The 72,089-nt window shown below is 39.0% G+C and overlaps 2 protein-coding genes and 2 pseudogenes across 10 annotated transcripts; all 4 read left to right on the forward strand.

Annotated features, from left to right (window-relative positions):
• Nucleotides 1–884: 884 nt before the first annotated feature.
• LOC120593628 (serum amyloid A-2 protein-like) lies at nucleotides 885–5,011 on the forward strand (annotated as a pseudogene).
• Nucleotides 5,012–8,746: 3,735 nt separating this feature from the next.
• LOC120593645 (uncharacterized) lies at nucleotides 8,747–8,865 on the forward strand (annotated as a pseudogene).
• Nucleotides 8,866–20,502: 11,637 nt separating this feature from the next.
• LOC120593629 (serum amyloid A-3 protein-like) lies at nucleotides 20,503–23,954 on the forward strand. Of its 2 annotated transcripts, XM_039851538.1 has the most exons (4): nucleotides 20,503–20,658; nucleotides 21,318–21,409; nucleotides 23,177–23,315; nucleotides 23,686–23,954. In XM_039851538.1, exons 2-4 carry the CDS (start codon nucleotides 21,319–21,321, stop codon nucleotides 23,822–23,824), a joined length of 369 nt encoding a protein of 122 aa, XP_039707472.1. In that variant the 5' UTR covers nucleotides 20,503–20,658; nucleotide 21,318; the 3' UTR covers nucleotides 23,825–23,954. The 2 variants fall into 2 exon arrangements, with proteins under 2 accessions (XP_039707472.1, XP_039707471.1); XM_039851537.1 differs by lacking the exons at nucleotides 20,503–20,658; nucleotides 21,318–21,409 and having other exon boundaries at nucleotides 23,065–23,315.
• A 2,486-nt stretch (nucleotides 23,955–26,440) lies between these two features.
• Nucleotides 26,441–56,437, forward strand: SAAL1 (serum amyloid A like 1). 8 transcript variants are annotated; one of them, XM_039851541.1, is made up of 14 exons: nucleotides 26,443–26,632; nucleotides 27,842–27,955; nucleotides 33,905–33,988; nucleotides 37,256–37,335; nucleotides 39,154–39,213; nucleotides 39,346–39,461; nucleotides 39,798–39,978; nucleotides 41,830–41,912; nucleotides 42,001–42,189; nucleotides 45,202–45,398; nucleotides 47,060–47,152; nucleotides 47,804–47,884; nucleotides 49,604–49,671; nucleotides 50,137–51,243. In XM_039851541.1, the coding sequence occupies exons 1-13, from the start codon at nucleotides 26,501–26,503 to the stop codon at nucleotides 49,637–49,639; spliced, it is 1,446 nt and encodes a 481-aa protein (XP_039707475.1). In that variant the 5' UTR covers nucleotides 26,443–26,500; the 3' UTR covers nucleotides 49,640–49,671; nucleotides 50,137–51,243. The 8 variants fall into 8 exon arrangements, with proteins under 8 accessions (XP_039707481.1, XP_039707476.1, XP_039707475.1 ...); XM_039851542.1 differs by lacking the exon at nucleotides 50,137–51,243 and having other exon boundaries at nucleotides 26,442–26,632; nucleotides 45,205–45,398; nucleotides 49,604–50,100; XM_039851544.1 differs by lacking the exons at nucleotides 49,604–49,671; nucleotides 50,137–51,243 and adding an exon at nucleotides 56,230–56,437.
• Nucleotides 56,438–72,089: the final 15,652 nt, after the last annotated feature.

The raw sequence follows: 72,089 nt of genomic DNA on the forward strand, positions 1-72,089 counted from the left end.
GGGCTACTGTTATGTTCAGGTCCCCACCCGGGATCCCACTATGAGAAAGACCACATCTATCCTCTGGATGCCCCATCATCTCTGCCACCTTAGGCACCCATAATTCTTTCTTCTCTAGGGAAATCCAAAACACTGACACATTTCCCCAATGGATGAAGGGGCAGAGAGGTGGCAGGTGATTGCACCGTGAACTTCATCGCAAGAATAGCACCTGCATGAAATTTCTACCCAAGATTATTTTACTAATCTCCCACAGTAAATTCCAGTCCTGCTTTTCTGGTTGAAACAGCTTTCCTCTAACATCCCAGCCTAGCAGCATTCTTCTGCTGCATGCCGGCTTTCTTCGCATCCTTCCTGATTCTCCTATTCTGGTAATTTGGCAGCCAGTGGACCATTCCGGCTCATTTTTATGCTGTGTCATTTCTACAGGACATTGTAGCGAGTTTCAACACTACTATTCAATATTGCTGGATTTCAGTGTCCTCGAGACATAAACTGCCATTTGACCTTCAGTAGCAACTGATCATGAGTACACGAGTCTGGAGGACTCCCTTTGCCAATGCTGAGTCCACGCCTGGAGGGTGTTGGAAGTTTTATTTTTCTGGGTTGTCTCTCTTTTCCTGATGTCGAACACTGGGTTCCCAGCTTCCTCCTGAGCTGTTCCTTGCAAGGAGCCCATTCTGCTGTTCTATTTGCCCAGTATTCTCGCATCCTTTAAGGAAATCTCTTTTAATATTGATTATCCTTCACAGCAAATGTCAATACATCGTTGTGTAGGGGAGAAAAACCTTCCCCACCAGGTGCGAGACTAGAAATGAGCAGAAAATCCCAACTTGCTACATTCTTGAAAGCTGCCACGTTGCAAAATCTGGGAAAATTGGATGTGTGTGACAAACGACCATCGTGTTCTGGAAGCTGTGTTCTGACCAAGAGGAACTTCCCACATCTCAGTGTTTTGCTTCAAACCTCTGTTCTCATTTGTTCCATTAGGAAAACGTCAGTACATAAAGCACCAGGTTCATCTCCCAGACGGGCGGACACGCAGCTCAGCTTCACCAAGAGTGTCAGCAGGAGTAAAGAGCCAAGATGAGGTGCTAGAACTTTCCTCCTTGCAGATTCTCTGCTTCCCCGTTCTCTGTGCCTTTGCTGAATATGCTTTTCTGACAATTAGGTGTGAATACGTTCGGGGTAGAGATTTTACCACACGCTATTTCTGCGTGAGTTAGTGATAGGTAGAGCTGGCATTCTACATTTATGGATTGAGTAACTCATCTCATGTTACAGAGAGGTATAGCAGTCACAAAATCTTCAAATGCCTTTTGGAAACTTCATGTAAAGTTGGGTTTCAGGACTGACAGAAGAAGATTGAAATGTAAATGGGTTTAAAAACCGGTTGCAATTTCCCATACGTTAAATCACTGGGATGCCAGTGCGATACGGAAATGATGAACTGAATCTTCTGAATTTCTATCTATTTGTCTCTATATATCAACTATCTACATATTCACACATATGTATACACAAGTGTATATATTATACATATATAAATATAAATAAAAATAAATAAATAAATAAATATATATATATATATATATATATATATATATATATATATATATAAATAAAACAGTGTGGGGTTTATATTTCGAATACAACATGAGTCAGATTACTCCCTGAAAAACCTGAATTCAACCCAAACGTAACATGCATCATCCTTGGCGCGTCTCTTTCAAATCTGCAGCAGGATGAAGCTTACCGTGATCATCATTTTCTGCTCCCTGGTCCTGGGTGTCAGCAGCCAGAGATGGGCAAGTTTTCTCAAGGAAGCTGGTCAAGGTAAGGAACTAAGACTGTGGCCAGGGGTCCTATATCTGACTGACCCCAAGTTTTCCCTGAGCAGAGGCCACATCCCCACTGAGCAAATGCCACAGTGGGTGGAAAAGGAGTGCTCTATTTATAACAGCACTTATTAATTGAAATATACTTGACATATGTCATTGTGTAGATTTAGAGTGTACAATTTTTTTGATATTGCCACCCTCTAGTTTCTCTAGTCAGATTTGCTTTATTCTACAGGGATCCCCTGGTCTGGACCCCAACTTTCAGCCTAAGTATTAAAGAGATCTGGGAGTTAAGGGTCAGGTTCTCTAAATGCAAGTGGGCCTCCAATACCCCCAAGTGGGACATGAAGGACAACTCATTTATCCATCTCAGGTAGCCACGAAGTGGGTCATCAAACAAGTGCGGAGTGTTTTCCCACCGCCCAGACGCTTAGTAATTACAACCAATATTGACTGAGATTTTAAGACCTGCTGGGCACTGTCGTAAGAGATTTGCATGTGAGAATGAACACACATAGTAGGATACAGGTACTATTAACCTTTAACAGAGAAACTGAGGCACAAAGTGCATCAAACAAGTGCGGAGTGTTTTCCCACCGCCCAGACGCTTAGTAATTACAACCAATATTGACTGAGATTTTAAGACCTGCTGGGCACTGTCATAAGAGATTTGCATGTGAGAATGAACACACATAGTAGGATACAGGTACTATTAACCTTTAACAGAGAAACTGAGGCACAAAGACATTAAGATAGCTAAGAGTACTAAACAAGAGCAGGATTTACGCAGGCCCTTGAGCTGCCCAGACCTTGCTATTAAGCACGGGACTACGCTGCCTCCCAGACAAGGGCGCGCATGGGAGACTGAGGGGTCTGTGAACACACATCCTGTTCTTCATCCGAACAAATGGCTAATAGCGGGGATGTGCTACCTAGGAGGACAAGTCCACAGAGCTCCTCCCCCCACAATAAATGGCACAATGAATTGCCTGGTGATGGTTACTGGGATAGCTATATGACCACACTCTAAATTGACTATAACCATAGCAAAGTAGCAAAAATTTATTTCACAAAATTATTTGATGTTATTATTTTTCTGTCATATCTCTAAATAGTTGTTTACAAGTTAAGGACAGCATGCGTGGGGGCTGGAATGCTTTGAGAAATGCAGATGCCTGGTTCCTCAAACACTGCGTCACAATTTCTGGGTCTGAGCCAGAAATCCAGCCTTCTCGGAGCACCCAGTTGATTTTGTGAATGCTAAAAATTGGGAACCAATACGGGGTTGCTGTCTACAAGGGACAAAATGTGTTGGACATTTTGGAAATACTTATTATGGAGGCCTGGATCCTAAGGATCTATTTAAGTCAGTGACTCAGAGGGAATAAATAGAGATAAAACATGATACCTGTCAACAAAGCCACCTTTGTGAACACCTGAAATAATACATGCATACAATGAAGGCAAGTTAGCTCATGGAGATAGTACCTAAAAGTATGATTACACCTGTACACTGTAGTTTTCTTTTTCTTATTTGGTTAATTTTTGTTAATCTTGGCCATTTTATTCTGTTTTGAACAGATTTCTTCTACCCACTACTCCCTTTAGTTTTCCCCACCCTTCCTCAGGACCAGAGGAGTGATGGTGTATTGCCCCACTATGATGGTCTCAGCATGGCGCAGTGTTTCCTCAGGTCCGCTGCAGGACCACTCTGGAGAGGCAACACTCGTCCATTTGATTGGGAGGACACGGAATTTTAGAGCTGGTGGGTCGGTTGCCCTTGTTCTGCACCTATTATGCGTTTTTTTACAGCTCTCTAAGGGAACTCTCCTTTGTTACCAGCTGAGTGAACTCGGACAGCTGCCCAGGTACCCAATGTACCCGGATGTTCAGATGTTGTCCTGACAAGCTGTCCTCCCTTTGCCCACAGGGATGAATGTCTCCCATTGAGGAGGCGGGAGCCCCACACATCTGCACCTCACTCAGAATCAGCTTTGTTCTCCTGCTACAGTCAGGGGGTTCCCTGCATCTTTCCAGGTGGAGGTCCATTGTACAACCAAACACCCATTAACACCACCCCACCTCTTCTTTACATACATCACACACAGCCAAAAACGAAGCAGCGACAGAACTTAGAACAGAGTCAAACACAATATAACTTGTACCCAGTGTGACTCTCACAACATCAGCCCAGGAAGTGAAAAATAAAGGGATGTTTGTCTCAATTCAGTATAATGTCCAAATGGCGTAATCAAAGCTTAAAATCATATTATTGGTGTAAGAAAAATGTTTATTCCTCTAATTTGCCAGGACGTGATTACCTTCATCTTACATTTTCCTTCCTTTCCAGGGGCAAAAGACATGTGGAGAGCCTACTCTGACATGAGGGAAGCCAATTAAAAGATTCAGACAAATACTTCCACGCCCGGGGGAACTACGACGCTGCCCAAAGGGGACCTGGGGGCCTGGGCTGCCAAAGTGATCCGGTAACAAGATGCTCCTGAGATGCAGGGATGGGGGAGCAGAGCTGGGCTGACCTGGAGAGGCAGTAGGGGCCCAGGGCCAGAGAGGTGTCCTCTGGAGACTGTGGTCTCTCATCTTCTTGTCCACCCTGCCCTTCTGTGTCCATTGTGGGGTCTGAGAGGTGATAGAGCCAGATGAAGTCTAGTGGGACAGATGATTCCATCCCCTGTGGGTGCTGTCCACACAGAATGAGGGGGATCACCCTAGGCTGAGTGGGCTGTATCCACACACGGTCAGGGTTTTAGTGCCTTCATCCTTGCTCCTCTCAGAGTCATTAGTTCCTTGGAAAGGAGAGAGATGGGAGGGTGGGTCTGTTGCTCACCATCCGTTATTCATCTTCTACCTCCCTCCTCCATTCCAGCGATGCCAGAGAGAACTCTCAGAGAGTCACAGACCTTTTTAAGTATGGAGACAGCGGCCATGGAGTGGAGGACTCGAAGACTGACCAAGCTGCCAACAGATGGGGCCGCAGTGGCAACGACCCCAATCACATCAGACCTGCCGGCCTGCCCGACAAGTACTGAGCTCTCAGGAGATAAGGCTTTGAGTCCCTTGAGTGAAAAGATACCAAGTCCATGAGTACAGACCCCCAGGTACTCCCAGATAATAGGTATCTAATAAAGGCTTAAGTGTTCGAATGTTGAAAACTGTGTTATTCTTTGATATAAGGACAGCCCGTTTCATACCAAGGGGTAAAAGCTGGACACCCATATGAAGACCTTGCCTGTGCATGTGTGTTTCTGTGTACAGGACACAGTTTCATACAGGGCGAACACCCTGTACCAACCCTTTTCCTTATCAGACCTACTCCTCTTTCCAGAGCCCTCTAGTTTCTTACTTGTCAGTTTTGGCTGGTGTTACCCAGCAAACTTCTTCTGCCGTCCAGTGGGCACACACTTTCCCACAAAGTTTCAATCTCAGTCTTGGAATGGTCCTTCCCAGATTTACTCCTTCCTGTAATACCCCTAGAAGTCAATGTCCTGTTTCCAGTTAATAATTCTTTATGCGAAACCCTCCCTCTTCAAATTGCTGCCTGGTTTCTGTCGCCTGAGTGGCCTTGACTGAGACACAGGATTTCCAAATTCTGATTGCTCCACACGGACTCTCTTCTGATATCGAAGCAACAACACAGACCTGATATTTACATCTCCCACCGCTTCTTCCCTTGGTCATGCAGACGCCTCTCTGATTATATTGTTGCTATTCCCAGGCCTCTCTGTGTCCCCAACTGTTCACTGCTCAATAAGTTGTGTCCTGTCTCCTCCCCTTACTCTACATCTTGCCCCTCAGTGTCCCCTTTCCATTAGACTTTGGGAGCCTAAGCCCAGGAGTTCTGGCAACTGACACATCTTGGCCTCCCCAACACCAGCAGCAGCCCTACCTTGATGACATTATTAACTGGTTCCTTTTCTCTTTTTTTTCCAGTGTTAAAATTAAATTTATCAGGAATAACGTCAATTAATAATATATAAATTTCAGGTGTCCAACTTTGTAATGGATATTCTATTGTGTGCTCTCCACCCCAAGCCTAGTCTCCTCCCATCACCATGTATTTGATTCTCTTACCGCCTATGTCCTCCCTCCACCCTCCTTCTCCTCTGGTACCCACCGTTCTCTCTTATCTATGAGTTTTGTCTTTTTGTTTGTTCCTTTGTGGCTTTTTGTTTTGTGTCCTACATGAGTGAAATCATATGGTTCTTGTCCTTTTTCATCTCACTTATTTCGCTTAGTATAATACTCTCAAGAAACATCCGTGTTGTCACTAATGGCAATATTTCATCTTTTTTATGGATAGGTATTATTCCATTGTATAGATACACCACGTCTTCTTTATTCAGTCTTCTATCAAAGGATACTTAGGTGGTTTCCTTGTCTTGGCCTTTTCATTCTACCAAAGGAATGGCACTCACATTAGTTTCTTTCGTCTTTATTTCCACTACCCTTGAATTTAGATTCAGATATAAATTCTCCTTCCTCAAAGAGCCTTCCCTGTAACCCATGCCTCACGATCTGGGGCAGAGTTTCTGGCTCTCACAGCACTTTACTCACTGCTGTCGGATCATCTTTCCCCTATCCCGTCAGAGTTAGTTTCTCAGGGGTAGACAAAAGAATTTTTTAAGTGTGGGCCCAAGGCCATACTTCATTTGCTATACAATGTAGTCTTGATCCCAAGTAAAACTCTATGGAATATCATGATGATGGATAAAGCATTCTGTAAGTCCACAGACTTTGGCCGAAGCATTGCATTCAGGGAAGGCAAATCTATATTCAGAGTGTTAATTTCAGTAAGAAAAAGCATTGCCTCTTCCATAGTGGAAGTGGTCCAATGGATCAGCCTGTCACTAGGTAGCTGACTGATCATCCTTGGCAATGGTGCCATATCAGGGGCTTGGCGTTGGTCTCTGCTACTGGTAGATTGGGCACTCAGTGGCCTTGTAGCCAGCTGGCATTGGTGAGTGGAAGTCCATGTAGCTGAGCCCATGCATGACCTCAACCCTGCGACTAACGCCGTTTTGTTCATGAAGTCATGGGGCAAGGACAAGAGTGGTTGGAGAAAGAATTTGAGCAAAAGTTTAGAACAGCTATTTTCCAAAGATATAGAAATGGCCAATAAGCACATGGAAAAAATGTTCAACATCATTACTCATTAGGAAAATGCAAACCAAAACCACAATGAGATACTACTTCACATCTACTAGGAAGGAGATTATCAAAGACAGTAACAAGTGTTGGCAAAAAAGTGGAGAAACTGGAACCCTCATGCATTGTCAGTGGGGATGGGACATAGTGCAGCCACTTTGGAAAGACATGGCAGTTCCCCTAATGTTAAATGTAAAGTTACTGTCTTAGCCAGCAATTTTGCCTCTCGGTGACCCCCCCGCCCCCGCCAGATAAATCAAAGCTCATGCATATAGAAATGAGTACATCAATGTTCAGAGCAGCAGTATTCAAAACAGCCAAAAAGTGGAAGCAACTCAAATATTTATTTCAATTAATGAGTGTTGAAACAAAATGTGATATATTCATACAATGGCGTATTATCAGTCATAAAAAATGAAGTTCTGAACATAGAGAAACCTTGAGAATATTGTGCCAAATAAGAAAAGCCAGACACAAAAGGCCACATATTACATTATCTTATTTTTATAAACTGTTTAGAATTGGCAAAACCAAGAGACAGAAAGATGAGTGGTTGTCAGGGACTAAAAGAAAGTGGACTGGGGAGTAACTGCTAAAGAGTATGAGGCTTTTTTCTGGGATGTTGAAAATCTTCTGGAATTACATCGAGATTATGTTCGTAAAACCTTGTAAATATACTTTAAAAAAACCCCACCTTATTGTACATTTTAATTGGCATGTGAATTATATTTCATTTAAAAATATTTTATAAAATATTATAAATAGTAGACTAAAGTCTAGGGTAGAAAAGGAAAATGATTCATTAAATTTGTATCATTGCCATAAAAGGAACACTATGCAGGCATTTCAGATAATATCCATATTATACAAAAGTTTTAAAATTCTTGTATAGTATTGTCTTGATAAATCAACAAAAGAATCTGTCCTCTCAGGCATAGGGAATTTTCTAACGAATGCTATAATCGCTATCTCCTTATGAAAAAAGAAAAGCTCTTGCTGTATGTTCAGTGTGATATATTAACTATTGGTTAAAAAATGAACTGGTGATTACGAAGACTGGCCAGAAGAATATTTTAAAATGACAGTAGTCATAATGGCTAACATTTACTCACCTCTTACTGTTCTTAGTGCATCACAACAACTCTCTGGTATAGATCATTTTTCAGATGATGAAACTGGGGTGCAGAGAGTATCTTGCTCCAGGTCACAGAGCTAATGAGTGGCAAAGCCAGGATTTCAACCAGACAGTCTGACTTGAGACTCTTCCTTCAACCTACACTACCTCCTTAAGAATTTATAAATAATGATAAGACTCTCTAGTCTTCTGACAGGGGCTTAGTTAATAGGCCAGTGAGAAAAAAGCCTCCATTGCTGGTGGAATTGTTTGGGGGAGAGATGAAGGCAAGACACAGCCCCATTCTGAGGGCAGGAGCTTATTAGTGAGGACACGTAGAAATCCCCACCCAGCCTGGTCATAGCTTGGATGGACTCTGTTTGGCATTTTATCCATTCTAATCAGATGGTGCCCTGGGATCCAACCTTCTCCCTCCAGCTCTTCCAGGCTGGTGCTGGAGAGCCCATCACAGCCCCAGAATGGTCCAGGAAGAGCATGATACACCATCCTGAGAGGAGAATGCCTGGGAAGGACATGGCCAGTTCCAGAGCCAGGGCAGGGAAATGGGAGGCCGGGAGTTGGTGTCACTTACATTTTATATTTATATCACTCTATAAATAAGACACTTTTCTATGGCCATGCCTCCCTGAACGTGCCCAATCTCGGCTGATCTCAGAAACTAAGCAGGGTAGGGCCTGGTTAGTACTTGGATGGGAGACCACCTAAAAATACCACGTGCTATAGGCATTAATATATGTATAAATATATATATTATATATTTATATATATAAAACACTTATATATATTATAAAACACTTATAATTATATATATATAAAACACTTTCTATTATTAAGTTTATGGTATTACGGAGGCTAGAGATTGTATATAGTGTGAGTTATTAGACCTTCTTTGTGGATCAGGTTGCCTGGACCACAAGGTGGTCTATCCCCTTGATACCCCAGGCCTTTTGGGTCATTCAGTATATGGCAAGTGGTAATGTGCTTGTCTCCCCTGTACCCAAAACTGTATTGGAGGGTTGCCTGCATTGAGTATCCTTCAGTACTTTCTACATCATGCTGGGCTGATCTGCAAGCAGGGATGTCAAGGGGCTCAGCTCTGGGGATCTGGGGACATCAGAGTGGGCAGAGAGAAAACCCAGCCAACAGTAATGGCTGAGTATCTATTTCTTACTTTATAGACCCTTAATCTTTGATAACAGACTAAGCCTGGGACATAAAGCCTCAAAGAATAGAAGAATCCTCCCACTTCACCGCCTTACCTCCCCTGCCACTTCCCGATAGTTCTAAGGCCAGGTTACCAGTTATTTTACTTGGAAAGCATCCCAGAGACTGGGGAGTAACCCAGGGCAAGAGGAAGGCCAACTCAAGGATGAATCATAGAGCTGGCCACGAGTAAGAGACTCCTAGCTGGAGCTCATCCCACTGGGACCTTCAAAGGAATAGAGTAAGAAGTAACTCAGCACTATCCGCAGAGTCAAATTAAAACACCTATCATCTGGGCTTCCAGCTCCAGTGTCAAGGGTGGGCCCTCAAAAGTTCGCTTCCCTGCATTTTGTGGCTGTGCACAAGTGAGACCCATGGGGTTTCCCTGGGCATTAAGAACGAGGTCGGGAAGTAGACCCAAAGCGAGGTGCTGCCAGGCTACACCTGCATGAAAAGGATCAAAGGCCCCGTGGAACTCACCCTGTAGCAGTGGCTGGAGAAAGAGAAGGGGCCAGAGTGGATGACGGAGTGCATTAGCCATGTCTGATACACTATACTCTGTGCCTATCTAAAGCATATGGAAAAGCACAAGCTTCCCCACGGCATCAACAAAGTAAATACACTGAGGAATGAAGGGACTGGTGGAATCTTAGGCTGAGAATAAAAGAGAGAAGAGGAAAATACACTGGCTAGCCAAGAGGGGAGAGAGGCAGGTGCAACTGGGAAGGACAGAGTAACTACCGTGGACTTGTGAAATGAACCAGCCATGAACCTTGTGACCCCACAGACAGATGCCACCCCAGAGGAACTTGCTCTGGAGCCCAGTGCTCCATAAGGCAACGGGAATGCTCCAGGGCTTTGACAGGTTTGGGGACATGGTGGCATTCCGAGAACAAGCTTATATCTGCTACACACCACATAATATTTTGGTTAAAATAACTTATTTTTCCTACAGAAGAAGTAGTTAGAAGTTGTGGTAAAATCAGGGTGATGCGATGGCCATTATGGTTAGGGGATCCAAGGAACATATGAGTCACAAAGTCTGCAATGGAGATGAGTTAGACAACAACAACCAGCAACTTTATGTTAGCCGGAGTTTAGACCCAAATTTCAAACCTGAGCTCTGGTATTCAGGGCTGCACTGCCGGGTCTGGGTGGGAAGTCTGAGTGTCTACTCTAATTGCTCACTCAGCCTATCATCCCCAGATCTAAAGGCCATTCCAGTCAGCACCCCTCAGCAGGGGAAGAGGGATCCAGAGAGCCTGAGTTTGTGTGACCCGACTGGCCAGTTCCCAGGCACGCCTCACAGAAAGCCATTTCCCCAAAATCGTTAAAGTCTAATTAAACCAAGAACAGAACAAGCTGTGCAACTTGCTCTACTTCACTTCTTTTAGTTAAGTATGACTCCATTGCTATAACTAACTACAGAAGTTTAAAATATACAGAAATTTTTGTCTCACCTAACAGTTTGTGGTGAGTCAGGCCCTTGCCAGGAATCTCGGCTCCGCTGTCAGATTCCTTCCATGTTGCTGCTCTGCCAAACTGCAGACTGAGCCTTGCTACTCAGAGGGTGATCCAGAAGCTTTAGCACCACCTGGAATCCTGCCAGAAGTGCAACACTGCAGACTCCACTTCGGATCTGCCTTGGCAGCCAGGGCCAGTTACAGAATGTGTGGTACCAGTGCCAAGCAAAAAGGTGGGGACCCTTGTTCAGAAAGGATTAAAAATTCCAAAATGGTGAAAGCACGGCATTAAACATAGCACAGAGCCCAGCTAAGCTTTGGGGCTCTGCAGGATGCACAGGCCTCATGCTGTGGAAGGGGCAGTTTAGTAGGAAAAGCAGCAGAGCCGGGGATTAAACACAAAGACTATGTCAAAACTCGGGCTCTGCCTACTGTATCCGACGTTAATATGCCTAGATCACTAGAAGAATATATGAACTGAATACTCAGATCGATTCAGAGAATCGTCCATCTGGAATAATGGATTGCTGGGGAAGCGAGAAACTACAATCAGGGAAAACATTGTTATTCTGGGAAAACATTCTCGTGTAGCCGCTTAGTATTTTTCTGAGCCGTCTGGAAGAAATACCAAGTGGGAATTTTCCGGGCCTCTCTTGTGTTCCGTGTTTGATCCACAGACCAGGGTTGACTGGAAACTCCTGGCTGGCTATCTCGGCACAGTAGTGCTGTGTAGTATGTCTGTGTTATTATTCAGAGATCTAAATGAAGAGGTGGGGGAAAGCTGGTTGTTAGCTCTGATCTTGCTCTAAAGATACTATTTCTGACACAATGGGAGATCTCAGCCCCTTGTTCTGTCACAAAATGGTTCAGATGGTAAATTATATGTTATGTATAGTTTGCAATTAAAATTAAAAACCTTGACATGCAGAACCACAGGGACAGACCGTAGTGCGATTTCAGCAGGTGGGCACTGGAGCAAAGGGCATGTCAGGGCTGAGCAGGGGTGATGAGCAGGGTGACTCCAAGAAACAGAGAACCCAGGATAAGCGACTAATTTGGGCTCTGAAAGACAGAAATTGAGTTTAAAAGCAGGTCATAGAGAGCCTTAAGTGACAAGCTCAAGGATTTGGGCTTTATTCTGCAAGCAGAAGGAAGACACTGAAAGTTTCTGACTGAGAATAGGCATGATTTAGGCTGTGCCTCAGGAGGAGGAGCATTCTGACAGTGGATCTCCAATGACCTTCCCGGGAGACCAAGACAAGCACTTTGTCAGGGGCCTTGGTTTATCTATAAATGAGGGTATAAACTATAAACTCTATATCTATATCTAGGGACAATGTGGGAGTGGGAGGCCGGTTGAGGGAGATTAAATTAGTCCCTAGACCTACAGGTTCCAGATCCAGGCAGGACCCTGGCATTCGTGTTTTTAAGAAGCTCCCATGGCGATTCTGAAGTGCTGCTGTTTGGGAATCAGCTGACTGGGTGATACCTAGGCCAGCTTACATTTTCATGTGCCAAGACTGAGAGGTGGTCGTGGGGAAGGCAGTGTTCAGAAGTGAAGAAAGGTCCCTTAAGACAGCTGCAACTGTCCAGGCAAGAAGTAAAGGGAATGTGGGTAGTGGCACCAGAGAAGGGAAAAAGATGACTAATGGAGACCACCACATAGAACTGAGAGGATTTACTTAATAATTGGCAGTGTTATACACACAAAAACCAAAATTCAGCTGAGTACGTGAGCCAGGACCTTTTTTTAGGGGAAGATATCAGGAAGAGTTTTATCACGCAGATGCTCTCTTCTTTCTATGGGGGGACAGAGAGGGCCCACAGTGACAGATTACCTCCATGGTGCTGAACAGAAAATTACAGACTAGGTGATTATGTTTCTGGGAGAAACCACAATCAGATCACGTATTCAATCTAAGTTTGGTATCATGGGCTTTTAGCATGAGTGATGCTATTTTGCACCTGTGGTTCTCTCTTTAACAAGTCCCCCCTTTTGATCATACTCTCAGCTTAACTGAGAGAGAGAATCAAAAATTAAGGCATTCGTGTCACTGTTGCTACCACTCTGCAGCTCTGTTGGTGCTTGGTGTGGGAGGATGTTTTGCTTAATGTCTGTGACATGGGCCTCTGGTTTTCTAACAGCAGTGAGGGTTGCGATTAAGAGGTAAGGATGGCTTCAAGATTTTGAGCCTCGACCAAGGCAATGACAAATTTCATGCAAATAAGAAAGTCGTTAACTTCAATTTTTGTCTTCTCACTTTCTCTGAATTTTGTAAACCAATTTACATGGGTCCGATCACTACGGAGTCAAATAATGACGTTCTAAACCTTTCAAAGAACAGCTAACAAGTATTACTATGTCACAGACAATATGCTCTATGCTTAGTCTCATTTAATTGTCACTACTAGGTAGCTCTAACCTCACTCCAGGAGCTGCATGCTTCACATTTATTATCTCATTTAATCCTCAAACTACCCTGGATGAATGCTGCAATTATGCCCATTTTACAGATGAGAAAACTGAAACCTAGAGAAATAAAGTAACTTCCCCAAAGTCATTTAGAAAATGAGCAAATATTAAAACCAAACATAGGGGTTGAGGGAGGAGCGGGGAGGTAGACGGGGTAAAGGGGGTCAAATATAGGGGAGTAGGGGGAGTCTGAAGTGGGTAAAGGGAATCAAATATATGGTAACTGAAGGAAAGTAAACTTTGGGTAGTAAACATACAGTAGAATATACAGATGTCAAATCATAATGTACACCTGAAAATTATACAATTGTATTAACCAATGTTACCCTAATAAACTTAATTTTTAAAAAGTTAAAATAATAATAATAATAAGTAAAACCAAACAGCGTGCCTTAGAACCCCAGCTCTCAGCAGCCACCATGGTATCCCGTAGACCTGTTAAACAGCAGTCAAGTCTGGAAGAAAAGATAAGTGAAGCAACCATGAATTACAGTCTGTTCAGCATTTTTGGCCAAGTCAGAGATACAAGCTGTATTTGAAAACACTGCCTAATATCCAAGGAAACTCTTACAATTTAAATGTTTAACTGAATAAGATTTTTTGGGTGGGGGGGAGGAGGTTTGTTTGCCTTGGGAACTGAATTCAGATGATGTGATATATTTTTATTTAATGCTAGGAATTCTTCTCTGTACCCTTCTGGTAAGTGAGGATTGCTGTAATATGCCCTAGAAACATCTATCGGGAAATAGTTGCACAATTGTGCTAGGTCAGGCTGTCTCCCCCTCCTGAGATCTTCTCTGGGCCCTCTTTTGGACAGTCACAGTATAATGAAAAAGCTGACCCACAGTGAGGGGGTGGGCTCTTTCAGAACAGACACATTCAACTTAATCCACGGAGCCCAAATCCAGCTGATGCTAGAGGGAAGGTGTGAGCTAAAACATACATTTGGTCAGGTATAGTTTCTGGCAAAGAGCTGTTAAAACCCTTGGAATTTCCTAACTGGTGAGAGAGATAAAGGTTGTCTTCTTATGTTAATGAGGTGACTTTTGGAATACACCCACAGATGGCAGCTGGTTGCCAGTGGAGCCAACTATGTGATTTAAGGATTTGATCTTTCAGGCTATTCCTGACCTCCAAGGAGTGGTGAGGAGCAGAGATTAAGTTCAATCACCAATGGCCACTGATTTAATCAATTATGCCTATGTAATGAAGCCTTCGTTAAGCCCCATAGTATTGGGTTTGGAGAGCTTTGGGGATGATGAACTGGTTTAGGTTGTGAGAATGGAGCTCAGAGAGGTCAGGAAAGCTTCTTCTCTTTTCCCTATACCTTGCACTATGCATTTTTAATCTGGTTGTTCCTGAGTTATAGCCTGCTAAGTAACAAAATTTCTCAAGGAAATTTGAAGATCCACTTGGCTTTATTGTGTGATTCGTGAATTGGGTAGCATCCCATCTAGCAAGTAGAGAGATGCTTTGAGTAGTGGTATAAAATGGAAGGTTTTCATAGGCAGAAACTGGGCAGAACAAAGAAGTTATTAGCAAAAGAAAAGAAAGGATTGTTTCAGGCAAGAGCATTTCCTTGGGGTAAGGGCAGCAAGGGTCTTAAAATAGATGATCTCACTAGTGTTGACCAGGAAATTCCAGACCGATTGGTTTAAAATTACACTTCTGATAGAGGATAAAACTGCAGTTTGGTAAGGTGGTTAAGTCTTTGTGGGGCTTAGCAAAAGTGACTTCATTTGGGGCCGGTTGCTACTTTTTAACATCATTTTATAACAAACCAATAATCTAGTAAATTAAATGTTTTTCTGAGTTCTGTGAGCTGCTCTAGCAAATTAATCAAAGCCAAGGAGTGGGTCACGGGAACAGGTGATATATAGCCAGTCAGTCAGAAGCACAGTTAACAACTTCGACTTGAGATTGGCATCCAAAGTAGAGAGCAGTCTTGTGGGACTGAGCCCTTAACATGTGGAAGCAGATGCTCTCTCATGGTAGATGGTGTCAGAATTGAGTTGAATTGTAGGACACCCGGCTGGTATTGGATATTGCTTAATATGGGGAAACAACACACACACACACACACACACACACACACACACACACATTGAATACCACACACACACTCAAGAGCTACACATTGGTGACAAGATTTGGAGGTTTTCACATCTCTTCGAAATTCTAAGAAGCTTTATGGTGCCTTCCTCTTTCAGACAACCCTCCTTGACTGATCTGTTTACAACATATTTAAAAAAAACGTGAGAGTGTGAAGATTAATAAGCAGAAACCTCATTTAAATGGGAGTTGGGAGGGTTTCTAGGGGAAGCTCTCATGCCCTCCCTCCCCTACCACTCATTGTGATATTTCAACAAAGATGATATTCAAATGGCAAATAAGTATATGAAAAGATTCCCAATATCATTAACCATTAGGGAAAATGAAATAAGAACCACAAAGAGATATTACCTTATGCACATTACGATGGTTAATGTAAAACAAACAAACAAACAAACCAAAATAACTAATGTTGGCAGGAATGTGGAGAAATTGCAACCCTTAAGCACTGTTGGTGGGAATATAACATGGTGTAGCCTAAATGGAAAACAATGTGATGGTTCTTCAAAAATCAAAAATAGAATTACCATACAATTTAAAATTTTTTACTCCTAGCTTTATACCCAAAAGTATTGAAAGCAGGATCTCAAAGAGACATCTGTACACCCATGTTCATAGCAACATTATTTACAATAGCCAAGAGGTAGAAACAACTTAAGTGTCCATCAACCAATGAATGGATAAATAAAATGTAGTATACACATGCTATAGAATATTATTCAGCCTTTAAAAAGAAGGAAATCTGATACATGCTACAATGTAGATAAACCTTGAGGATATCACGCCAAGAGAAATAAGCCAATCACAAAAAAGACAAATACAGTATGATTCCATTTATATGAGGTACTTAGAGAAGTCCAAATCATCGAGACAGAAAGTAGAATGGTTTGCCAAGGGCTGGGTAAAGGGGAAAATGAGGAGTCGTTGACTAATGAGTAGAGAGTTTCATTTTTGCAAGAGGATAAAACTCTGGAAATTGGGTGCACACTACTGAACCAAACACTTAAAAATGGTGAAGACAGTAAATTTTATCTTACCTGTCTTTTACTACAATTACAAATAAAAACAAAAATGCCTGACGGAGACCATTAGGCATTCGGTATCAATGATATTCTTAAAGAACTGAGTACACATCAGATTTGGGTAGTCACATTCATCTAAGTCTCCTCTTCAAGATTGTGTGTAAAAATGTTACTTTAGCCTCTTCCCTTAATCTCCTTAATCAGGTGAGTTTCAGTCTCAGAGGCCTACGCAAGTATCTAGGACCTGAGTGACGGTGGTGGAGCAAAAGAAAGTAGATATATATGAGATATATATTTGGCAGTAAAATCAACATACCTTAGAATGATTAATATGAGTTATGAGGAAAAAGAAGTGTCAAGAAGAGACCCCCATCTAATACACCGAGGGCAAAAATAGCTATTATTATTGTATTAACAAAATATTAAAGTAATTTTATCTTGGCGGGAAAGATTTTGGGTGATATTTATTTTCTTTATGCTTACTGAATTTTTAATTTTTTCTATAATAAACATCGTGTTGTAAGTTTAAAACGTAAACCATTTATAACTTAACTCTTCTGGTTATTATTCAGAAGTGTATGCATGCCTATGGTTCTGCTCCTACAGAATCATCTGGTCCTCTTGTTTCATTTCTGAAACAATGATGATCAGAGTAATTATTACTAGAGCTGTGACATCTGAAGTTCAGCCTTGACAGTCAACTGGCTTCTTTGTTCTGTTATAACTCTCCCTTTCCCACACCAACAGGGCTGAAAAAGTGTGTAGAACATTAGATATAGTCATACCTGGGTCTGAACACCAGCTCTAGCTTTAACTACTTGTATGACTTTGGGGAAATTAATTGTCCCTTGCCTGGGCTTCAATTATAACTTCTGCAAAATAGAAATTACAATAACTATTCCATAGGTTTGTAATCTCATTTAAACAGCATATGGAAAAGCACCTAGTAGTGTATAACACAGTAGGTACTCATTAAATAGAAAAGTTGCCTACAGTTCATTCCTTATTAAGATTTTATAATGCACAAAGTAGTACAGATTGAAAAAACTCCACGAGTTTGACAGCTAGCTAGAATTATACACTCGATCGCTGAAACGTTTATTAACTTTTTTAATTGAAAAGTCTAGAACATGCCTCAAAATATGAAGCAGTGGGTCACTCATTCATTGCTTGTGGGAACCCAAATTAGTATAACCATTTTGGAAAAATGGCATTATCAACCAAATTCACCACATTCATATTCAAGTACACTCCTGGGTCTGTACCCATAGAAAACCTTGCACCAGTGCATGTATACTAGATCATTAAAAGCAGCACTATTTGTACTAGTAAAAAAGAAATAACCCAAATACTGAAATAAATTGTGCTAACTCACAATTGCGCAGTTATTTCTAACAAAGGAAGCTTGAAAGACACCCAGACTTCAAAGATTGCTACTATGTTCTGTAAAATGAGACTTTGATTTTTAAAAGTGTAATTCTTATTGGTAACCTTACTTGTTAATGTGTTGACTTGGTAATAATATATTAATTAATCTGTCTTCCGCAAAGTATAAATTATTATGAATTTTCTTGGTTAAGCTGGAAGAGCTAAAATTTGTTCAGTGCTTACATGTGCCCAGAACCGATCCAAGCCCTTTTCACATTTCGTCCTGTTGTCATTTCATCCTGACAACAACCCTACGAGGCCGATACCATTACTTTCTTCATTTTATAGTCTCATCATTCTTTCTACTCTCCCCGAGTCTGGGACTTAGGCCTCAGGTACCATTCTTGGTCATGAGATCCCATGGGGCTGGGATTTTTTTTCACTTTCTTTTTCTGATTTCTAATAGCATTAATGTTCTTCTTTTTCACTGAAATTGAATCAGAAAATGGAGGTCTCTTAGGCTCCCCAATAGCCTGGTCACACATGGCTATCAGAGTAGGGGTAGCACCTCCTTCAGTAGATAAACCAGGTCACTTTGGAGAGTGAAAAGAGGCGTCACTATTAATGATTAGGCTGGGACAATAGGCGCTGAGACTGGCCCTGAAAACCAGGACTCAGTGACTTATGGGAGTCTCTTGGGGAAATTCCTGTAAGGGCTGCAGATTCTCTATCACCATGACGGCATGGCTTTCTTTTACAGCAGAAACAAGTGGAAATAGTTGACTGCCACTATTGTCTATTGTTCTAAACGTGGACATGCAAGAAACTGTGTGTCCCTTCCCAGAAGACAGAATACATTAAGTGACAAAGGAAGTGAACTTGCAATGTTTGTCAATGTCGCTGTGAGGAGTTAGTTCTTCCTGGTGTCTAGAAATTGCATTAGTTTTCTCTCTGATGATTCTACCAAAGAAGAGAATGACTTGATGACGTGAGAAAGTGGGGAGAGGATTTCCAGTACTGAATGTCCAGAGAGGGAGTCCAGTAGTTATAACAGAATGTGGTCACTGGCCCACGATTTCTGCCCTGAGGAAAGTAGGAGAAAGCGAGTCTGGACGTCGCATGTCCTCTCTATGGAGCAGTCCCCAAGCACACCCATGACCAATGTCTGCGCAGGGTTGACAACTGTCTCCTTCCTCTGCCATGTCCACTCCTAGGACCGAGTGAGCCGAAAGCTCAGGGACCTGGACTATGCGGACCACGGGGAATCCCGTCTTTCCCAGGAATGGAAGTTGTACGAGGAATCTCCGAGTGTTGCTCAGCATTGCTTTGGATAAGAACCAAAGGCACAGGGAAGTCCTTGACAGTTACCTTCACTAAAACTTTAATCTCATTGTGTCACATGACTTGAAAGATGACCCGGACCCAGAAAGAGGCATCACTCCTAATTTTGGCAGACACAGATCGAACACAATGATTCCCGAACACCAGCGTGGTCCTGGCCTGATTTGCTTCATCCCGGATCACCACTCCTCTTTCTAGTGTCCTACTTATAATTCTTCTAGTAACAAGTTGGAAAGAGTACTTTGTCCTCATTCTTCTCTGGTTTACTGGTTGAGCACAAGGCACCTCCTTCCTGGCTTTTATTTACCATATTCCAACATCTCGGCTCTTGAGATTTGCCTGCATCGGTCTTGGAGATGCTTCTCTAGCCTCTCCAGTGTACTGTTCACATCCCTCCTCTTCCAGCAAGTACTCCGCACAAATCTGACTGAATACTTCTTGGGCTGGATCTGTCTGACCTGCCCTACTGCTGTCCTCTGGCTCTAGTCGGGGTCCAACTAGGCTAGTATAGGTCCAGATCTATCCACTATTATCTCTGCCACATTGCATACCCATCATCTTTTCTTCTCTACAGAAATCCAAAGAACTTTAAAATTTTCTTTATGGCTGATGGGGCAGAGATGGGGTGGGTGGGTGGACCATGGACTCCATCTCAAGGAAGCAGTTGCATGAAATTTCTTCCCAAGATAATCTTAATAAAGTCACACAGTAAAGCCCAGTCCTGCTTTTCTGGTTGAAACAGCTGTTCTCTAACATCACACCCTCTCAGCATTCTTATGCTACACCCCAGCTTTCTCTACATCCTTTCTGATTATTCAGTTCTGATAATTGAGCAGCCAAGGGGCTATTTCCTGAAGATTTTTCTGCTTGACATTTCAGCAAATTTCTATACTACGGTTCAACACTCCTGGTTTACAGTATCCTCCAAATATAACCGGCCATTATACATTTAACAGCAACCGATCATGAATACTTTTGAGTCTGGAGGACTCCCTTTCCCAGTGCTGAGTCCATGCTAGGTGGTTGCTAGAAGTTTTACTTTACTGGGTTGTTTGTTTTTCTTTGCTTCTACTACACCTTGGGAGTCCCAGCTTCCTCCTAAGCTGTGCTTTGCAATGGACCCCATTCTGCTGTTCCATTTGCCCTGTATTCTCACGTTCTTCAATCACAGCTTTAAAAAAAAATTGATTATCTTTCACAACAAATGTCAGTATTTTACTTGGTAGGGAGAAAAAAACTTTCCCTTCTAGGAATGAGACTGAAAACAGACAGAAAATCCTAAATTGCTACATCCCTGAAAGCTGCCAGGTTGCACAATAGGAGAAAATTAAGTGTGCATGAAAAACAAACATCATGTTGTAGAAGCTGTGTTGCGACCAAGGGGAATTCCCCACATCTCAGTGTTTTGCTTCAAACTTCTCTTCCCATTCCTTCCACTAGGAAAGCGTCGGTATATATAGCGCCAGGCTCATCTCCCAGGCAGGCAGCACACGCAGCTCAGCTTCACCAGGAGACTCAGCCGGAGCAAACAGCCCAGGTGAGGTGCTAGAACTTTTTAACAGCTTTCTTCCTCAGAGATTCTCTTTCCCCACCAGCATTCTGTGCCACATCCCAGCTCTCTGTATCTTTCCTGAATCAACTGTTCTGACAATCAGACTTTATCAGATGTGAATTCTTTGTGGGGTAGAGATTTTATCTTGTGCTGCTTCTGTGTGAGGTAGTGATGGGTAGAGCAGGCATCTACATTATTTATGGTTTGTGTAACTCATCTCATGTTACAGAGAGGTATAGTGGTCATAAAATCCCAAATGCCTTTTGGACAATTCCTGTACAGTTGGGTTTCAGGGCTGACAGGGGATAATTGAAATGGAAAGTGGTTTATGCAAAAGCCCATTGTATTCTCTCATACAGGAAATTGCTAGGATTTTAATGAGACAAATGAAAATGTAGAACTAGATTTTCTGAACTACAATCTATCTATCTATCATCTATCTATCTATCTATCTATCTATCTATACAGATGGATAGCTAGATATAGATATTGATATTGATACAGATGTACAAAATTGAGTGAGATTTATTTTTGGAATGCAAGAATGGATCGACATTATGAGAGAAATAGAGAGAGAGAGAGAGAGAGAGAGAGAGATAAAACTGTGTCACCCTTGCATGTGTCTGTTTGACTCTCTGTGGCAGGATGAAGCTTTCCACGATCATCATTTTCTGTTTCCTGATCCTGGGCGTCAGCAGCCAAAACTGGAGAACATTCCCCGGGGAAGCTGTTCGAGGTAATGGCCAAAGGACGGTGGTGGGGAGGCCGCATCAGGCTGCACCCAGGTTTCACCTGAGCAGAGGCCACATTCTCAGAGGGAAAGGTCAAAGTAGGTCGAAAGAGAATACTGTTTTCGTGGTAGGTCTTCCCCAGGCTTTTCTGGACAGCTTTGTACTCTTTCGTGGGGATTCCCAGGCCCGCGGCCACATGAGGCTTTGACCCCAACTTTCAGCAGGAGTGAGGAAGAGATCTGGAGTTCAGAGGTGCCTGTTCCCTAAATACAAGTCCTGTTCTACCGCCCTGTACTGACAATCAGGGACAGCTCATTTCTGTATCTCAGCCATGCATCAAACATGTAAAGCGTGTTCACACTCCCCATCCACTTAGTAATACGACCAAGATTAACTGAGCCTTCAGTATGTGCTAGGCACTGTTCTAAGTGTTTTACGCGTACAAATAAATGTTTTCATTTTTATGTTTTAATCTTCTAGTCCTGTGCTAGAGATACCACCATCTCTTAATAGAGAAACTGAGGCACAAAGAGATCAAGGTACCTAACATAGTCCTCAAGCAGAGCAGGACTTAATCCAGGTTATGAGATTCCCCAGACCTTGCTATTAATCATGGTACTAGACCGTCTCCCAGACAAGAGTGCACATGGGAGTGTGAGGGATATGTGAACACATATTCAGTTCTTTATCTGAGCAAATGGCTAATAGTGGGGATGTGGTGCCTTTGAAAGGCAACTCTATAGAGAGCTCTCTCTACAATAAAAGGCACAATGAATTATCTGATGATGGTTCTGATTGGGCTGGACCTGGGCTGGACCTCTAGCAAGAGGTACGTGCCTCACTAGCCATAGTAAAGTGGCAAATATTTATTTCACAGAATTATTTTGCATTTTTTTCTGTGACAGTCTCTGAGTAATTGTTTTAAGAGTTTCCTGTTAATCCTATCTTAATTCTCATAGCCCCAGCTAAGAAATATTTTTCATCTCCTAGATCAATGTTTTTCAAAGGGTTGTTCTAAGACCACTGATGTGAGAATCATCAGAGGTCTGGAGTGCTTTGTGAAATGCAGTGCACTGAATCACAATTTATGGGGCTGAGCCTAAAATCTAGGCTTTAGCAAACACCCCATTGATTTTTGTGCACATTAAACGTAGAGAAACACTCTTCCATTTTATTGGGAGGACGCTGAACTTTAGAGCTGGTGGGTCGGTTGCCCTTGTTCTGCACCTATTACCCGTTTCTTTAAAGCTCTCTTAGGAAACTCACCTTTGTCACCTGCTGAGTGAACTCTGACAGCTGCCCAGGTGCCAAATGGGCCCGGACATTCAGACGTAGTCAGGACAAGCTGTCCTTCCTTTGCCCACAGGGATGAATGTCTCCCATTGACGAGGCGGGAGCCCCACGCGCCTATGCCTCACTCAGAATCGGCTTTGTTCTCCTGCCACAGTCTGGGGTTTCCTGCATCTTTCCAGATGGAGGTTCATTGTACAACCAAACACCCCTTAGACACCACCCCACCTCTGCAGTACAGCCAAAAACAAAGCAGCAACAGAACTTAGAATGGAATCAAACAGAATAACATTTTCATAAAGTGTGATTTTTATAACATTAACTTAAGGAAGTGAAAAGTAAAGAAATATTTATTTCATGACCATATCACCTCCAAGGGCTTTTGATGACTGAAATCTTGGAATCAGTAGGAGGTACCTTTTCTATTTCTCTATTTTGCCAGTATGTCATTACTTTCATCTCACATATTCCCTCCCTTCCAGGGGCTAAAGACATGTGGAGAGCCTACTCTGACATGAGAGAAGCCAATTACAAGGGTGCAGACAAATACTTCCACGCCCGGGGGAATTATGATGCTGCACGAAGGGGACCTGGGGGCGCCTGGGCTGCCAAAGTGATCAGGTAACCACCGGTCCTGGGGATGCAGGGATGAGGGAGCAGAGCTGGGCTGCCTTGGACTGAAATTTCCTATAGAGATTGTGGTACCCCCTCCTCCTGAGCACCCTGCCCCTCTGTGCCCAGTGTGGGGTTTGAGAGCCAGAGAGAAGCTGGTGGTATGGATGATTTCCGCCTTCCCCTATGAATGCTGTTCTCCCAGAGTGAGAGGGTCACCCCGGGCTAAGTGAGCTGTGCCCATGCAGGGTCAGGGTTTTAGTGCCTCCCTCCTGGCTCCTCTCAGAGTCATTAATCCCTTAGAAAGGTGAGAGATGGGAGAGTGGTGTTGTCGCTCATCAGCCCTAGTCCATCTCCTACCTGCCCTCCTCCATTTCAGTGATGCCAGAGAGGGTATTCAGAGAATCACTGGTCATGGAGCAGCGGACTCAAGAGCTGACCAGGCTGCCAACAGATGGGGCCGGAGTGGCAAAGACCCCAATCATTTCAGACCTGCTGGCCTGCCCAAAAAGTACTGAGCTTCCTCCTCACTCTGCTCTCAGGAGATGGGGCTGCGAGCCCAGAATCATTGAGTTGTATATCCCCAGATGCTGATAGAGGACATATAATAGCTGTCTAATAAATGCTTAAGCGATGGAATGTTAAAAATCGTGTGTTATTCTTTGGTATAAGGACTGTCCATTTGGTACCAAGGGGTGATGGATGGACACCGTGTGAAGGCTGAGCCTGTGCTTGTGTGTTTGGGTGTAGTAGGGGAGACAATCTCAATGTCATACAGATAGCCTGCACCAGCGCTTCCCCCAGTCAGATCTGCTCCTCTCCAGGCCCCTTTGGTTACACTGCTGCCATTACCAGGCCTTTCTGCATCCAGGCCTCAATGCCCCATATCTATCAGCCCCTAAACCCTTAACTTCAACCGTGAATGCCTCCATAGCACTTTGTTCATGCCTTCTTGAAAATCTGTATCCATCCTTGTCAGAGTGGTTTATATGCCAGTCCTCCTGCTGGTTGATTTTTAAGCTCTTCTAACGCTAGTTAATAGTAGGATGATTATCATAATGCCAGTTAATATTCAGCGAGTTAACTATGGGCCAGATATTGCTCTAAGTGTTCTTCTGTAGCCCATGGGATCCTCGCACTTTGATTTTCCTTATTTTATAGCTGAGGAAACTTGAGGCACAAACAGTTAAAATATATGTTCGAGTCACATTGATGCTAGAACCACCAATCTTAACTATTTGCTATAACTTGCATGTATATTGACGTTTAGAGCTTATAAATCACTTTTGCATGTGTTATTTCAGTTATTCATTCCTTCAGCGAATGTATTCCATCTATCACCCCAGTTGATCCTCACAGCAAGTCTATGGGCATAAATCTAGATGGGGCAGAGGTAATAAAGCATTCAGGAAAAGCAAACAGCACTTTGGAGGAGATGACATTATTGTGTAATAGGAGGCAAGTAGCCATCTCCTTAGAGAATGGAGTGAGCACAGTTCTTCCTGAAGCTTGTTAGTACCAGGGACAGAGAGAGATCTAGATCCTAGTTCTCAACGAGGACAACATTGCACCCAGCCCCACCCCCACCCCAGCTTTTGGATACCTCTGGGGATATTTTTGGTTGGCACAATGATGGAAGCATTTAGTGGTCGGGCCAGAGATACATGCATCTTACAATTTACGGGACTGTGCTGCAAACAAAGAATCATCCTGCAGTTGCAGGAAGCGACACCCGATGGAGGAATTTGGATGCTCAGACAACTTTGTTAGAAGAAGGAGAATTTATTGCCAGCGAAAAGCGTGGGGGCATTCAACAGACCCAAATCACGAGTTTGCTTTGATTAGATTTATTACAGTTTATATACCTTTGCGGTGTTAATGTAAGGGGTGTGTGATTCCTCATTTGAGGTTTCACATGTGCCTTGTGACTCAGGATGGGAAGGGGAGCTTCGGGTTAGGGACTGCAAAGGGGGAGGAATTTCAGACCACTGGTCTTATAGTTTGTTTGTCCTGCAACCTTGGCGTTATCAGCACTCTTATAGGATTCTTGAACAGAGAGACGGGACATTGAGGCTATAAGTAGGAAGCAACACTTATTAATGCCAGCATCTGCTCAGTGGATTCCTATCCAAAGGCTGAGCCCCAACTGTAACATAGCAAACGATTTTATACAGTCTTGTTATTCCGACACAGCTACAGAGATGAGGAAGAACATTAGTTGGATAGCAAGCTACGAATCAACAGATGTGTGCTGGAGAGTCCTGGAGGTGTGCAGGGGGAGCTATGGGAAAACATGTTAGCTGGAGAGTCCTGGAAGGAGGGAGAGAGGGCAGTCGGGAATGGGCTTTAACTGGCTGAGTTGGTCATTTCTGCAAGCTGTTTTCTTTGCATTTTTCAGATGCCTCATTTCCTCTCTCACTTCCTCCTGCATGACTTTTGTAATGTCTTATCAGGCACGCATGTAGGCAGAGTCAGATTTACTGTGAAGCTGACGAAGCTTAAGCTTCAAGGGCTCCCCACTTACATGGGGCCGTTCCAAGGCCTAGGAGTAACTCTAAAAATGTGTTCACATGGTCAAATGTCTTTGTAAAATTTACAAAAATAAAATATTTTAACTTCAGGAAGTTAACGTCTCTGACACTGTTCACTCCAACATGGTGCCATCACATTTCCTCATATTGAGTGGCACTGGCATTTCAGGGATTTGACGGAGAAGTTGAGTTAGGAATACAGTTGGTTTTCATTCGTTGGGACATATTTATGTAGTTTGCAGTCACTTCCTAGTATAATTAAATTATCGATCGCCATCCTGGAGTAGAAATGGCCTCTGGGTATGTTCTTACTGCCTACTGTGGTTACTCCCAGATGCAGAAGCCGAGGTCATATGGCAAAATAAACGTGTCCTGTACAGCCCAGCACAGAGTATGTGGGTAGATGGAATACCCAGTCCACTGAGGGTGACAAATAACAGTTATAAATATGATCGCGCTTGGATTCCGGTAGAGTGCCGTCGGGGTGATCAAGTCATCTGGGCTCCCAAGCCTGAGGTTTATTCGGCCGGCGCTCAGGCCGGCAGGGCTCAGGACAGCAGGGGGCGCTGTGGCGGGAGCCACAGCGGGCGCGCCGGGCACTCTGGTCTCTCGCCTCCTTGGGCGGCTTCCGGCGCTGCTGTATCCTGCTGGTGGTCGCACATCATGGACCGCAATCCTTCGCCTCCGCCGCCAAGTCGGGACCAGGACGAAGAGGTGGTGGCCGGCGGAGACTGCATAGGGAGCACGGTCTACAGCAAGCACTGGCTCTTTGGCGTCCTCAGCGGGCTTATTCAGGTATGGAAAGTCGCACTTCGCCTGAGTCCCGACTCCCTTTCCCTCGACCCCCGGCCCCGCCTCTGGCAGCCCCTCCTGCCCGGGAGCCGCCATCTCCACGACAACCCCTCTGCAGGCACGGGCGGCTGGGCCTCTTGCCTTGCGTCTTGGCCGCCTCTGCGGACCCCAGAACTGCGGGAGTCGCTCCTGGTGCCCCTCAGCACGTATAATGGCAGGGGTGCTGAAGTGCTTGCGATTACAATATTTTACTTTTGAAAAATTTCCAAAAGTATATGACCCCGTTCCTGACACCTAAGTCCTACTTGATGTATATCGCGGACTTTTGTTGTAGTAGACGAGCCGCGTGACTTTAGGCAAGTCTCTTAATCTCTCAGAACCTCAATTTCTCTCTCAATTTCTGTACAGTGGGATGGTAATACCTATATTATTCTATATACGGTTATTGTGTAGGTTAAATAAGATAATGGTCATAGAGAGCTTACCAGTGTTTGGCTTAAAGGAGGCCCTCAATAAATGTGAACTTTTCTTGTTTCCACGTTTCCCTAACTAATTTACTACTTCCAGTTCTCTACAGTCCATCTTCTACAAAAAAAATCTTCAATCGATCAACAAACAAGCCAAGCAAGCAAGCTATGGGAACTTCTTATAATTTCCATATGCATATTTCTTAGCCCGGAATCGAAGGCTCTTTGCTGTCTTTCCAGCCTCGTCTGCCCATGACGCTAAACTGATCTCCATTCCCCAAACTCCAGTACTTTTCTCTACGCAATTCTACCCTTCTTGACAAACTCTTTCTTAGAGATTTAGCTTACATATCACCTAAGAAGTTTTCTCCGTCTTCTCCAGGGTCATTGGTCCATCATTTTTGCTCTCACAACTGTCCACAATTCACTTGAATCACTTAGCATTTTCCGTTGTGATTACAGTTTACATGTCTTTCCCCCTACTCGATACTAAACTGCTTGAAAGCGAGGGATTAAATCTTACTCATTTTTGTATTTCTACCCCAGTGCTTAGCAACAGTATTTACTCTGTGAATGTCGAATGAATAGATTTACCCAAGATACTAAATTTTTTAAAGTTTTTTGCAAGAGAACACACTTTGAGGGTAGTAGTTTTGTGACTTCTAAATGATTGTGGGGTAGTATTTCTCGAGGAGTACTATGAACAGCTTTTATTCATCTCTTTTCTTCCTTTGTGTTTCTGAAGATTGTTAGCCCTGAAAACACCAAATCCAGCTCAGATGATGAGGAGCAGCAGATGGAGCTTGATGAAGAAATGGAGAATGAAATTTGCAGAGTATGGGATATGTCAATGGATGAGGTATGGGGTTGCAAATGAAACTGAAAAGATTGTTGGATAAGGAGGTGGTAAATAGATTTTGTTTTTTAAGGTTCGGTCCTTAAATCTCTGAGGAAAGACTTTAGTGTCTGTAATCACTCCTATATATGGTACAGAGACTGAGGTGGCAGGAGCTATAAATGCTACACTTCTGTTTTTGAGGGTAGATAATCTGAGCTGTGGTAGGATTTGGGTTACATATATAGTTCTCATGAATGCTAGATTGTTTGTAGCCCAGGATACGTATTTACCCAAAGAGAATGTTGGTGTTGTATTTGAGAGTGGGATAAGAGTTAGGAGACCATGGATGTACCATAATTAAGTTAGAAGGGGACAAGAAAGAATTACATGTATGTAATTATAATAATAATAATAATATAACATTTATATTGTACTCTATAGCTCGAAAGCATTTTCATATTCCATTTGCTCTTCACAATAACCTTATAATTAATATAAGTAGTACCCTTATTTTACAGTTAAGAAAATTGGCTGAAGAGATTGATTTACGTAGACTCTCACTTTATTACTTGGACTTTTGAAATAGATAACTGATTAAAATCCGTGTTTTACTCTCTTTCACTTCTTTTCTGCCTTACACATTGCCACCCAAGTTATCTTTTTCCTAAAACACAGATTAAATTGTATTTTTCTGTCTTAAAATTTTTTAATGGCTATTCATTGTCTTTTTTGAAAGCTTTATTGAGGTATAATTGGCACAAAATATACTCCAAATGTACTGAGGCACGATTGATGTACAAAAACTGCATATGTTCAAAGGTACGATTTGAAAAAATTCAATGTAGTATATGCACATGGAACCATCGCAATGAAGATAGTGAACATTATCACACTAAAAAGTTTCTTCATGCCCCTCCCTTCCTCAGTCCTGTCCAGGCAACCATTGATTAGTTTTCAGTCACTTCAGAGTAGTTTTATTTTTCGAGAGTTTTATAGAAATTAGACCATATTCTTTTATGGAGGGGTCTGGCTCTTTTACTCAGCAACATTATTTTAAGATTCATCCATGTCGTTGTGTATATTAGTAGTTTATTTTTTATTGCCGAGTGGTGTTCCATTATATTTGTATAACATGATTTATTCATCTATGTACCTGTTGGTGGAAATTGAGTTGTTTCTAGTCTATTACAGATAAAGCTGCTGTGAACTTTTATGTATAAGTATGTATGGACATATGTTTTCCTTTCTCTTAGGTAGATACCTAGAATAGTATGGCTGGATCATATGGTAGGTATATGTTTAACTTCGTAAGAAATAGTTAAATTGTTTTCCAAAGTGATTTTTACATTTTACATTACCACAAGTAGCATATGAGATACAGTTCCAGTGTCTCCTCATCCTCATTATCCTCGCACTTGGTATGGTCAGTCTTCTTTTCAGCCATTTCTATAAGTTTGTGGTGATTCACATTATGATTGTCATTTGGATTTCCCTGATTATTAATAATGTCAAGCATATTTTCATGTGCTTATTTGAAATCTATTATTTTTTTGGTACAATGCCAGTTTGAAGCTTTTGCCCATTTTTTAAATCGTGTTTTATTTTTTTTCCCTTAAAGGTTTTGTAATTTCAGGTTTCACTTATAGGTCTATGATCCATTTTGAGTTAATTTTTGAGTATGATGCAAGGTATGGATTGAAGTTACTTTTTTTGCATGTGGGTATCCAGTTATAACTTATTTGTTGAAAAAGACTATCTCTACTGAATTGCCTTTTGAGTTTTTGTCAAAAGTTAGTGTCTGTGCATGTACACGTGAGTCTATTTTTGGACTCTTATTCTGTTCCATTGATCTATTTGTCTATTTTTACACCAGTACCACACTGTTTTGATGACTGTAGCTTTATAATAAGTCTTGAAATCAGGTAGAGATACTCCTCCAAATTTGTTCTTTCTCATAGTTTTGGTTGTCGTTGGTCCTTTGTATTTCCATATTAATCTTAGAATCAACATGTCGATTTCTACAAAGATCCTGCTAGGATTTTGACTGAGATTGAGTTGAATTCATAGATCATTTGGGAAAGAATTGATAAGTTAACAATAATGAGTCTTTTGACCCATGAACAAGTTATATCTTTCCATTTATGGGTTTTAGTGAATAGGTCTTTCACATCTTTTGTCAGATTTATTTCTGAGTGTTCCATATTTTTAAATGCTATTGTAGATGGTAAATTGTAAGTTAAAAAAAATTAATATATGATGATCATTTCTAGTATGTAGAAATGTAGTTGATTTTGTATATCATATTCTGCAGCTGTGCTAAATTTACTTAAGTTCTAATACCTTTTTTGTAGATGCCATTAGATTTTCTACATAAATGATTCTTATTTATGAAGTAAAAAGTTTACTTTTTTCCAATCTGAATTTCTGTTATTTGGTTTTTTTTTGTACATTTGCTCCCACCAGAACTTGTAGTATGATGTTGACTAGAAGCGATGAGAGGGGATGTCCTCATCTTGTTTTTGATTGTAGGGGCAGAGAGCATTCAGTCTTCCTTCATTAAGTATGATGCAGCTGCAGACTGAGAATGTTCCCCTCTGTTCCTGGTTTTTATCAGGAATGGATTTGGGGTTTTGCCATGCTTTTGCTGAGTATGTCGAAATGATCGTGTGGTTTTCTTTCTAGTTTGTTAATATGGTGAACTAAGTTGACTGATTTTCAAGTTGCTAAAATCTTATTTAGAAATTTTCTTTCTTTCTATGAAAGGTATTCATTTTCTTGTTGTCTGGCGTTGGTACCAAGGTAATTATATCCTCACAGATTGGGAAGTTTTCCTCTTCAGTTTTCAGGAAGAGTTTGTATAGAACTGATATTATTTGTTCCTTAAATATTTGATGGAATTCACCAGGGAAGTCATCTGAGCTTGGAATTTATGTTGCGGGAAGATTTTTTTGTTTGTGTTTAGTTTTGTGTATTACTTTTTTAAAAAATAAGTTTTATTGAGATAGATCTCACTATCATAAAATTCACCATTTAGTGGTTTTTGGTGTATAAATTTTAGGCTATAAATTCAGTTCCTTTAGTAGATATAGGGCTATTCAGATTACTTTGGTAGTGTGTGTTCTTCAGGGAATTTATCCATTTCATGTAAGTTGTCAAATTTATTGGAATAAAGTTGTTCATAGTATTACACTCTGTATTGATGGTACCTCTCTTATTCCTGATAATTTGTGTCTTCTGTATTTTTCCCCGATCAGGTTGGCTAGAAGTTTAACAATTTTATTGATCTTCACAAAGAATCAGCCTTTGGTTTTATTGATTTTTCTCTGTTGCCTTACTGTGTTTTGTTTCATTGATTTTCATTTTGATCTTTATTGTTTTCTTTTTTCTGCTTACTCTGGTTTAATTTGCTCTTTTTCTGATTTCTTAGGATGGAAGCTGAGTTCGTTGCTTTGAAACCATTTTTCTTTTTTAATATAGCATCTTACACTATAATTTTTCCTCTAAATATTGCTTTAGCGGCACCCCACAATTTCTGATATATTGTTTCATTTTGGTTTAGTTCAGAATATTTTCTAATTTTCCTTATGGTTAATGAGTAATTTAACAGTACATTATTTATTTTTTAAATATTTGGGAATTTTTCAGGTATCTTTCAGTTACTGCAGTCAGTGAACACTCTGAAGCCTTTTAAATGTATTGGGACTTGTTTTACGGCCCAGAATTTGGTCTGTCTTGGTAAAGGTTCCATGTTCACTTAAAAAGAATGTGTATTTTGCAGCTTCTTGGTGGAGTGTCGAAGAGATGTTAATTAGATCGAGTTGAGAGTATTGTTCAAGTCTCTTCTCTGCTTATCCTACAATTATTTGAAGTTATGGTTAAAAAAATTTTTTTTAAAGGAAATAGAACCCATTTTTCAAATGAAACCTATATGTCAAATCCTCAAATATAAAATAGGTAAAACAGAGCTGCTGGTTGAATGAGATTGTTGGTAGAGGGGAGAGTCAGGTTCTTGGCCTCCTCTTCGTCCTCTTAATGGCAGCTCTTGAAGCACGTCTAGAGAACCAAGCTGTCCACTGATCACTGGCATGAAGTTTCTCCAATGAAACTACATCTCAGCCTTATTCCCTACCACTCAGTGTTTGAGCAGAGACTTCCAGGTACTTCCTATATATTTTCACATATTCGTGCTCTGTTCATGCCCCTTGCTGCCTGGAATGGCCTCTAGTAGGCAAAATCTTTCTCATCTTTTATGGTCCAGCTTAAATGTCATCTCCTCTCTGATGCCTCCCCAGATACTCTAGGCAGAATCTGTTCACCTTATTGCTTAACACTTGTTATTCAGTAATTGGTTTGAGCCTGTGTCTTCTCACAGATTTAAGTTCCTTCTCTTAAGAGCGTAATGTCATGTCTTCAGAGATACTTTCTCTGATATATCTAAAGTAACCTCCGTCCCCATTTCTTAGCTTCTAGCACACACTATCTTGTTTATCTTCTTTGTGGCACCTAGAAATTATGTAGTTTCATTGTTTACGTGTTCATTGTTCATTCTTCTAGAATGAAAACTCTGTAGGACTGAGATTTTACTTACCTTGTTCTCTATTGTGAGCCTAAAACAGTGCCTATTACTTGGGTTTTTCAGTAAATATTTGGTGAAGAAGGAATACCCGATGTGCCTCTTAAGAGCATGACCTTAAGTCATACTCATCTGAGTTCAAATCCTGGCTCTGTTCTCCGATTGATTATGTAATCTTGCGCAGGTTGCTTAACTTTTTGAAACCTCAGTTTATTAGTATAATGGGACTGATAATAATGACTACTTCATAGGGTTGTTTTGAGAATTAAATGAGGTAATGTGCAAACTGCTTCACTGTGCCTGGCATTTAATGCTTGTTCGATAACTGTTAATTGCCATCGTTATTGTTGGTGTTGATATTGTTAGGCCACCCTGTGCTACTCCAGGAATTAACTGTCATTGAATAAGTTTATCACAGCATGCTACCAAGAGTTGCTAACATGACATATAGTTTGATTACCTAGAGTTGAGAGCATCTACTGCCGCGACTTTCAGTTTGTGTGTATCTTTGAAAATACTATTTTCTCTGATCATGGTCTCATAAGTATAAGATGTCTCTCCCAGTTAGCAGTCATGCAGATTATCTAGGTTTCAGCTGCTTTGAGGTGCCTCTAGGGCCCTTCGAAGTGCATTTTTACATAAGTCATGTAGCCTGTGTTTTAAGTTAAGCTATTTCAAATAAACAACTCATGTTTGGTAAAAATCCAAGGCAATAGACAGCCAGAAACTTAGCTTTTAAATATTTTACAACACAGATCTCCACGGTTAACTGATTTAGTTTTGGGGCCCACATTTCTAACAAGATTGGGTCACATGTTCACTTTGGTTCCTTCACCCGTGTTGGTGTGTTCCTTTAGGAGCTGTGGACTGGGCAAATTCTTTAGGAAGGAGGTATGAAGATGTTGCAGTTACACTGAGATCAGACTTTTTTCTATTGAGGATTTTGAAAGCACAGGTTTTGATTTGGGACATGATCCAATAGGAGTTTTCACCTGTTTCTCCTATTGTGTTTTAAGGTCTTAGAAGACCGGAATTCTGAGTTTCACTTTTTCCCTGTCCCCAGCTTCTGGCAATCAGCAGGTGTGTTTGAACGAATCAGTGAGAATTCCTGGTGGGTAGAAAGATCATTAATATAAATACATTAAGGGCAGAAAAAAGAGGACAACACTCTGGAATATCAATTAGTTTAACTTTGTTTATGAATTTGTTCCATTACTTTGGGACCAGATACCACAAGGATTTTCTAACATTACTTTTGTCTACTGACTCAATTCCTAACTTTTTTCCCTTGTGCCTGAAAGGAGTTATATATGGAATTAATTTTTTATGGTTACCTATGCTGTGGGGTTTAAAGAGGTATAGTCAACATTCAAGTCAATAATCATTTTTATTTTCAGGATGTGGCTTTATTTCTCCAAGAATTTAATGCTCCTGACATATTTCTGGGAGTGCTGGCCAAATCCAAGTGTCCTCGATTAAGAGTAAGTATTTACATTTTTATAACTTCCTCTTTTGAGCAATAACAATAGATAATGCTGAAGAGTCTTTCACTTTTCTCACTTTAATTTTCTTACTGGCAACAAATCAGTCTGCAAATATTTATCGAACATTACCAGGTACCTAGGTAGTGTGGTATTTAAAATTATTAGAGTCTTAGAATTTTAGATTTGGGCTGTAGGGAGATCAGTACTTTTATTTAACAGCTGTGGAAACAGATAAACATAACTGAATTATGCTACTGATACGTGGCAGAAAAGAGACAGTGCTCAGACCCCCCCATTTCCTTTTATTGCATCTTTTTATTCTAAAATTCCATTGCTTAAAAACCCTCATTCTAAACTCAGCCTGTTGCTCAAGACTTTCTATAATCTGAATCTAATTCATTTTTCCAGCACAAAATCTACCCTCCAGATAGTCCTAATTTAGCAAGGTTTGTCTGCTTAACGTCTCAGGAGTGTCCTGTGATGATCACCATCTCCATGCTGCCCTTTCTATGCTTTCCATCTCCTCTCAGTATTCACATCTATTGTCTAAGGTGGTGCTTTTCTTCTAAGTCTTCCCAAATGAGTAAACTCTCAGTGGCCATTGCTGATGGTAAACTCCCCAGACAGTTATCTGTACATCTCATTTGTCTTTATCTATGTTGTTTGCAATGTAATGTGCTTTGGTGTTGTTTAGGTTGCTGTGCGCTATGCATGTCATAGGTGATTAGTATAATTATTGCTATTAACTGAGTGTTTGTTTTTACTATTCTATGAGGTAGGCATTTATCTCCACTTTACAAATAAAAGAGTAAGTCTCAGGTTAAGAGATTTGTCCAGGGTCATAAAACTAGGAAAGAATGAAGCTGGGATTTGAGCCTAACCTGTCTTTTACTATAACTGCTGTACTATATATTGTCTCTCTTTGAAATTATGAAGTGGAGAATTCTATATGATATTTTTACAAATTGAATGTTGAATTACAATTTTATTAGTACAGTACTCCACCTGAATTGGAGTTCGATGAACTGATGAACCACTTTTTCTTTAGGTCATTATATTAATATAAAGATTTTACAGTTATATTATTTTCTCTGGGATTTTTCTAACTTAAGTACATTGATTTATGATTAGTACTTAAAGAAAATAAGCTTATCTCAATGACACCTTTCAAGAATTAGTCATATCATATGTCTGCGAGCTACAGCCTGTCTATAGCAGTGATTCTCACTCAACCTTGGCCACACTTAGAATCACCTAGGACGTGGACTCCAACTTCAGCATGTCCCAGAATCTCTGATTATGGGGCACAACCAAAGATTCTGGTCCACTAGGTTTGGTGTAGGATCGAGGTTTCGAAAAGGTTCCCAGGTGATACTAGTGCTCTGGACCAGGGCCCACATTTTGGGAAGATTTGCCATAGGGAACTTTTAAAACTCCTGGGTCAGGGCATACCCAGTTAAAACAGAATCTGCAAGTATGAGGCTCCAAACAGCTTTTAAAGTTTCCCTTGGAACTTTAAAGTTTCGCTTGGAACTTTAAAGTTCCCCTCATTCCAATGAGCAGCCAAGACTGAGAAACTTGGTCTTCGATTGGACATTCGGCTATTTCCTCTTTACTTTGTAAGGGAAATATGTATGTTTCCTTCTTGCCCCTACTCTCTTTTAATCTTTCCAGCATTTGATGACCCACTTTTTATTGAAACAACACTACCATAGCTTTGGTGCCACCTTCCTCTCCTGGTCTCTGACTGCTTCAGTCACATCTCTGTCACTTTTATTGGCTTTTTTCTTTCTTCCTGCATGTTGAGTGTGGACTCCTTTTAAGGACTCCCAAATCCCTGTCCTCTTTATATTCATTTCCTTAGTGAGCTCATCCTCTCTTTAAACCCTTAAGTTGTAAATCTGTACCTGTGGGATCAAAACTTTGACCTTCCTTATGATTTCTGGTGTCACATCTCCAACTTTTTTTAGGCATTTTCTACTTGCATGCTGCATTTTCCAGTCCAAAATTCCATATATCCTAACTCAGTGATTATCATACTTATCTGGTCAAAAATCATATGGTGTGCTTAGTAATCAGCAGCTTCTCAGGCTCTGCCCTGGAGATTCTGATTAAGTAGTTCTGAGACGGGCCTTGCAAATCTGTATTTTTAATATGCTCCACGAATAATTCTTAAATTCCAGCAAGTTTGGAAACACCACCCTAACTGAACTCATTATAGTCTTTCTTCCACTTTCTTTCCCAATTTTCCTGTCAATGGGACCAGTGTCTCCGACTGGAGAAATGAAGCAACTTGAAACCTAGGAGTCATGTTCCACTCCTTTCTCCCTTTGCCCTGCATCAGATTATTTTGCTTTCACCTTGACTCTTAACTCACTTCATCCCTTTCCATGCCTGTCAGCACCACCCTCATCTTTTTGCATCTGATTGCGGAGATGTGGTATGGTACAGTAGTTAAATGCTCATGCTCTGGAGCTCCGCTGTTGCCTAGTTGGAGATCTTGGGCAAGTTGCTTAACTTCTCTGTGCTTCAGTTGCCTCATCTAAAAAATGGAGATAATAATGATATCTACCTCATAAATTATATGAAACGATACACGGAAAGTGCTTAGAGTAGTGCCTGGGCATAGAGAGTGCTAAATAAACTTTAGCTGTTTTTATTGAGGTTATTTACTTTTTTTAAAGTTTTTTCACTATCATGCAATATGCATTTTGCTGCCAGAATAATCTTCCTAAAATATCATTGCAGCATGTTATTCCCTTCCTTGAGGACCTTCATTGCTCCATATATCCTCCTAAATTAAATCTAAACTCTTCAACATGGCCTCGAGGGCCCTTAATCCTGATCCTTTTTACCTGCTGCATTTATCTCATGGTAGTCTCTGACTTTGTGCAACAGCCAGGCTACTTTCTTTATTGTTCACTGAATTAACCATGTACATTATTTCCTTTTTGTCATTCCTGATACTTTCCCCCTTGTTTGAATGTCTTTCTTATTTGCATATCTAAATCCTAACTATCATTTAAGGCTCAGTTCATCCATTCCATAAGATGTTTCTTCTATAACCCCTGCCTGCCTTTGATCTTTCTTTTTCTCTGTCTTTCATCCCTTCCCAAATACTGTGAACTTACCAAATAATTAGGGTGCAGGCAGTATACTTCTCTATGCTGTTTCCTGTTCTAAGGCTCAGAGAAAATTCAAGTGTTTATTCTTATATGTCTTTTATCTTGGAGCCATTGTGACCTGTGAAATTTGATTTGGCAGGAAATTTGTGTGGGAATTTTAGGTAATATGGCCTGTTTCCAGGAGATATGTGTGTCCATCAGCAGTGATAAAAATCTTGGGTAAGTTTTACTATATAATAATTATGTCTTTAAAAGAAAGATTTATGTTTTATATTCCTAAGGAAATCCTAATACATAGTAGAGATAGGAAAATATTATGAAATGTAGCACTTTCTTTCTCCTGTTGAGCACTCTCCAAGAACTTTATTGTATATTGATGGTAGCTAAGGGCTTCCACACTATTTATGGACGTGATTCAGGATTTAAGCCTGTTTTCTTTATCTGTAGCAGAGGAACCTAAATTGTCAGCAGATGGGAAGCCAGATAGGATAAGAACCAGTGGAGCAAAGATAGTGCACCTACCCAGAGTGTAACAGTTTAGGCTTAGGGAATCTGAGGGCTCGGTCTGGAAAAACTAGACTTGTTTTTGAGATAGGGCACCTAACCAGAGTGTAACAGTTTAGGCTTAGGGAATCTGAGGGCTCAGTCTAGAAAAATTAGACTTGTCGACCAGTGTCACCCTGAGAACTCTGACTTAGATCAGGGACTTGCCAACAGACTGGAAGATACAAGATTGCCTCTGCGATTCAAAGACTTTCATACTTTTCTTGGAGGCTAGTTCTCTTCTCTGTGCAAGAAAGTTTTGGGTGGAAGGTTTTTTAATGGTGGAAACGCTGATGGTTACTTTAAGAAGTTTGAGAACACCCTGGAATTAAATGCTAAATTTTGTGATTTTATTAATATCATAGTCATATAACTGACTTTTACATGAATGTTTATTCATATGACAGTCAGTTCCTGGCTGTTAATCAGAATCTCAAAGAAATTTGTGCCTACAATAATTTAGGAAAACTGTTCTGGGTGGTTATTGTCGGCTAGGGCTGTAGGGTTTAATCACAGGATTCAAGTGCGTGGGTTGTTAAAATAGAGATGATTGGCTCTTCTAGATGTGGAGAGACTTTAAAATCCTAGTTAAAGGTATTCTCAATCATTTCTAATCATTCATGGAGTAAGTGACTCAGGATTTCTAATCATTCATGGAGTAAGTGACTCATTCATGGAGTAAGTGACTCTAGTGGTCTCTGTCAAAAAGCTGAGACTGAATAATGTAACAAGTTTTATAAGTTAAATGCTTATCTTAAAGTTATAATGGAAGAATTTACATTGCTGATGGTATATAAATTTGTTCAACCACTTTGGAACAGTTGGGCATTGTGTAGTCAGGTTGGAAGGTATGCATTTGCTGTGACCCAGTGATGCCACTCGTAGATGTATGATTAGAGAAACTGTGTACACGTATGCCAGGATACTCATACAAAAAGTATTACAGGAACAGAGCATTGCTTGAAATAGCTCAAAATTGGAATCAACCCAAGTGTCTGTCAATAGTAGGCTGGAAAATAGATTATCTCATGTTCATACAATGGAATGTTCTGCAGCAGTGAATCAAAGAACAACAGCTATGGGAACAATATGGGTAGATCTTAAAGACATGGTAGTGAGCAAAAGAACTAAAGTTCAAAGGAATACATACAATACAGTTTCTCTCGTATAGAGTTCAAAACGAAATATATATTAAATAAACTATAGAGTAAAGCTAAGAAATGATTTCTAGAAAAGTCAAGGTAGTAGTCATTTCTAGGTGGGAAAGAATTGTAATTTGGAAGGGACACTCAGGGGCTATAGAGAGACAGCACTGTTGGTGTTTCTTTAAAACGTGTTTGCTTTATAGTTATTAAGTATAGATTTGGATCTTATCGGCTTTTATGTTTATGTATGCTATATTTCACAATTAAAATATTTTTAAAAATAAAAACTCTTTTGATATTTGAAATGAGAGAAGTGAGGTATATTGGTTTAACTATTTTATTTTTGCAGCCAGGTATTATTGCACTGTTTGTATGATTCAGACCCTCCAACTCTGCTGGAAACAAGCAGGTATGCTTTGCTCTTTTTATGGATTCTATATATTCACCCATAAGGGAGTCTAGGAAAATAGTTAATTCTTCATTCCTGAATTTCCTTTACTGTTTTTGAAAGATAGATATTAAGCTCACATTTATCATGTAGGTTGTTGCTTACTTGCATTTCCCAGACAGAAGTGGCCAATGTCTGGGTGGAAAGAATCCGGGAACACCCAGCTATTTACGATAGCATTTGCTTCATCATGTCAAGTTCAACAAATGGTAAGTCACCATGTATTGTAGGAAAAAAAATTGATTATGTTTAATTGTTAGGAAACAAGATAAGTATTTCTGGAGGTCACTTAAAGGCTAAGTATAAGGTGAGAGAGTATTTCAATTTAAGATATAAAATTTCTTCTTAAACTCCTAGGATACTGATAAATCCCTCATTTAAAAATGAAGGGAGACAAAGTTAAATAAAGGAAGTAAACATATTACTTGTGGAATAAGTAATGCTTTGGCAAGACCTGGTTTTCTTGGAATAGATTTAGGAATTTTAATTAACATTATTGCTTTTAAAATTTTGTTTCTCATTTCAATATGTTTTATTCTCTGCAGTTGACTTGCTGGTGAAGGTGGGGGAGGTTGTGGACAAGCTCTTTGATTTGGATGAGAAGCTAATGTTGGAGTGGATTAGAAATGGAGCTGTTCAGCCTTTGGACCAACCCCAGGAAGAGTCCGAAGAGCAGCAAGTGTTTAGAATTGTGCCCTGTGTACTTGAAGCTGCCAAACAAGTACGGTAGGTGAGCTCTTTTGCTCAAAATGTCCAGTTGCTAGAAGTATCCTTCGATGTAAGTCATCTTAGTTTCCTTTGGGCAGGACGAATAGCACACAGCCCATCTTTGTTAGGTTTTATTCACTACTACTATTTGTGGTGATAATATATCTCATTTGTGCAAAAATCATAATGGTTACAAAGTACCTTCCCTAATATTACTTAGCAATAGGCTTTGGTTCAGCATTAATTGTGGCTACTGTCTTAAACTCTTGTGCAATTATGTATAATATAAATTAAGTAGAAAGGTTTTCTTATGCTTTCTTTTCCATTGGACATTTAGCAACTTCTTCAGTTAATGTCAGACATCATTTGTTTTTTTGCTTCTTGTGAGTATATGCCAGTCTTGGATAAATGACTGACTTTTGGACTCAGATGTCTTCTCAAGGTTGATTACTAAGTCTTGTAGGTTGCCGAAGCTGTTTACTGCTAGTTATTAGAAAATTAATTGATCTGCTTAATAACCCAGATTAAAGCCTATTAATTTTATGTCCTTTATCCAAATGAGAATTAAACTCATCATCATCTCCCTAAACCTGCTTCGGTATTCCCAATGTCAGTAAACATTATTCCATTTGGGTAATAGGGAAGAAACGTGGAAGCCATTACTGACTCTTCTCCATTCCACTCTTTTCCCATGGCCAGTCAGCCTCCAAGCCTTGTTCCTGACTTTCTGGGATCCCTTCCAGGCCATCACCAGGCCACTATCTCTTACCTGGACAACTGTAACGTTCTTTTACCTAAGTTCCCTGCCTCAAGGCTTGCTCCTTCCAAGCCAAGATTGTAGAGTGGTCTTTCCAAAGCACACACTAATAATCCAATTTTCATGCTTCAAGCTCTTCACTTGCTTTCCTTAGGATGAGGTTCAGATTTTTAAAAACATGGCTTATAAGGCCCTACATGAAATTTCAGCCACATGAAATTTTTTTCATTTCTTCAGCTGAGTCAAGCTGTTAATTTCAGCCTTTGCTCACACTGGCTTGTCTATGTCAAACATTTCTTTGCCCCTTCAAGTTTCTGTGTAAACATCATTTCTCTTGAGATACCTTTCCTGACTCTCTAAACTAAATTAAGTATGCTTGCTGTGTGGTTTTCTAGCACCTTGGACTTCCTCTGGCTTACATTCACATCACTTTGTTATTACCACTTTAATTATCTGCTTTCCTTTCATACTATAAACTTCATGAAGGTAGAGACAATGTTTTATACCTCTGTTTCTCAGCCCCTAACATAGTGCCTGAAAACAGTAGGTACTAAATAAATATTTGCTGAACAGTCTTTTAATTGTTCACTGTCTTCACTTAATTGTTTGAAGAACTAAGATTGTGAGTCTCTAGGAATCCAAACTGTTGATTACAAAAATTATTCTTACATAGTTTTAGTATTATCTAGGAAGCTAGGATGATCCCGTGAAGTTTTAAGAACTTTATTGTTGTCGGTGCTTGGTGCAGTGGACCTTACATTCATTCAATAAAAGTCTCAGCCAATTTTTATCCTGATTATTAGAATAAACCGAAATGAAGAAGTATCACCTAGCAGGGTTCTACATTATTGGTTTTGTGGGACAAGGTGAAAAAGAATTTTTGCTTTTTGTCTTGTGTATTGATTATATTACAGAATATTTGTTTTTTGACTGATTTTCCTATTTAATGTAAACACTGATGAGCACAGAGACTTTGTCCTGTTCCCCGTTTTATTCTCAACGTTTAGGGCAGTGGCTAGAATAGAATGATGAATATTTGTTGAATGAATAAATGATTGTAATCCCATAGATAGTAAAGTTGTTAATTCAGTGCTTTTGCTTTTTGTATTTAGTTCTGAAAATCTGGAAGGGCTTGATGCTTACATGCATATCTTACAGCTGCTTACCACAGTGGATGATGGAATTCAAGCTATTGGTAAGATGTTATATGAGAAAGGACTAAAGTTATTCATTTAATTGTTTGCTCTTTTTAAATTACTACTTTCTTTATCATCTTTATTAAGTACAGTGTTCTGATACTGGAAAAGACACTTGGAATTTACTTTTTGACTTGGTCTGCCATGAATTCTGCCAGCCTGATGATCCACCCATTATACTTCAAGAACAGAAAACAGTGCTAGCCTCCATTTTCTCAGTGTTGTCTGCCATCTATGCTTCACAATCAGAACAGGAGTATCTAAAGATAGAAAATGGCAAGTATCATTTTAGTTCACAGAATTAAATTCTAGTCTATCAGATTTTAAAGCCCAGGTTTTTGTTGATTGTTCATTTGGTTTCTTCCATTTTTTATTTTAGTGCTTTTATTCTCCTGATTATAAAAAAAAGTCATTTTCTCAACACAAAAATATGTGTAAAATTTATAAAAGGAAACATAGTGCTTGTATTCCTACTGTCTAGAGATAATTGTTAGATACTCAACATACATAGTTTTAAATCCTTTTTTTCATTTAGAAATATAAAATGAATATTTTTCTATGTTAATAAGTATGCTTTCACAGAATGATTTTTTATGATTACAATTAAATCCATGATCCATCTAGAATTTATTCAGACGTTACAAGTGAGGTATGGTTTCAGCTTTTTTCCAGATGGTACCCAGTTGTCTCAACATCGGTTAATAGATAAACCAGTTTAACCTACATTGATTTGAAATTTCGTGATAACTATGTTTTAAATATCTCTGTACATTTCATTCAGTTCCATTGTTCTTGTCATGTATCAGTACCCGTAGTGCTTGATTATTGTTGTTTTAATATATGAAGGCTATTGATTTCTGTGTATTTAATTTTACAACCAGTAACCTTTCTGAATTCTCTTACTGTATTTAATAGTTGTTGAGTGGGAATCTTAGGCTTTAAGTTAGGTATGTTTTATTACTTTTCTACCTGATTTCTTATCTAATGGGTTGCCTTGTACCTCTAGTGTTAAATAATGATGGTGATGGAAAAACTTACCTTCTTCCTGACTTTCTTGGGACTGTTTCTAGAAATTCTCTTTGGGGCACAGTGGATGATGGATTTCAAGCAATTTATGTTTTACCACTTTAGGAGATATTCATCTATTCCTATTAAGAACTTTTAATGAAAAATAAATGTTGAATGTTTTAAGAATCTTTTTGCATTTATGGATAAGTTACCTCATTTGAGAAGTTGACATCGAGTACAGACCTGAAGGAAATAATGGAGTGAGTCATGTGAATACTTGGGGAGAAAAGCATTCTAGACAGAGGGAACAGCAAGTATAAAAACCTTGAACTAGAAGTATACCTCGTATATTTAAGAAAGATCAGTGAGACCTCGTATGGCTGGGGTGCAGTTAGCACAGGAGAGAGAAATAGTATAGGGGGCCAAAAGAGGTAATGGACTAGAGTGTGGAGGGACCGATTTTGCCTTTTATTCTGAATGAGATAGGGAGTTGTGGAGAGTTATAAGCAGAGGATGGATAGACATGAGCTGACTTTAACAGGCTTCCTCTGGCAGCCATGTTTGTAAGAAATGTAGCAGAGCAAGTGTTCAAAAGGGAGACTAGTTAGGGGGCTGTTGTGAACTTGAGGCAAGAGATAATATAACTTGGATGAAGGCGGTGACTGGAGGTGGTGGGAAAAAATAGATTCTGATCATTTTTAGGTAGTGTCAACAGGATTTGCTGACAGGATGGGAGGGTCAGGAAAGAAGTCTGGCATTTTTGTCCAAAAGAGTTGCATTTCCTGAGATACACATTGAATTTGAGATGTCTTCTAGATATCCAAACGGAGGTGTTGAGCAGGCACTTTATGAGTCTAGAGCTGAGGTCTTCTGTAACCTTGGTTATTTTTTTTGACTTGATTTGATATGGAGTGAGAGGAAAAGTAATGTCTCTTACTAACATGTTTGTCTTTTTTCTTTTTATCATTTGTAGTTTGCTTAATGAGTGTTGATGTCATGTTATTTGATATATAGAAATTCATTATAAATTGATGTTATGGGACTAGGTGTTCTTTATCCTTTTCTCACGTCCTCCCCCAAACTTTTATGTATGATTTTTATGATTGGATGAGAAAGTATAAAGATGCTCCTTTAAGCCACTGATTAGCACCCACCCCCTCATCCTGCCCTAAGCCTTGAATAGGGGCTTTGCAAAGTTATGACTGAGAAAGAGATAGGAGAGGCTGGTATAGTATATAGATTGCAGTGACCTACAGGGAAGTCATGGATGTAAAGATTTGGGTGTTAAAGAGTCAAGAGTTGGTGATAACACAAGTAAGAAAGTGGGAGTAAATCAAAGGGGAATATAATAAAGCAGCCCGGTAAGGGAGGTGCTCTTAATAGGTGACATTGAGTGAAGAAATAAAGGATAAGATTTTCCTGGTTGCTAATTTTTTTAAAATGCCATTACCATGTATTAGAAATGACATGTTTGGAAATGTTAGATTTTTTTTTGAAGCCATTATACTTGATTCTGTGCGATAGCTAACTTTTTCCCTGGATTTGCAATTATTAAGCAGAAATCGTAGAGTTAAAATCACTGGTTAATTTAGAGTGAAATACATTTTGGCATGTTCATGCGATAAAATACATTTTGCGTCTGAGCATTGGTTTTATGTACAGTTTTTATTATAGGCTAATTAAAATGATTGTTCTGTCTTTTAAGAAATCATACGTTTTTTAAACTTAGTAAAACAAAACTTAAAAGTTTTGGTTAAGAGTTTTATGAAAGTCAAAGTTTAAAATTCAAATCCTTTTCTGTGGCCTCTAAGGCCCTACTTGATAGAGTTCTTGTCCAACTTTCCAAACTCATCTTGTACCTTCCTTGTTCACTAGCCGCCTTTTTGTTTTTCAGACCTCCGAGGACATTTTTTGTTTGGGGCTTTTGCACTTGTTTCCTCTGCCTGAAATGTTTTCCTGGATTCTTTACATTGATTCTTTTTATTCTTTAATCCTCAACTCAGTGTCACCTCTTCAGAGAGCCTCCTCTGCCAGCTACTTTATTATATTCCCCTTTAATTTTCTTCACAGAACATATCAAAATCTGAAATGATCTATTTTATTCATTTGCTTGTTTGAGAGTATAAAAATGTCTCTCGAAAGTTGAAGCCTTAATGATTTTGTTCACTATTAGTACCTAAAATATCATGCCCTCCTCTAGTAGGCGTTCAGTATGAATGAATGAATCATGAATGAATAACGAAATTTAACTGGCTAATTCCATACCTCTTGATTGTACAGTAGATCTTCCTCTAATTGATAGCCTGATTCGTGTCTTACAAAATGTGGAACAATGTCAGAAGAAACCAGAGAACTCAGCAGAGTTGAATGCAGAAGAAACTAAAAAGTCTGATTTAACCCAAGATGATTTCCACTTAAAAATCTTAAAGGATATTTCGTGTGAATTTCTTTCTAATATTTTTCAAGTATTAACAAAGGTAAGAAAGAAGTATTAATAGTGTTTCAGCTACAGAAAACGTAAATTGTTTGATGTTCCCAACTTTATTATTACTGTTGTTATTTTGTGCGTATAAAAGTAGTATAACTATATTAAAATTGGGAAAATAGAGAAAGAAAAAACTTATCACTCTAAGGTTATAGTCTTAAATCAACAACTGATGTGGTTTGGTATATTTATATATATGTTTTTCACATAATGCAGTAGATAAAATTTTTATAGACTGCGTTTCTTTTAACATATTATAAGCACTTCTCCTTACTTTAGATAATTTCACTGAAAGACTTCATTGGGAGCCACTTTAATACCCAATTTGCCAAAAATTCAGTTTTTAAAATTTATTGTAAACTTATTTTTAGAAATATTCACCCTGAATATGTTTGGGATTGTTAGTATATTTTTCTTTTGAGTATAACCTTTCTATTCATATATTTTAGAAAAAAATGTATATGACTATAACTATGAAGAATATATTCATATTCATTGACTGTTTTCCAAAAAGAATATTCCTTAAAACAAATTTCTGTTACTGTCGTGGTTTGTTTTTTTGGTGAATTGTCCCACTTTCCTTTTCCAGTTTGGGATTAGTACCTTTGTGTAGGCTTTTGGAAGTTAGATTACTAGCTTAGACATTGTAAACGTGAAGATGACTGTGGCATAATGGCTACATATTGCCAAAGTGCTTTTGACATGTGAAAATGTTGATTTTACTTGATCCTTATTATTAGGTATTATAATTTTATATCAAGTAAAATTCCATAGGTGATTAATTTGTGCCTTATTTTGATTTACATTTTTATTATTAGTTTGAACATCTTTCCATATATTTGTATATTGTTTGTGTTTCCTGCTTTATAAATTTATCCATTTTGATTATTTGAATGGAACTCCTTGGGTAATAGTATATCTTGCATATTCATGACAAGTATTTTTCCCATTGTTTGCTGTTGCTTATGTTTTTTTGGAGGGAAGGACATAGATTTTTCTTGACTGTTAAGTGAGAGGAATATAGGAGGAAGGTAGGCTGAGAATAAAGCAGAGTGGTGACGTGAAAATTTTTATATACCATACTTAATGGAATTTGGACTTAATCTTGAGGAAACTGAGGAGTTACTAAAGATTTTTTTTTTAAGTATCAAGTGGCATGATCTGTTTAGAAAGATTACTCCAAAAGCAAGAGAGAGAAGGTTAGAGAGAGCTGAGGCTGGAGGCCAGGGGACTGACTAATCAACAGGCTTTTGTGGCTGGTAATCTTCAAGAATAATCTGAAAAATAGTGAGAACCTAAACGGTGGAAGTGTGAACGAAGGGGAGGGGTGGGATGAGATTAGAAGAGTAGAATTAAACACTTGTGGTTGGTGGTGGTTGGTCACAGCAGCTGAGGAGGAGGAATAGTCTTGGCAATTTTTTGGTTTGTGCAGGAGGGCGAGTGGGTGATGGTCCCCTTCACTAGAATAAGGACTGCAGTGGAGCACATATTTGGGTTATACAAGTAGGAATGATCCTGGGTTCAGTTGGGATGTTAGAAATACCTGTAGGATCACTAAGGAATTGTTATATTCTAAATATAACAATTCACTAAACATAGCTTTAAAACTTTTCCTTTCTCAATGTTAGATCTTTTTGTTTTGTTTTGTTTTAGGACATTGTGGCTAAAGGACTAAAGGAGGGCCAGTTAAACAAGCAGAAATGTTGCTGTGCATTTCATAATCTTCTTCCTTTCTATAGCCCTGTGGTGAGTATGAGTAAATGTATAGATGGCTGAGTTTTAAGAGGATTACAGAATAAAATGTATTAGAGTAAGTGCTTGATCTTTGAGGCCATTGTCAAAAAAGATAGTGCATACAATTCACACACTTAATGCCTTTGCCAGATAGATGACTGCTGGATAATTCATGGGACTAGCCTGAGGAACAGTTCAAATTTTAAGAGAAAGGAACCAGCACTGAATTTATAGTATCCCTTTCTGTTATGAAGTATATAGCATATATATTAATCAAAAGTAAGATTCTTCATAGGTATAGTCAGTAGGTTTTTATGGTTCTTCATATTATATCATATTTGCTATCATTAAAAGCAGTTTCAAAATAAGGTCATGTCAGCAAGGAAGATGGTAATAAAATTTCATTAATGGACCTTAAAGGGGAATCAGTGGGAGGATAAATACTAGTTTAAGAGTAAAACAAAATGGTAAGGGCTAGTCACTTCCTCGGTGTTTCAGAGGACTGTCCAGGAAGTACTGTTATTAGTCATATGGGGATCTGTCAATATTTCATTTCTGTTGGACTATTTAGAAACTACAGGTAGAACATTTTTATAGTCAGCAATCAATACTTTACCTTTTTCTCTACTTAATGTTTATTTGGTTATTTGGTTTGACTCACAGGTGGAAGACTTTCTCAAAATCCTACATGAAGTTGATAAGACCCTTGCTCGTAACCTGGAAGAAAGCTTCCCAAGTTTAAAGGTTCAGACTTAAAAAGTGAATTGTAATTTCCTCTGCCGAAAAAATAAACTTTTTTTTTCTTTTTTTTTTTTTTACTGACAGTTACAGTTGACATATAAGAAATATTAGTTAAAGTCTACATAAGAGCATACTTGTACGGTGATATAGTCGTGCCCTTCTACCTCCCCCAGCCTTATCTCACTTTTGTTTGTCTTTGGAATCAGTTGTTTCACCACTACCACATACCCGTCCTTTTTCTTTTTTTTGTATTGTTTTTGTGGTATTTGTTGTCTTCAAGTAAGGAAAACAAAAATATAAGCTTATTATTAAGGTTCTCTTTAAAATATTTGAAGTGTTGGTGAGGATATTTTTCATAACTCTTAATTTGATTTTTACATGAGAATTTTATATTTGTATCCACTATAAGCATACTAGCTGCACTAATGGAAAACCTTACTATAATAGCTTAATTTGATAGCTTTTATGTGTCTTATGCAATAAAAAGCCCAGAGGTAGGCGGTCCAGACCTGGTAAGGTGGCGTAGGGACCCTGGCTCCTTTCACTTCCACATGGTCTACCATGTAGACCTTTGTGTTTATGTTTATTGTCTTGTGGTTAAGGGAACTGTAATATCTCTGGTCTTTTAATCCACATTCAGGGAGGAAAAAGGAGAAAGAGGCAAAGGGGCTTTCTCCTAGTAAGTCTTTACCTTTTTATTGGGAAGGACAGCCCTCCCTGGCTGTTATTTGAAATAGAGTACTATACTTTTTTCTTTCTAGCCTTTATAGGAGATAAAAACGAGAGAAGAGAGATGTGAATGGCTTTTGGACAGCCAATCCATAGTGTTTGCCACAATGCAAACATATCTTAGCCATTTTGTGACGGTTAATTGTGTTGACTCCACAGATTGTCAGTAACTCAAAAGCAGTTATTGTAGCTTTGTTACAGTTCAGTTTTTTTCAATGTTTGTATGAAGATAGAACCACTAACAATTTGATGAAAGCATGTTGGCCAAATTTTCTATTTTCAGTATAATTCCAGCAGTTGTATTTTAGTAAATGATTTTGCTTGAGTGAATTCAGATTTTTAAAATTAAGACTGAGGTAGTTTTATAACTTCTGTTTGTTTATAAACTGTTTGTATCTGATTTCCCTTTCATATTTTTATCATTCTTTATAGTGCTTCCTAATGAAATAAATTCAGAAAATCAACCAAGTACACTTATGGAAGCATCCAGTTTGCATTATTTCAGTTATTGAAGTAGAAATTTTAATAGTTTTTAAGAAAATATCAGTTAAGAGTAACAAAACCAGCTTTTAAAACCTCTCTTCTGGTACAGCCCGTTCCCATATTCTTTCCTTAAGTGACTTTTGCTGATAAAACACAGGGATACTGTTTTTAGTAAGAGATACATAATTTTTAGTTTGGAGGTAGTTTATCATCGAAAGTGTCCCTGCTGAAAATAATTGAACTATAAAGTTAAAATCTTACTGTTTAAACTCTAACTGGTAGGTTTACTTTATGTATATTTGTATATCTTCAGTGATGATCTTATCTATAGGTTGACTGTATTTAACATGAGACTTTCAAAGGTACCGATCAAATTACTCCTACATGCAAGCAGATGCTAAAAATTCCACTCTTGTTATCTCTTGAAGTTTAAGATGCAAATAATCCCATAAGAATAATACTCTAAGTTATTGGTCAGTGCATATGAATTTCATATTTTGTTTTCCCAAGAGCACATTTTTAAGAGGGGAAACACAAGGACCTTGAGTATCTGATGGAAAAAGTGCCAGTCAGAGCAGGTAAGTTACAGAGGGAGAAAATTAGGATACATCATGAGAAGGCTAGGAATGTCCTATTATCTGCTTCTCATTTATGCCTTGAACCTGATTACTTGTTACTTCTTGTTGTTATAACATTATGAGGTAGTACATATTTTCATACTATTTTGATATATTTGAAAACTTCCTAAATCTATTAAAAATAATTATATATTATTTAACAATTTGATATCTTTTACAGGATACATATTATATGTGTTTATATATAATTTAATAATTATATTAAAAATATTTTTATAAAGCACGAGCAATGTTAAAACACTTTTAATGCTACATGATCAGAATAATTCATCAGAAAATATGTAGTACTTGTATCAGTTATGGTGATATTTTTAAATGGTGCTTTCTCCACAAGCATAAATAAATTTAGAATTTTTTGTACACATAAAATCGAAACTCATTTTTTTCCCTATACTTTTTTTGCAGAGGAGGGAAGAAATGACAAGAGGAACTTGAGTTTGCATTTGTTAAATGTGTTATTCTATTTCTGATTAAATTTGAATTTGATTTTTAAAGTATCTAAATCACTTCAGACAGAATACAGAAGACATGTTTTCCTCTGCCCACCCCCTTTTTAAAGATATCCCCTGCAGTTAATGGGCTATAGCTAAATTGTTTTCTTGGCTGATCCAACTCTCTAAATCAAAGGCTTTTTTCCACTCTATTTTTAACATTTCCCATTGCCTTAGCTTTTTAGTTAGTTACCCTGAATAACTTCGGCATGTAAGTGGGAAAAAGTTTAAAAGCCACCTCTCAGCATTTGTACTTTTTTTGATGACACGCATGTAGAAACCAACCATAGACATTAAGAAACAGCCTCTGTTTAGGGTTCAAAAAGTCTTAAATGCATGAAAATGTCGAACCAATTTGTATTCTGTAGAACTGGACTACAATAATGCCGTGCCTGAGGGTTAACTATGAATTTGAGTAAATTGAAGAAGAGGAATATTGGGGTTATAGATGAAATTGCTTGTTTTAACTGGTATTTTTAAAAAACTCACCACTAGTTTATTTTTATAAGAAATAGGTTCTTTATTATTCAGAACTGAACTTTGTGTTCGACTTAAACATATGTTCTCTTTTACTATTTTACAACTCCATCTCCTCTCTGCTCTTGGCAGAACTTTTAAGAAAGAGAAAATAGGTATATACCTCTCTCGAATTAGACCATACCAGTATTTTTCTTTTTATTGCAAGTGTGAGATCTAATCCAAGAACGATTACTCAAAAGTCATGTATATAAGTGAAATGATAGGATGTTTTGGATTTGCTTCAGAATAGTCTGGGGTGAGGGGAAAATAGTGGGTTAAGGGAGTAGATCAAACAAGATCGTACTTGAATTGGAATTGATGAAGCTGGATGATGATTATGTGGGGATCCTTTATACTATTCTCTCTATTTTTGTATGTATGTTTGAGGTTTCTTGTTAATGTTTTTCAAAAGCAAGTAAATCATACAATTTTAAGCCTGAATTTAATTATGAATGTTGCTTATTCCTTTATGTCTAAATAAAACTCACAAACTATTGTATTAGCATTAAATACTATTGAATTTAACACAGTTGAAAACAATACCAATACTTGATAGAAAACATTTCCATCAGTATAAAACTAGTTATATAAAAGTTATATTAACTTCACTGTCTTAGCTGACACTCAACAAGGAGACTGTCATGAGAAATGTTAGTGAGTACTAAACAGATAGGAACTGATGTCATACATGTTTTGGCACCATAGTGGGATACTTTTAATAAGAAAAGTTCTTATTGGTGATCTTTAATGGTGTATTTTATGGGTAGAGGAGACTAAGGGAAAGAAGCAGAACCATAAAATTTTAGAGATGGACAAATTACTAGGGGTCACCAATGTCTAGTACTTATTCATTCAGCTAACAAAGCCTACAAGAACCTGTCCCAATGTGATACTGAAGGCCAAGCCAGACCTAAAGCACAACCAAAGGAAACCAGTTAAGACTGGAAGTAGGATGTCTTTTGTTGAATGCTTCCAGCCTTCCATTATCACATCATAATTTTTGTTCATCAGCCTGACTGCTGTGTCTCTGTATAGAATGTGAAGTCTGCATTGCTAAAATACTATGATGTACCTTAGGTTAATATGCATAAAATGAGATTTGCTTAAACCCAATTTTGTGCAACCCAAGGAACTTCTGTAGTATAAAAGCTAAAGAGCCTCCATGGTTTCTAGTTAGTTTTCAGATCCAGAGAGTTTGGAATATTAGCCTAGTCCTTCTACTATGATTATTGTGTGCATGTGAGTGTTCTTTTTTAACAGCTGTATTTTCCTTGGAAGTCCATGTCTGCAAGACTTACATAATTTAGCAGCATCATGAAGGAGGTTATTCTCATTTTAGTCTTAATTTTCCATGCCTCAGGGCCCTGGCAAGAAATGAAATTCTGGGAAAGGGCCATGCCACAGAAACCATACCTGGAAGAGAGAGGATCTATTTATTAGGCTGTTGTGGGTCACTGACTGGCCTGTGCATTGCCTGCTTTGGGCTAAGTATGCACCCCTCTTACAGTCAACTAAAGTTGAAATTAAAATGAATGTGAGATAGTTTATCTAAGGACACAGAATGGTGTAGTAGTCACCAGACTTACATGCCTGGTAGAAATGGCCACCATTTATTGAAGGTTTACTGAGTGCCAGGAACTCTGTGAAGATCCTATTTACTTCTACAATAGTCTTAAAAGGTAATTGTTACCATTTTACAGATGGGAAAATGAAGATTCAGAGCCATTAAGTAGCGTGGCCAAAGTTACGTAGACAGTAAATAGCTGACATGGGGTTTGAACCCTGTCTTGCCTGACCCTAAAGCATGACCTTTTAATAACTATATTTGCATCCTGTGGGTAGACATGGACCAGATCCTGAAGGGTCTTATATATTATGTGGAATAGACATCTGGATATCTGCTTATCCTTGCCCCCTTCTCTGAGAATTGTCCCTGACCTACCTACATTCTTGCTCTGCTTACAGTGTATGGGTAAACAAAGGATTGATTCCTAATCCAAACTGAGGAAATAACGTTGATTCAGGAGCATTAGACTCAAATAACATTGATTCAGGAGCATTGCAAGACTGAGGACCTGTTTGGGGGCAGCCAGTCATGTATGTTTATTTTCTGCTGTGTACCAGGCATTGTTTTAAACACTAGGAAGAGAGCAGCGAACAAAAGAGACAGTCTGCATACTGGAAATACTGTGGTGGAGAGAGCTAAAAATCTTGCATTGGAGCTTGCATTCTAGAGAGTCATGTGTAAGAGGAGCAGACAGAGGAGGTCATACAACCTGTAGCAGATTTGATTGTTCTCATTTCTTCACCTCTGTGTACCCGGTCTTTTGCCATGGCTTCTTGGTGGATGGAGTATATGTCCTTTGACTTTGAGCTTGACCAGGTCACTTTGCTTTGGCCAATGAATGTTAATGGCGGTGATGTAAGCAGAGTACTTCAATGTACCATTCTTTTCAAAGACTGAATAATATTCCATGGTATGTATATGCCACATTTTCTTCATCTGTTTGTACGTAGATGGACACTTAGGTTGCTTTTGTGTCTTGGCTTTGTGGATGATGCTGCAGTGAACATGGGAGTGCAGATACCTCTTTAAGATCCTGATTTCAGTTCCTTTGGATATATACCCAGAGGTGAGATTGCTGGATCCTATGGTAGTTCTATTTTTAATTTTTTGAGGGACCTCCATACTATTTTCCATAGTGGCTGTACCAATTTACGTTTCCACCAACAGTGTTCAAGTTCCCATTTCTCCACATCTTCATGAACACTTGTTATTTTTTGTTTGTGTTTGTTCTTATATAATTGCCATCCTAACTGGTATGAGGTGATATCTTATTTTGGTTCGACTTGGATTTCCCTGATGATTGGTGATGTGTAGCACCTTTTTATATACCTGTTGGTCATTAGTATGTCTTTGGAGAAATGTCTATTCAGTTCCTTTGCCAATTTTTATATAAGATTATTATTATTATTATTTTTTTTTGGTATTGAGTTGCAGGAGTTTCCTATATATCTGGATATTATTAACTGTCAGATATAAGATTTGGAAATAATTTCTCCCAGTTCATAGATTGTCTTTTTATTTTGTTGATTGTCTATATTTGCTTTTGTTGCCTATACTTTTGGTGTCTAATCCAAGAAGTGATTGCCAAGACCAGTGTCAAGAAACTTTTCCCTTATGTTTTCAGAATTTTATGGTTTTAGGTCTTATATTTATGTTTTTATCCATTTTGAATTTTTATGTACAGTTTAAGATAAGGATCCAATTTCATTCTTTTGCCTGTGGTGGTCCAGTCTTCCCCAATGCCATTTATTAAAGAGACTATCCTTTCTCCGTGGTGTATTCTTGGCAACTTTGTTGAAGATAAGTTGACTATGTATGGGTTTATTTCTGGGCTCTCTGTTCTGTTTGTCTGTATGTTTTAAAACAATCCCATTTATAATAGCATAAAAAAAAAATACGAATAATCTTAACCAAGAAGGTAAAAGACTTGTTTATATACTAAAAACTGTAAAACACTGGCAGAAGAAATTAAGGCAGACACAAATAAATGGAAAGACATCTCATGATCATGAATTGGAAGAATTATTATTATTAAAATGTCCATAATACCCAAAGTGATCTACAGATTCAATACAATTCCTATCAAAATCCCAATGGCAGTTTTTACAGAAATAGAAAAAAAAATTCTGAAATTCATATGGAACCATAAAAGACTCCAAATAGCCAAAGCAATTTTGAGCAAAGAGAACGAAGCTGGAGGTATCAGACTTCTTGATTTCAATGAGATCTGGAAAGTCTCAAAAAAATGAAAATTCTACAACCACTTATTTAGTTAATTTAGTTTATTTTTTCCCTATAGATAAATTTAGTGAATATATACCATACTCACTACTTCGTTGCAAATATGATTTTTACTAGAACATGACAGCTCTTTAACTATAGTCTTAACTGTTTACTTCTTGCTTCCCCTAAATATCATTCTTTGTGAAATGGTTTTAAATTAACTTTTAAACACCAGCTTTCCTGTTCCACTGCTAAGGCTACAAAAACTTTTCTGCTCACTAGGACACCTTGTTAATTACATGCTGAGCTGAGCTTGTATCAATATTGGGCTTGTTGACCTGTAGGCTCTTTAGAAGTGAAGGCTTACCAGACCATCTGTCAATCCCTGTCATTGGAAATGCTTTTCTCTATTACGGTAATGAAATCACTAAAATCATTTCCTGTTTCCAGACCTGATTCAGATCTTCTATCTATTGTCAATAAGAGGATATTAAAATCCTCAGCAAAGTCCACATAATCCTTTTCATCCTGGTCCCCAGTGTAGCACATGGCTTTGTGTTTTAGTGTTGGAAATAATAAATAATGACGTCAACTCTGTTGTAATAAAAGAACGCTGCTTATTAAAATCTTTCTCCAGCTGTTTTTCCTTTGATATGGGATCTGTTTATAAATGACTTTTATGGGTTTTCCCCCTTACTATTCATTCAGAGTTTATATGATTACATTAGAAATCGAAACGTTTTGAGGAACAGTCCCTTCACAGAACTGACGCTTCCCTGTTTAGTCCCTCTGTGCATGCAGACTTCAACAATGGGATTGTGGGAAAGAAAGAATGATGAGGCTTTCTGTATTCTGGAGGAGTTTGACTTCCTGAATTACGGGCTTGCTTACAGGAAAGAGTGTATCTTGAAAGCATACTGGGTGGGTATTTTATATTTATCTAAGTCCACACTTCAAGAGAATGCATATATGTGTCTTTATTATAAGTCACTCAGTCAACATAGGAATATGTAGTTTTGTTTTGAATGGTCCCTCTTGACCCCACACCATTTGAGGAATTTGGCATCTCTGAAATTTATTCTTTGATACTCTATTTGGGGAGGCTGGTGGCGTTTGTAAATCCATGAGTATGCTTTCTTAAAAATGCAACTAGTGTTGGACTTTTCCTACTTGTACCCAGGAACAAGCAGTCACTTGACTAGTCAGCAGGCACTTCTGGAGGCAACTTAAATCCTTTAACTTCCCCATTACAGAGAATTCTGTACTGTGTCACCATTGATAGAAAAAAAGAGTCTGCCGATGTGGACCCCGGAACGAAATCTCTAAGTTGAATTCTCTAGTTTCTTCTTATTTTTGTTTTAGTTTTAGACAAACCAGGCAACTTTTCTGTTTGTCCTAAATAATTTTAGAAGTTATTTCAATTTTTATGACTATAGTATTTAGTATTTATGCAATTTGGAGACTTATTGCTCTAAATTGCACCCTTTGCTTGCTGTCCATATCAGGTGATATCGAAATGGTCTTGAAAGGTCCAAATTTTACATTTTCAGATGTGCTTTGAGTGATCTGAAAATGTAGATTTTTCTTTTATTTGGACATGTTTTAATGTGGGTTGACTATTTTCTTTAGAGTAATTGTAGGAAAACACAGTTTTCCAGAACAACTCACGAAGCACTCAAGAATTATTTTATCTTTTAGAAGTTGCCACAGGTTGTACTCTGAGCACGTCTAGCCCTGGAGGAAACCTGGAGGATCATGCTGCAGAAGCCTTTGGAGGAACGTGCTGACTGCTCCGTAACCATGAGTCGGCTCTCCTTTGATGGAGAGATTAATAGTTTCCATAATCATATCATCTTGGTTGCTCTGTGCCCCACATTTACTCAGACTTAAAAGAAATGGAAATTAATTGGAAATTTTTTTTTCTTTCTTGTCTCCCCTCCAAGCTTCTCTGGAGAAATGATGAGAAAGATTCAAGGGTTTATTGTCAGTGGGAGCTGAAATGTTTATTTTCTTTTGCAATTCTGGCTATAAGGAACCAGAAGAAAGCAATTGGGTGGTGGGGAAGAGGTAGGCACAGGAAGAGGGGTACAGCTCTGCTGCCTAAATAATTCCAAACAGAAACACTGGGTAAGGGACTCAATATACACATGGAAGGTTGTCCTGTGAGGCCGTGGGCATCTGGTTCCAGAAATCAGTGCAGAGGGAACAGAAAAGAGGTTTTGTAGCCGATGTGATTGTCATCAGATGAATTGGTGTAGTTATTTTTATGTATCTACTACTACAGAGGAGCCGCCCTGAGTTTATTTTCACATCCTGGAAGTTGGGAAGTACTTATCTTTCGTTAAAATCTGTTGTTTCTTTTCTAGCTTTGAAATTTGAGCTCAATTCTTTTTAAGCCACTGTTATCACTCTTGACCAGTTCTCTCATCCAGCACACTAATAATGTTGTTGAGCCTTGGAGAATCTCAGTGGGCAGAGGATTTGATCTAGGAGAATTGGGATGTTAATAGAACACGGGTCTCTTTAAGAGTCATATCTTCATTCAGAGATAAATTTCCCATATATGATCAGTAAGTGCTTTGTTGAAGTTTACTGAACCAGGAAGAGAGAAACTGAATTGTGGATGAACAATTTTCATCATTCATTAATTCATGCCACAGTATGTTGTAATTTATTAAACTTGCTGTGTGGTAAGCACTGCTCAGTGAGATTAACAAGATGACAATTCAAGATAGGAGGAAAACAGGAGAGCTAGTTAGTAGTAGCTTTTCATTCTATCAGTTCTGAAAGTCCAGGTCCATGTCCCATCCTCTGAAGTGATGTTCTTTCACTCCTCTAAGTTACATGCTAGTTAGAAATTTGGCACACTCTTGAGGCTGACATAGCTGTAAGAGATATATAGGTCTTTTTGTAAGTGGATATCTCCCTGCAGTTTATATGCAGATGCAACATTAGGCACTCTTCCTTTATTGCCAGCCCTCCATGACAGTTAAGGACAGAAGATGAATGCTTGCCCCCACTTTGCTTGTGGGACTGCACAAGCAAATTACCTCAGGCTGCTCCCATTCCATCCTAGGGCTTGGCCATTTCTCACCTGCAAAGGGAGGTTCTTAGGTTTAGCTTTCCCAAGCGGTCTGAATTTCCCATGCAATATCAGTGCTGAATTGAGAGCTAGTGGACATGCAAACAGGCCTGCCATAGCAGGGCATGGTGATGCTACACAGAGGCAAGCCGGGAGGCGAGTCCCTGGTGCGGGAGACTGGAGGAACAATGCTTACATAACAAAATCAAGGGTTTGTTGCCAGTGGGAGCTGAGATGAGACCTAATCACTCAGGGACCACTGTGAAGCCTGACCTAAGCCAAAAGAGACTAAATCCAGAGTGTGTGTTAGCTGTAGGACACAGCCTCAAGTGACAGTGAAGCAACTCACACTCTGGAAGCTAAGAGGTCAGAATTGGAAAGAACATAATCCTGTTCACATCCTCCATGAAGTCTCATAGCTATTCCCTTCCTCTGTATATCATCCTCAGAGGAAGCTATTGAAGGCACCGGACCTTCTTTATTTTTTAAAATTAGACTGGGCCATTCTCAAAGGGTCTATTTAAATTATTGGACCAGAGTAAATTTACACTGAATTGAGTCTTTGGTTTATTAATTGTCCTACTAACAGATGAGGACTCCAGAGAATACCAGATTTATTATGGCAGCAACATGAAGCTGTTAGTTACCTTTTCTCTCCACATCTGAGTAACAGTGTGAGTTGAATTTTGAGACCCTGTAACATGGGGAAAGAAAGGAGATGGAGTTGCCAAAGTTTTGGCAGATAAGTTAGAATCCTTAGGACTTTCTGTAGTCGGGTATACTCATTATTACTCCACATAGATTCATTTCCAAGAAAACAAAGAGGAGAACAAATAGATAAAAAAGATATTTCTTTGCATGTCAGGAGACTTGCCGACTGGCTTCATTTGCATCCAGAATCCACACTGACTACCTAATGTGTATGGACTGTAAAGAGCCATGAAGCATCTTTATCTTGAGGTGAACTCAAGAGTGTTCCTGTAAAAGCCAATACATCTGAAGGAAAATTCCAGATTTAGTTTACAACCAGTCACCAATGTGAAACAGGAGGGACTGCCAAACTAGTGTTCATTTATATATTCAACAAGCATTTACTGATTGCCAGCTACATGTCGACACAGTGCTAAGTGCTGGGGATACAGTGCTTGGAATATGGCAGTTCCACAAATGTTAGTTAAATGAATGAAAACTATGCTCCCTATCTAGAAACAGACTAATGTGAAGCTAATAAAGCTTAAAGCAGCAGTTCCCAAACTCATGTTTGGGGTCATAGGAATCACCTAGGAACCTTTAAAAAATACTAATGCCTGGCTCACACCCTCAGACATGCTGGTTTAATTGGTGTGGGGTGCTAACTGGGCATCAGGATTTTTAAAGCTCCCCAAGTGGTTCTAATGTAGCAGTTCCCAACCTTTTTGGCACCAGGGACCGGTATTCCTAAGAGAATTTAATGCCTGATCTGAGATGGAGCTGAGGTACTGGGGAGCAGCTGTAAATACAGATGAAGCTTCACTCGTCCCCTGCTCACCTCCTGCTGTGTGGCCCGGGGAGGGCAGGGAGAAAGCAAGGAGGGAGATATTGGGGACCCCTATTCTAATGTACAATAAAATTTGAGAACCACTGGTTTGAGGGGCTCTCATTTGCTTGGGCCCCTTCCAAGACACTTAGAGGTACCTAGTACTTTTGAATTTGAAATTTTGTAATTTTCTTGAACAGGGCCTCAAACTTGAGTAAGCTTCTGGTACCACAAAACCTGAATTTGATCTTCTCTATCCTTGAGGTAGTCTTAGTCTAATCAGTAGGATCCATAGCCAGCATGAGGTTTTCAGAAGTATAATTAGGCTAAAAGATGCAGATTAACAGTCCTCTAATGGAAAGCTAAACCATATGAAAGCTAAACCATTACAAGCAACAGATGCTTTTTGTGGCCGTGTCTCTTTTTTTTTTTTTTTTGTCCGATGACCTTAACAGTGATTTTTGCAATGTTTCAGAAGGAACTCTGCTTTGGAGTAGTAGAATTTGTTGCTACAAGTGGCAGAGCACTGCAGTTTTGTTAGGTTTGCATTATATGACTGGATTTCATGGTCAGCACTAAGTTTATGACTTCATAGCATTTCTTGTGCAAGGCCTTTCTAAGAGACATGCTGGCCCTCTTGAGTGTCCTTGGAGTTCTGTACCTCACCATCCCCCCTACCTTTCCTGGAAGAGTTGCTTCGTGACACTTTTGAGGCTGATTTAAAGCTCTACAAAATTTATTCAGTGGTTTTATTACAGAGGCAAACAATAACCATTTCTGCTGCACATGTGGCCAGTTGACAGGATGGCCATGGGTGGCCATGTATGGAACTTCCTCCTCTTTACCTTTGGCCAGGTGCTCGACTGGGAGAGTGTCTGCATGACTTTCAATGGAGTGAGCATGAACACAGCCTGAAGAGGAAAGAGCAGCTCACTGTGCAAGAGCTGTTGGGAGGCTCTCAGTGGTGTTGAAGTGGCCTTGAACTTGCTAAGTGGTCATGTGAACTGTATTTACCCATGTCATCTACAGGGTACAAAGGCTGTTCCTGGCTTCTCTGAGGTTTCCTTTTCCTGGCCATGCTTCGTAGTGAGTCCTCTTAACCCTTTTCATGTATCAGACATCCACTTAGCAGATCACATCCAAGCTGTTTACACATCTGATTATCAGTGGCTTTGTTGCCCTTGAGGAAGAAGTTCCATAATAGTAAACCAGAGCCCCAGTGAGGGCATGGCTGCAGCTTTCTATAGGGAAAGATGGGCTTTTTTGATTAATTTCTGCCATAGTGGAACCTGTAAAATCTAATATCTGGCACCTAAGAAGAGATGCCCCCAACCAACCTCTTCTAGGGTGGGGTTCTGGTTGTTAATGTCATGTAGATAGGTTTTTCTCAAAGGTGAAAAGATGATCTCTTTTCTGTCCATTCAGAACTCCAGGAATGACATTTGTTGTTTCTCTGCATGGTGTATTTTCTTCTCGTAACTCTTCCAGATGGTCACATTTAGATTCTTTGAGAATTTTCCTCATTACTGTGAAAGCTTGGTCACACTACCTTGAGTTCAGTTGGAGATACAAAGGAGAAGGGAGGATAATCATTAAGTTTGCTCATTTTCTCTGATGTAGACTCAGTAATACCCTTTCATAAAAGTTTCAGAGATCATAAATTAGACAAATAGTACTGGCTTTGCTTTTTGCAGTTTCAACAAATGCTGTTTGGCTTGGAACAAATGACTGGTTGCAGTGAATGAGAGGGGTGGTAGTGTCTCTTTAAACAGTGCAGAACAAACACTAAGACAGCAGACGCTGGGGAAAACCAAGTGTGCCCAAGCAACAGGGCCTATTTCCCCCAGCACAGTTATTTCTCATGCTGTAAGGTAGTCTTCCCTCTTCCTCGAAACCTGAATAGCCAGCACTTCCTAGTGATTCGGAACTCTGTTTCCACAGTTAAGAGGCATTTTCTCATACTGTGTGCTTTATTAATTTGAGCAGGAATGCTATAGTGAACAACTCTTGAGAGTGGCATTTGCATTGTCTTTTATGTAATTCATGTTCCCTGGAATTAAAATATGTTGGCTCTTCCAGATGGTGTTGGTTTCTTTTATAATTATCTCTTAATAATGGACTAGGAGGTTTCCATATGACTTAGAACCCAAAGTCAAAGAAGTCTAAAAACCTGAAGAAAAAAAAAACCAAAAAAAGAAAAAGAAATCCTTTAGGTTCCTTGGCCCATTTTTTGAAAATTTATAGTACATGGAGGTGAAAAATTCCCTGGGATAAGTGAGGCATTAGATTCTCGTCCCCCTCTGCCACTTACTGTGTTACTTTAGGCAAGACAATGCACAACAAATAGAAGGCTTTGTCATGACTGATGCTGATTGGGCCGTTTTGCTCAATGTGTTTGAAATAACCACAGGCCAACATTTCTTGGAGTAATGTGTTGAAGCAAAAATGTTTAAATGATAAACAGAGTTTCCAGTTGTAACTTTAAAAAGTGTAATTGAGAATTGGAGTAGATTTGGAATGAAGCTTGCATAAAGCTGTGTGCGAACAGACTTGTGCACAGCTCTTCCCAGAGAGCCCCTGGCATGTTGTCAGAGAGAAGTGCTCACTGCAGGCCTTATGGTGTGAAGATTACCGCGCTTTTTGGAAAGAAATTTAGTAGTTCAGGTCTTGAGGACTTAATCTCTCTCATTCATCCTTTTGTCTCATCAAATTACTTACCATTTGAACATGGATAGAATCCCATATGGCCTCTAATATCTGAGGTCTTGTAAAAACAGCCTCTTTTAATAGATACATAAATGGAACTTTGATCTTTCTGATTAAGAATTATGTAGAGCAGTTTGTTTCATTAATTACATTTTTCATTTCTCACATCGACTGGCTTATTTTTGTATTCATTCCTTCCCAACAAACGTACTGAATGATGATTGAGCACCTTTTCTGTAACAGGCACTGTTCTGGATTCTGGGCTATAGAGATGAAAGGCACAGTTCCTGCCCTCAAGGGGGTTTTGGTAAAGAAGAGAAACAAGGAAACAAATAATTAGTATGCTGTAGACAAGTAAACTCAGGGAGCATTCCCACTGCAATTGTGGTTTCTGGAGGATGGTTGTAGCTTGTTTCAGAGAGTCCCTGCAATTAAATGATAAAAACTAAATGCATATTCATTCACTGGAGTTCAAACTAAGTTTCCTCTTAGAAGTGGTAGCATGATGAGTAAAACAGCACTGATCTGGGAGAGAGAACACCTGGTTTCAGGTTCTTTTTAAAGCCATTTACAAGCTTTGGACAAGTCACCAAACCATCCTGAGTCTCAGCTACTTTAAGGACCAAAGTAAATAATTTAAATGAAAGTACTTTGTAATGTGAAACAATACATAAAGAGTTTGTTACTAGGACAAAATAACCCAATTTGCCACATGTATACACAAACAACACATTGCTGAAGGATAAGTGCAACTTTTACTTTGGGACTAATTTTCCTCAAAAGACTTGCCCCCGCAACCTCAAAAGGATTTTTTTCTTTATAAATCACAATGTGATATCTAAAAAATTATTCGTTTTACTTAAGCCTCCAGTCACAATACATTTAGAAAGTATGCATTTTAGACTCAGTTTTTGTGAGACATGGTATAAATAAAATCCCCATAGATGAGCCTTTGCAGAGAATAACTTTGCAGAGGATGATTCTTCCTTTAGGCATGCCTAGTGTGTTCCCAGGCTATGTTTTTTGTGCTTTAGTTTTACCCCACAAAAAAAATTCTCCATGCTTCCAATACAATATATACCTACATTTCATATATTAATAACACTAAAAATTTAACATCTTTTGCTATATTAGAAGTAGAACATCTTGAGACTACAATTTTTTAAAAATAATTATGAAGATCATGAATGCTAGTGTTAACCTTTCAAACTTTGATGAGGTATAAGGATTTGAGGTTAAAAAAATAATAAATATAAATATCAAAATAAATATTCCTGTCTGGCGGTAGTCTACTTTATTGAAGAGTCATAAGGAAAGAGAAAAGGAAGGAAACTTAAAATTACTGAGTGATTCTTATATGCTAGGACCTGATCTAGGGAATTTATGTGTATAATCTTATAAATACCACAGTTTCACAAGGGAGGTAATATCTCAGTTTTTTGGATGAAGAAAGGTTTAGAGAAGTTAAGAAATTTGTTGTCGATCAAAAAGATAAGTAAAAGTTAGAATTTGAACCGAAATTTGACTGCAAAGCCCATTTTTTTATCTAAAAATGTCTCATCTGTATTACATGAACATTGAACTGCCATCATTTGAAATGATGTGTTAGTTTTACTTGTTATTTTCCCAGGGAGACATATGAAATGACAAAGACAGCAAGAATTCGGAATTAGAACATTTTTGGTCATGAATATTTTGAAAGTATAATATCCATGCAGTCTTTCTGAAAAAAGTTATTCAAGGGTTTACTTAAAGAAAATAAAAAATGAATTCATGAGATAGAAGAAACAGTAACTTATGGGTCAGAACACTTTGGTTTAATAAAAAAAAAGGATTAAGCTTTAGGTATGGCTGGTTCAGATGTTCACACAATGTCCTTAGTTCCTAGTTTCTCTTTATCTTTCAATCGTGCTCTTCTCCACGTTGGCATCACTCTCAGTCTCCTCCACTGAACAACTTCCATTAGCTGCAAGCTTTTATCCTCTAAGGTTAAAAATTAGGGAATCTTCTTCTAAATTGTAAATAAGTCTTGGGCCTTATTCTCATTGGCCTAAATTGGGTTAAGTGACCATCATTCAACTTAATATGGCTAAATGCTTGTAGTCCTCTCAACATGTGTGTAGAGTCATGTGACTACTTTAGAACTGCGTTGAGAGTAGGTAAAATCAAGTCCACCCAAAGCAAATGGACTGAGACTGGGAATCAGGATAGAGTCCTGAGAAGAAAAACTAGGGTTCTGTTATCAGAAGAAGAGAAAAGAGACACAGAACACCAGAACCAGTGATATCCTCTACAAGCAGTGAACCATTAAACTAGGAAAATTTGTAAGATAAAATAATCACTGGTAATGTTAATGTGGCATTTGATGCAATTGTTAAATGTTAATGTTCTAACAATTTGTAAATAAAATTCCAGATGATTTCAACACATAGTTGAGGTTCAATAAAGATTTGCTGAATGAATGAGTGAATGAATGAATGAATGAGATGATAGGAGGTTTAGAATAGAGTGGGCAGGGGAAAAGAAAAGCAAGAGCAGTCTAAATTTCTTGTTAAGGAGAAAGGTGATAGAATTGATTTTATACGTTAATTTTATATATTTTATTTTTCTGTCAAATCTAGTACTTAGTATGTGCCAGGCATTATTCTAAATACTTTACAAATTGCTCATTTAATGCTCATTACAATTCTTTAAGGCAGGTGTGCTATTATCTTCATTTTACAGAGGGAAATCGAGGCATGGAAGAATTAAGTAACTTGCCCAAGGTCACACAACTAAGTAAATGGTAGGACTGCATTTGGCTCCACAGTCTATGCTCTTAACTCCTATGGTCCCAATGCACACATATATGGACTTTGTAGCCTACAGTAAAGAATATTTGAGCTCTTCATATTTTGTTCTTATCTTCTTCCTGGGCTGTGGGAAGACTAGTCTTGGCCTCTCCCTTGCAGTAAGAAAGGGCAGTATGATTAGTTATAGCCAAAGAAAGTAGCACAGAAATGAAAAGTGTAATTTCTGGGCCAAAGCATATACGAGCTTTTCTCTTTTGGTGACAGCTGTAGATTGAGGTGGCAGAGCCACAGGATGAAAGTTGCCTGAACTTCTAAGTAACTAGACAGAGAACCATATGGGGAGGAGCTGCCCTGGAGAGTCACCCAACATGTGTGGACTTAGAGTGAGAGAAATAAACCTTTACTGTATTTAATAAAGGAATAGTTTATTACTACAGGATCACTTACTCTATCCTAATTATTACTCCCAAAAGAATTTGCAGTCTTCTCAAATTTAATATCCATAACATTAGATAATGTGATAAGCCACAATGAACAGCCTAATGAATTACCCTAACTGGAAATCATACAGGCACATTCTCTGATTCCATTGCAATAAAGCGATAGATGGATAAGAAAGCTAAAAGACTATAACCACATGGAAATCTTTAAATAATGGATAATCTTCTAGTAGAATATTCAATACTAAAATTAACCCAGGAAGATGCAGAAAACTTTGAAAGGCTAATATTCATATTGAAAAGGTAATAAAAGAACTAACCCCATCTCACCTCAAGGCAACAGAGAATCATGGGAAATTTCTGAATTCTATAGAGATAACCCTGTTAAAACTGGATAAGAGCAGACACAAAAAGAAAACTATAGGCCAATCTTATCTATTAACGTGGACGTAAAAACTAGACAAAATACCTGCAAGTAAAATTTAGCACCATATTAAAGATATGTAAAAATATTCATTTAGAAAACCCATTATGACCAATGTGAATTTATCTTATGAATGCAAAATGGTTTAACATTAGGGAATCTTTAAATTCACTACATTAATAGATTTAAAAGAAGAAGAGCTGTGTGATCATTTCAGTAAATGTCAATTCTTTTGATAAAATTTAACATCTTTTAAGAAAAACTCCTTTATAATGCAAAATAGAAGAAAACTTTATTAACATGAGACCTATAGCAGATATGATTCTAATTTGAAACATCAGAAACATTCCCATTAAAGTCTGGAACAAAGCAGGATATTATTATTGAACATTGTTCTGGCAGTCCTACCTATTACAATAGGATGAAAAATAGGCGTAAGGTATAAATATTAAAATATTAAAAAGAACCAAAAATGCTATTATTTTTCATAGTGTATGTTGTTTTTCATTAATATTTTTCTTGTCAAATAAAACAAAATTCCATGAAACAAATGTGCATCTTATTGAATTATGAAAAAGCAAATACTCCTGTATCTATCACCCAGCTCAGGAAATAAATCTTTGTCAGTCAACCAGATGCCCCCCTCTATGTGCCCTCTCACTCGTAACTCCCCCACTATCCTGATTTTTATGACAACCACTTAAAGTTATTTTTTTTTCAGGTGCCTTTTCAGAAGATATGATTGTGTACCTAGGAAGTCAGGAGAGTCACCTGATTGACCTATTAGAACTAATGAAATCAGTAGAATGGACTTGGCTTCTATGTTTAGTCTCTCTTACCTGAATCATCCATTTTTTCCCTGTCGGATCATTCCTTCTCTAATACCTCCTTTCTTAAAAAAAACAAAACAAGCAAACAAAAAAACCCTCCCTTTACCCTGCATTCCCCTCCAGCTGCTACCACATTTTTCTGTACCTCTGAAACTTCTGTACCTCTCAAAACTGAAAGAGCTGATGTCACCTGTGTGGCCTAATCTCAGCTCTGCTTGTGTAAACTGGATTCTGTCTGTACCACATCGCTGACATTGCTCTTGTTAAGGATGCCAGTGACTTTTCTTACTGAATCCAGTGGTTACACTTCTGTCCTCCACTTTGGAGTAGTAGTAAAGGCAACTGGAGATTTTCTTTCCTTTTTGGGAACTTGGTACCACAGAAAACTGAGTTTTCCTCTCCTTGGTGTCCATTCCTTCAATCTCTGCTTCTGGCTCCTCTTTCTCCTCTTTGTAACCTCTGAACCTTGGCATGACCTGCAGGCCAGTACTGGACCTCTTTCTTATCTCTTGATACATTTTTCTCCCTTGGAAATTTCGTCTAGTCCTGTGATTTTATATACTGTCTTTATATATGATCATTATACCAGTGACTTCTAAATTTCTATCTCTGCCCGTGATCTCTTTCTGAATTCTGGGCTCCCATTTCTTAATGCCTACAAGCCATCTTCATTTGGGTAGCTAGAAGGCATGTCAAACCTAACAAGTCTAAAACAAGACTTAATTTTCTCCTCCTTGCCAAATCTGCTCTCCTTCCCTCAACTGCGCCTTAGTAAATGGAACAATAATCTACTCAATTGCCAAGTAAAAAGCCTAGGAATCATCCTTGAAACCCCATTTCCCTTACCCCTTGGCCCTGCCATCAGCTGATCTTGACTCCATCTCCGAAGCATATACTGAGTTGGTCTTCCATTCTTCTCCACGTTACCCATATCCACCATCATATCTCAACCGGACTTCTTCAAAAGCCTTTCAGCCAATCTCCCTGGTTCCACTTTTATTCCTTGACCCCACCCCCCCACCACAACTAATCTCCACCTGTCCGCCTTGAAACTGGGAGGAGGGAGAAGAGTGTTATTTGGCAGCCCCTTTAAACTTCAGCATGAAAGATTGGTTTGACTTTGTGAAATAAAATTGTAAAGTACATTTCAAATGACTAAAATGAAAGGCTTAGATGACAACAATACATATAACAATTAATATCCATAATCTAGAGAGCTCCTACTTGTCAATAAGAAAAACTAACCTGATTGAAAAATGAATAGTGAACCTAAGAAACATGTGAACAAATGTCTGAAAAGATACTCAGCTCTGCTAATAATTAGAAAAATGCCGATTAGAAATAACTTATTTTTGCTATTCAGATTATAAAAATGTAGACTTGTTTTACATTCTTGAGAGTAGGGATGTAAATTGTTATAATCTAATTGAAAGGCAATCTGGCAGTATTCCATATCTGGGGATCAGTTCTGAAGACATGCTAGATTGAATGCATATACACATCCATATTAGAACATAGGTTCTATCATCCCATTGTCATTAATGGAACAAACATTTATTGAGAAACTACTACATTGGCACTGGGATAGCTAATGGAAATTTAACAGAAAAGAAAGTAAAAAAAGAAAGTTAAGATTTTATCTTAACATAGCAAAAAGGGACTTTGCAGATGTGATTAAGGATTTTGAGATGAGATTATCTGGATTATCTGGTAGGCACAAAGTAATCACAAAGGTTCTTACATGTGATAGAAGAAGTAGGAGAGTCAGATTCAGAGATGCTATGCTGCTTACTTTGAAGATGGACAAAGGGGTCATGAGCATGCAGGTGGCCTCTTTCCCTGTGGGAGATATAAGTAAACAAATAGCCACACAAATAACTGTATAATAACAGTTGTTACAAGTCAAAGGGCAAGTGGGACACCTAAATTAGATTGGGGGATAGTTTTACTTCAGGGAAAGAATTGACCTTTAAGTGAAAATCTAAACGATGGAAATAGTCAATCAGGTGAAGAGGCAGGATTGGAGGGTGTGGTGGAGAGATCCTCAGGTCTAAGCATGTGGGGAGGAGATTCTATTAGAGGGCTAGGACACAGCAGGGGCAGAGTGCAGTGAAGAAGGGGAGAGTAACAGGGTAAGAGGCCAGAGAGATGCGTAGTGGCCAGATACGGGGCTGTAACGGATCATGGGCAGGATTTTAAACTTCATCCTATGAATAATGGAAAGCGATTTTATGGTTATAATCTGAGTAGAGACATGATCATGTTTGCATTTTTAAAATGTGGGTAAAATTATTGTGTAGACTCTACACAGTAGTTTTGGGTATATTTTAAAAATGAGAATGGATAAGAGGAGGGGCTGAACTGGAAAAAGGGAAACCAGGAAGGAGATAATTGCAATATTTCAGAGACAAGACGGTGGTGGATTGGACTAGCATAATGGCAGAGGAGATGGGGAGGAGTGAGTGAATTCAAGTATATGTTGGAGGTAGAAGAGACTAAATTTGCTAATTTGTGGGATGAAGGAGATGAGATAAGCATATGCAGGAAGGAAGGAAGACTTAGAGGGCAGGGAGATAAAACTTCCTTTTTTATTGAGGTAAAATTCACATAACATAAAATTAACCATTTTAAAGTGAACAATTCAGCGGCATTTAGTACATTCACAATGTTGTACAACTGCTACCTCTATCTAGTTCCAAAATATTTTGATCATTCCAAAGTAAAACTCTATACTCATTAAACAGTTACTCTTCATTCTCCATCCCCCATCCCCACCCTGCCGTTGGCAAACATCATACTGTATTCTATTCCTATGGATTTACCTATTCTGGATACTTCATATAAATTGAATAATACAATATGTGCCCTTTGTGTCTGGTTTCTTTCATGTACCATAACGTTTTCCAAGTTCATCCAAGTTGTCGCCTGCATAAGTACTTCATTATTTTTTTTATGGCCGAATAGTAATTTCTTGTATGTAAATGCCACCTTGTTTATCCATTCATCCATAGATGGCCATTTGGAATGTTTTCGATTTTCAGCTCTTGTGATTATTGCTGCTGTGACCATTTATATATAAGGATTGGTATATAAGGATTGGTTTGAGTACCTCCTTTTAGTTCTTTTTGGTATATACTAGAAATGGAATTGTTGGGTCATATGTTAATTCTCTGTTAAACTTTTTGAGGAACCACCAAACTTTTCTCTTTTGCATTCCCACCAGCAATGTACAAGAGTTCAAATTTCTTCACATCCTCACCAATGCTTGCTATTTTCCCAAGTTCATTTTTGAATATGTTAAGATGCCAATGTGTCATGGAAGTGGAGATATAAATTGTTATTGGATATAAAGTTTTGGAGTTCGGAAGGGAGATTTGGGCTGGAAATATACATTTTGGATTGTTAGCATATTAAGGGTATTTAAAGACACGAGAGGGGAGGGCATTGACAAAGAAAAGAGTATAGACTGAGAAGAGAAGGGGGCCCTAGGGCTTCGCCCAGAGTAACCCTGAATATTTGGAGAATGGAGAAGGAGGAGCTGGCAAAGAAGATCAGGGAGGACCAATCCAAAGGTACCATCAAGCCACCTTAGCAAATGAAAAATGAGAGATTGGGATGTGTCCCCTCAAATACGTTCTGCTGAAAATCCGGGGGGTGCAGTGAGGTGTCCTCCTTTACCATCCATGGCATCAGAACTTTTAATATCTCAAAAGCCACGTTCCAGTGTCAGAAAACTCCTTTGCCATAAATTCCACAGATCAAGATGGAAATACAAAACTTAAAGGCCATTTTTCATCTGGATACCACCCACGGTTTCTAATTTTGGTACAAAGAAGTCCATACCCTAATCTCTAGAACCTGTGAATATTTTATCTTAACGTAGCAAAAGGGACTTTTCAAATGTGATTAAGGATTTTGAGATGAGGAGATTATCTGGATTATCTGATAGGCACAAAGTAATCACAAAGGTTCTTACATGTGATAGAAGAAATAGGATAGTCAGACAGATTCAGAGATGCTATGCTGCTTACTTTGAAGATGGACAAAGGGGTCATGAGCATGCAGGTGGCCTCTAAAAGCTGGGAAAGACAAGAGAACAGATCCTCTGCTGGAGTTTTAAAAAGAAACACAGCCTGCTGACCCCTTGATTTTAGGCCAGTAAACCCATTTCAGACTTCTGACCTCCAGAACTGTATGATAATAAATTTCTATTGTTTTAAAACACTGAGTTTGTGACAATTAGTTACAGCAGCAATAGGAAGCCAATTAAACAAATTAGACAAATATGTATTTTCTCCAACTGATAGTCCTTTCTCTGAACCTTCTCTGGGTATATGAATTTTTAAATTCTGTAATTGAGCCCAGTGAAAATTCTTAACTGGTTGAATTCCAGGCACAATGCTGCAGGTGTTTTGGGAAGGTGGTCTGAGAATTCTGCCAGAGAAGTGGTAAAGTCCAGATGCCTGGTGTCCTCAGGGTTGTGGTGTCTATGCATGTTCAGAGAGGCTCAGAGAGGCTCAGAGAGGGTTCCTGCTTTGTTCTGTTCTTCAAGATGACAGACGGGCTTCAGTGATACCAGCTACTCAGGCCTTTCCACCGCAGGGCCAACGCCCAGCCTATTCTGATCTTGGGGATGGGCTCACTGAATGACTTGCCCCACCTCCCTTCTTTAGCAGAGGTGGTTCAAGCCCTCTCACAGACCCAACTTTAGGGAAGCCATCTTTGACCTCAGTTTGGTTCCAAAAGTTCTCTACCAGGCCAGAGTTTTCCATGGTATTTCTGCAAGAACACAAAGTTTAAAGTCAGAATGCTTTTGCTTTTGCTTGACTCTTGATTCTACTTACTGGACTGTGCTGAAAGAACCTTCTGCTGCCTGAGTTTCCTTAAGTGTAAAATAAGGATAATGTTTATCTCATAGAATTATTCTGCAGATAAAAGGAAAATGTATGCAAAAGCTGCAAATGCCCTGCAATATAAAGGAACAAATTGTTGATACAGGCAGCATAATGTATGAGCCTATGTTAAGCCAGGAGTCAAAAATCTATAAGCCTTATGATTCTATGTATATGACATTTTGGAAAAGGCAAGACTAAAGGGACATTATATAGCATCAGTGGTGGCCAGGGGCTTGGTGTGAGGGGAGAGGATTGAGGCAAGAGAATGTTTCTGAAGTGATGAAAACGTTCTGCCTTGTGATTGGTGGTTACACAATTCTATATGTTTGTCAGAACACAGAACTGTACATCTCAAAAGGGTGAATCTTACTGTAAATTATACATCAACAAACTCGACTTTTAAAAAACTGAAGAAAAATGTTCTACAATATAATGTGTTACATATATAGTCCTTTGGGACAGGACCTAATGGACTAAGTACCCAATAGATAACCTAGTCCACATTTTTGGCTTCTGGGCCATATTGTTAATACAGCATGTAACATGGTTTCTGCTGATGTAGCATGCTCATCTTTAAAATTTCTTTAATTGAGAGGGTACTGAGCACTTCCCTTCTAAAGTTCAACGAATGCTCTGCCTCGAGGAAAAAGGGAAGGCACCAAGAGAACGACGAGGCAAGGCTAGACTATCAAATAACCTAGAAGCACAGAGATGAAGGTGGGAATTCCTGCTTCAGTCACCAACCAAGAGGAGCAGAAGCCTATAGGAGGTCATTATGCTGACAAAATAGATGTTATCTTGATAGTATTAAACTTCTGTAGTTAAGGATCAACTAATAGCTTAATTAAAACACCAGGCAGAAACGCCTAAAGG

The sequence above is a fragment of the Pteropus medius genome, unplaced genomic scaffold (genome assembly GCF_902729225.1).
Source record: "Pteropus medius unplaced genomic scaffold, Ma_sr-lr_union100, whole genome shotgun sequence".
NCBI classification, from domain to species: Eukaryota; Metazoa; Chordata; class Mammalia; order Chiroptera; family Pteropodidae; genus Pteropus; species Pteropus medius.

Coding starts and splice junctions, on each gene's coding strand:
- LOC120593629 (XM_039851537.1), top strand. CDS start 23,080: ATGACTGAAATCTTGGAATCAGTAGGAGGTACCTTTTCTATTTCTCTA. Junction 23,316..23,685: donor TGGGCTGCCAAAGTGATCAG/GTAACCACCGGT, acceptor CCTCCATTTCAG/TGATGCCAGAGAGGGTATTC.
- SAAL1 (XM_039851541.1), top strand. CDS start 26,501: ATGGACCGCAATCCTTCGCCTCCGCCGCCAAGTCGGGACCAGGACGAA. Junction 37,336..39,153: donor AGCAGTGATAAAAATCTTGG/GTAAGTTTTACT, acceptor TTATTTTTGCAG/CCAGGTATTATTGCACTGTT. Junction 42,190..45,201: donor GTATCTAAAGATAGAAAATG/GCAAGTATCATT, acceptor TTGATTGTACAG/TAGATCTTCCTCTAATTGAT.